The 70,342-nt window shown below is 47.1% G+C and overlaps 2 protein-coding genes across 4 annotated transcripts; one reads left to right on the top strand and one right to left on the bottom strand.

Moving 5' to 3' along the window:
• Positions 1–12,858: 12,858 nt before the first annotated feature.
• On the bottom strand, positions 12,859–41,311 carry LOC102458643 (inner centromere protein-like). 3 transcript variants are annotated; one of them, XM_006111736.5, is made up of 18 exons: positions 41,133–41,311; positions 40,807–40,954; positions 40,198–40,311; positions 35,783–36,543; positions 34,809–34,860; positions 33,541–33,574; positions 32,180–32,300; positions 30,353–30,446; positions 28,843–28,960; positions 28,622–28,756; positions 22,270–22,379; positions 21,824–21,944; positions 19,555–19,650; positions 18,698–18,828; positions 18,444–18,525; positions 18,025–18,135; positions 14,347–14,506; positions 12,859–13,634 (listed from the first exon to the last, which is right to left on the bottom strand). In XM_006111736.5, exons 2-18 carry the CDS (start codon positions 40,935–40,937, stop codon positions 13,420–13,422), a joined length of 2,586 nt encoding a protein of 861 aa, XP_006111798.3. In that variant the 5' UTR covers positions 40,938–40,954; positions 41,133–41,311; the 3' UTR covers positions 12,859–13,419. The 3 variants fall into 3 exon arrangements, with proteins under 3 accessions (XP_006111798.3, XP_089634849.1, XP_089634850.1); XM_089778723.1 differs by lacking the exon at positions 41,133–41,311 and having other exon boundaries at positions 40,807–41,117; XM_089778724.1 differs by lacking the exons at positions 18,025–18,135; positions 41,133–41,311 and having other exon boundaries at positions 40,807–41,119.
• A 224-nt stretch (positions 41,312–41,535) lies between these two features.
• Positions 41,536–63,158, top strand: INCENP (inner centromere protein). Its single transcript, XM_075928362.2, has 17 exons — positions 41,536–41,918; positions 43,597–43,707; positions 46,936–47,711; positions 50,101–50,152; positions 51,018–51,051; positions 53,350–53,425; positions 53,976–54,015; positions 54,973–55,090; positions 55,173–55,307; positions 58,027–58,136; positions 58,211–58,331; positions 59,739–59,861; positions 60,619–60,794; positions 61,373–61,484; positions 61,672–61,755; positions 61,871–62,030; positions 62,819–63,158. Exons 1-17 carry the CDS (start codon positions 41,782–41,784, stop codon positions 63,031–63,033), a joined length of 2,580 nt encoding a protein of 859 aa, XP_075784477.2. The 5' UTR covers positions 41,536–41,781; the 3' UTR covers positions 63,034–63,158.
• The last annotated feature ends 7,184 nt before the right edge of the window (positions 63,159–70,342 follow it).

The following is a 70,342-nucleotide window of genomic DNA, read 5'->3' as shown; positions in this document are numbered from 1 at the left end:
TAGCAGGTGAGCTACTGCTAGGATAAACAGGAGTATGTGAAAATGTTGTCTGTGTATTCACCTCTTGGAGTATGTGATGATTATTTGAGGAATGTGTCTGTATAAAGTATGAACTTTGATTGATACTATGAAATTATGATGAAAATTGCTGTGCCACAGAATTCTCCTAGCTGTGTGTCCACCATTGCTGACAAGCATTTAAGCAGGACCCTCCCAGGTAAGAGACAACAGCTGATAGATAAAAGAGTAGTTGCCTCTTGGGGAAATCACATCCATCCAGCTTCACTCAACAGGGGGCTAGTGTATGGAGAATGGAACATTCCCAAATGAGACACAGAGTCTCTGTCCCAAAGCAGAGGTTTAAAGAAAACGAAAGAGAAAGACCCAGAAACACACACTGGTAGTGTGGGGCAGGAGAGAGAAAAGGGCCAGAGCAGCTAATGGCAGAGAAAGCAGACTGGGTCCAAGAAAACTCCATATTTTGGAACACAAGCCACGTACTGCAGAAGAAACACTCTGTGTAATCCTACAATACTTAGACCCAGCCCAAACCATGCCCCTGAATGGTGAGGAAACTTTGGCAAGGAAATGCCTGTAGGGTTTATTATTTTTGTATAGAAATAGGAATTTCTCATGCTATAAAAGAAAGTGCAATGGCCTAAGAATTCTGTGCAAAGTGTCTGTGTATTTCATGTGGTACATCTACCAATGCCCCTTTGTAGAGGTAAAGTGTGGACCCAGTGCAACCACACAGCGGGAGTTCAGGGAGAAAGCATTCAAGCTGTGGATGAGTCTATGGGCTGGGGCTGAGTAGTGTGCTGCATGCTTGCAGCTCTCTGGAGGAGTGTTGGATGGAGAATCAGAACCCCAAGAGACTTCAAGGCTACGGCAGTCAGACTCCAGTGCCTTAAAGCACCCTGATTCAGCAGCTAGATCCCTTCTCCATAGTCTGGTGAACGGCACGAGGGAGTCATCAGCTAGACCTATGCAAACATGGGCATAAATATTGTATTTCCAGAGTGCTTCCACGACTTTCCACTGTACACCCAGCTGACTTACAAACTTACATCATGCCCCTCCCTCCAAAAATCAGGGCCAAGACTTTTCAAAAGTTACAGTTTTGGATGACTCGATTTCTGAGAGCCAAGTTTGAGCCATTTGAAAAGAGCCTGAAAACCAGAAGCCACTGAGAACCTGCCTTCTGAAAAGCAGGCTGCTTTAGTGTGCCCCAGGTTAGGCTCACAAAATCACAAATCATTTCAGAAAATCTTGGCTCTGAGCCTTTACTCCTGGAATTAGGTTTCTCCCAAGTACTGGGTTATCATGTCCACCTTAGGAATGTTAAATTTAGATTAACTGGTTAATCAAATATTCGATTAATCAATAAGAGCGCCTCCACCTTTACAGTATAGCAACAGCATCAGGGCTATTGCTACACTTCAAAGGTGGAAGTAGTGTGGGCATCAGGGGAACAGCAGAGGACTCAAACATTCCCCCGCTAGCTCTGTGCTCCCCTGGCGTTTCAAAGTGGCAGCGCCACATAGAGCCCAGGGTCAGCGGGGGAGTCCACAGCTGACCCTAGGCTCCATGTGGTGCTGCTGCTTTGAAATGCCACATGCAGCCTGGGGTCAGCTGGACTCTCCAGCTGGCCTCGGCCTGCACAGGCATTTCAAAGCAGCCCCTCCTCCTCCCCTGCCCCCTTGCTGCCTCTTTCTGATAGATTCAGCAATGGGGGGAGGGGGGAAGGAAGTGACTAGTCGACTATTGTGTTGAGTATCCAATAAGCATTTGATTATCTGATAGTTAACGAGTTGTTCACATCCCTAGTTCACTCACCCCCCTGAAGGAATAACTGTACTGGAGGGCAATGTCCAAGGACATATTCCCTCCAACAACCCAAGACGAGAGCCTGCGTAGAAGCCTCCAGGATAAGGATGTTTGCCTAGTGGAGGACAGTGGTGCATAGGTGCAGGCTGGAAGAGGGAAGAGTCAGGGGATATGGATCTGTTTCCACGCTGCTCCCCAGGATCTCATGCTGATGAGACGAGAACCTAAAGAAGGATCTGGAGTGGCTGCTGTGATACAAGAGAGCAGGATGACTATTGGGGAACAGGTAGTGGTCCCTAGTCCTGCTCAGTCCCACCTGGCACAATGTTCCTGGCCCAGGAGAAGGGCAGGAACATTTTGCAGCTACTAGGGTGGGGCAGATGACAGGACAGAGCACTGACAGCCGGGCTAGAGGGAGGAGGTGTTGGTCAGCCATCAAGGAGCAGAGGGGCACCAGGCACTATAGGAATGGCAGTAAGAACTACCAGACCTCCCCCCCCGCCCACTCCATTCAGAGAAGCTTCAAGAGACAAGGAGTTTCATGGAATGACACAGGGAATAAAGTGCATCTAGGTGTTCTATAGAATTGTGTCTATTTTCTCAGCTAGGCTGAGTGAGAGACCTAAGCCCCCATCAACCCCAATCTGGCTCCTCCGAAATCAACAGGACTACGTCTAGACTGGCATGATTTTCCGGAAATGCTTTTAACAGAAAAGTTTTCCGTTAAAAGCATTTTTGGAACAGAGCGTCTAGATTGGCACGGACGCTTTTCCACAAAAGCACTTTTTGCGGAAAAGCGTCCGTGGCCAATCTAGACGCGCTTTTGCGCAAAAAAGCCCCGATCGCCATTTTCACGATCGTTTTTTTTTTTTTTTTTTGTGGAAAACAAATCTCAGCTGTCTACCCTGGCCCTTTTGCACAAAAGGGACTTTTGCCCAAACGGGAACAGCATAGTATTTCCACAAAAAGCACTGATTTCTTACAGTAGGAAGTCAGTGCTTTTGCGGAAATTCAAGCGGCCAGTGTAGACAGCTAGCAAGTTTTTCCAGAAAAGTGGCTGATTTTCTGGAAAAACTGGCCAGTCTAGACACAGCTCAGAAGTTTTGCTTCTGACTTCTGTAGGCCAACGCTCTGGTGTAAGACAACAGCTGCTGCATACTGCTGAAATACAGTGCAGGGCAGTGCTACTAAAAGGCGCTGGTGTTGGACCTAGGCTGAAACAGGGCAGGAGAAGAGTTGTTTAAGTTCCTCTCATGGAGTTCTGCCAAAGTACCCCAACACTGACCTTCAGCAGCCCAACTCTTCTGCTCCAGGACATCTGCAGCAGTCTGCTCCTGCACTTCCCTCCCTGCCATCCCACCCTCAAGCCTTGGGCTTAAAGGGGGAGCCAGATTGTGGGGACATGAAAGGTCACAAACGTGGCAAAAAAAAAAAAAAACAAAAAAAACAAAAACCCAAGCCAAGTCGCTGAAGGGCCATTTTGAGCCCAATCTTACCAAATTGCTCCCAGATTTTTTCAGACCACTGGAAGTGCTTCTCAACCTTACAAAGCCTTATTTTTTACTTGAAAATCTCTGACATCCCACTTCTGCCAGTGCTCCTGTAACCCACATACCTGCTGGGTGTGGTGCGTGGAACGTAGACCACTTACATAGAGAGACACAGAGAGAGAGAGAATGAATTTGCTCTACATCCTTAGCTGAGAGCCAGCTGGCTTTTAGCTCAAGCGATAGCGGTTCATGCACCAATCTCCAAAGGTCCCAGGTTTGGTTCTGCCTGCCTGTGTTACAAGCGGGGACTCATCTGGGATTTCAACTGGGATGTCCCTGAAGCTTGGGATGCGCTTCCTCAGCTAGGGGAAGTATATAACCCACAGACTTTCTGGGGGTGGCTCACTGTCCAGGCTGCTATTCTACGCCTAGGTTCCTCTGGGAGGAAATGGGGATATTGTTTGCTTGTCATGTTGTATGTGATTCCTACTGTGCTGTGCTGCTCTGTTGTAACTCTCTGAGCATGTCTCAGTTTCCCTGGGCACTGCACTGGTGCTCAGCCAGGGATGGAAGTTTTGGGTGTGTCTCTCACTGAGGAGGAGGCTGCCCTGTCCAGCACGTACCCAATGGCTCAGGCTCTCTTGTAACCTGAGCCTAAGTGGGAGTGTGACCAGGTGACACCTTATGCCTGAGAAGCAGGACAAAGGAAGAGGTGGGACTGCTTGCAGGGCAGGGCAGGGCTGGGCTGCTGAGGCTGTGGGTTGGGCTCCGCTGGCTCTGGGCCCCCTTATCACCGAGATGGATTGTGCTGACTGCTGCTGGTTCCTGTGCTAACAAGTCTGTGCTACGCTGTGTCCTTCTGAACTAATCGACCTTCTGTTCTACTTGCTGGCTGAGTCACATCTGGCTGCGGATGGGGGTGCAGGGCCTGGTGCCTCTCCATGATCCGTGACAGCCTCCCAACACAGTTGCCACCACATAGGAATTGGCAGCAGGTCTGTGATCCGAAATGAAGACATGCACCCTCAGACTCACTCCACTGTGGCCTGAACAAGCTGTAAGTGCACATCTCCACAGACAGAAGACAAAGGGCCTCAGGCTTCTCTTCTATTATATTTACAGCTTATTAGCATACATATATATTAAAACACATCCACCCGCTTCAGTTTTCTTATCAGCAGGCACGGCCTATTCATCTCTGTTAGATTGGCATCAATTAACTTGGTGGGAACCAGAATGAAGTTCAGACATGCTGCTCATAATGCCTAATTTTCTAGCCCTCCCCAAGTGATACATGGGTAGAGGTAGAGTTAATATCTGTAAGTAGGTGGAACCAATTACCAAAAGGAGGACTAGAACTTGCTACAGCCAGCCAAGACTGCAGGCTGAGTCTGCACTGTTTAATCTGCAGCTGCTGTCAGAAGCAATCACATCCCACTCATTACCAAATCACTCTTGATTGGTGTCAAGCTGGCAGCAATTACACCAGCAGGGTGGTGTTTTGGCCCCAAGCATCTCCCAGGATTTCCTCTCTGCACACACACTCTGCTCCAATTTCCATGTCTAAGCCAAAAGGATCTATCCTGAATGTCAACTTGTGATTTGACAAAAGAAGGGAACGTTCCCCCCCCCCCATCACTCACACATCTCCAGGCATTGCTCTGATTCCTCCCCATACTATGTCAGCCAAAGACCTAAAGGCCACTGAGAGATGGCGCAAATGATCAATTTCAAGCAACAAATTACAGCTGATCACATCGATATAATGCGCACAAGGAACAATTGTCTCTCAAGAGCTTCTCCTCCAGCCTGAATTGAGACGTGTGTACAATCAACAGGGTAACAGCCTACCACTGTCACATACAGATTGAGGTAGGATAACTTCCCATCTTTCTTTTTGGCAGGAGACTGCTCTTAGATTAACACCCCCCCACACACACACACCAAAAATTAACCAGCATTCTGCTTCTCAGACTAGATTTTAGGCTTTCTACTCCTTTATTGCCAGTAATCGGAGAGCTGGAAAGCGAAAGAACAGCTGCTCAATTTACATTCCCTGTAGAACCTCATGAGAGATGCTGTCTGAAGAAAAATAATCGGTGTTTACTGAGCACGATTCCCAGGGGTATCAACACCCCCCTTGGAAACCAGACTTTAGCATCATCGGAGGAGGGAAAGTTTGTGTCTTGTAGGTTATTAACAGTAGAGCTGAAAGGACCGGAGCAGTGCCCATTGGGCGACGGATAAAGCATGTTGTTCCCTTTTGGGTGAAGTGATTAGGGAGGGAGGAAGGAAGGAAGGAAGGAGAGGGAAAAGAGGGCTCACCCATGACAGCGTCATCACCTCTGTTGAGCAACAGCTGTTACGCAAGTGATCCTTGTGCTCTGACCCAGTCAACTGAAAGACTCCCATTTAGCTCCAGTAGGCTTTAGCTCTGGCCTCAGGAGACTTATTCAAGGCCCACTGAAGTGAAAAGGTGTCTTTCTATCCACTATAGTGGATATTAGAGCAGATTCATGAACAGCAACTTTTCAGGACTCCTCTAGTCTTTCTGGGCTCCTATGGTATGTCTACACATCAAAGCGTCTTCACAAGCCACTCGTTATTTCTAAATATTTTTCGAAATAATGGGCGTGCTATTTCGGCATCCTGGTAACCCTCATTCCACGAGGCTTAAGGGATGTCTCAAAATAGCACTTTACTTCAGATTTTGGTGCTGTATAGATAAACTTGAAATAAGTACGCAAATTGCGTAGTGCAAATTGTGTATCTTATTTTGAGTTTAGAGTGCAGTGTAGACATAACCCTAGATATTAGCCAGCTTCACTTCAGCTCTGGGCAGGAACATCAACTTTTCTGTTTGGGCTGAGAAATGTGACACTTCCTCCTGGTCTTCCCTCCCGCCTCTGCTTAGGCTCCAGGATTCTATGGCAATTCAGAAGATAACCTGTCTCAGAAACAGTCACTAAGGCTGAGAACAGTTAATCAGTAACTTTCTAGTTCATCAGGCAAAAGCCCTGAGTTGCTTGCTTATCCAACACAGCCATGAAGTGGACACCACCACTTGGTGTTGTTACTGTGGTTTCTATCTCTGCCTTTTATTCTGTCACTATGCTGAAACAGATTCTGAAAGCACTGGTCCAGTTTCTACAGGGCTAGTAGTACTTGTCTGTGAGAGGGATGTCAACATGGAGACAACGACATGATTAATAGATAAGGTTGGGTTTATAAGTTAATCTGGTCGACTACACACACTCCCCCTTACAGCTTCTGTATCAGAGGTAGCAAGAGGTGGGGGAGACAGGAGCCGGTGCCTGTGAGGAGGCCTCCAGAGCCGGTGATAGAGGCAGCATTGTGGGGTAGTAGGGGGTTCCCTGGAAGTGGGAACGGGTGCACACTGACCGATGGCCCTGCCCCTGGGGACTACTGAATAGTCATAACTGTTAAATTCGATGTGGTTACAGGACTAGTCAGTTACATGCTATCTAACAACCCTGCTCTGTGTTGCCTTCCTCTTCTAGTCCTCAGCTGCTTTGCTAACACTTACACTCCCACCAGGCTTCAGCTGTGTCAGTGTTTTCCAAAGGCATTTGGAACAAAGAATAAGCAGAGAGAATGCAGAGGAAGGCACTGGCTGTGTCCCAGGGGAAGTAGGATGTATTCATGTCATTCTCTTGAGGCAGCTAAACATTCAGCACCTTTAACCCCTTCTACACCGCTTACATAAGGCATGGTCAAAAGGAGAGGAATCACTCGGATCTGTCTTTGGTCAGCGAGGGCAGCACAGTTAGTAACAAGGGCAAGCGAGAGCAGGGATCGTGCAGGATGAGTATGAGGCAGGCTGTGTGGGCAGGAGAAAACTTGAAAAGGAAAAAGTTGCCACAGGAAATTTGAGCCCCTGCCAACGGAGATATTCAAAGGGAGACTGGATGCCATCGCCAGCACTGGTGGAGGACAATCCTAGTACACCGGAGAAGACAGCCCATGACAGACCCAGTCATGAAGTGAAGTGAACAGAGGCATGGAACTAGAGGTGCAAGGGGTGCTGCAGCACTCCCAGGCTCCCCCATGCTGTCCCATATGTCGGGGGCTCTGCTGCCCATCCTTGCATGCTGGAGTCCTGGTTACCACTCCATGTGCCAGCCAGTGCCGTTGTCATCCCCGTATACTGGGGTCCCAGCTGCCTCCCTCACACGCTGGCTGCCTCTGCTGGGGTGGACAGGAGTAAGGCGGGCTGGATTTCAGAACCCAAATCTTTAAATGTTCCCGTGCCACTGGCAGTGAAGTCCTTATCCCCACAACAGCAATAGTCCAAGCAGTGGAACCTTCCCCGACACTGCACCTCACACCTGCCCTGAAGGGATCTAATGACAAGGGTAAACAGCTGTCCATCAAGACTTGGACTGAAGTACAGTTCCCTGTGGGCCACTGAACTGCCATGTGATACATTTTGATCGCTACTAACTGAGGGTGGGGAAAAAGATCCACAACCCATCTCCTGAGTTATCCATTCCCTTCAGAGAACATTACCACAGCACATTCAGCGTTCAAGGATCTAAAGAACAGTAGACACCTTTTAAAACCACCCTCACTTCAGATCTTAAATGCCTTTTGCCTTACAATCACCGCAGGGCAAAGTGACTATGAAGCTCAATTTGATTGTTGTGAATGGTCAAAAGGGTTCCCTCCCTCCCCACACGAGGTGCCAGTTGTGTAAGCACTGACATCAGCTTAAGTAACAGGAGGTGGTGGAATGACTCAGTCTCCTAGCGCCTGCTGTGTTGCTCCAGAGGACACAATGTGCAAAAGGAGAAAACTTCTGCATTTAAATCACATGAAAACAAACCAGAATTGCAGCACCCTTTCTGAACCCAGAAGAGCGGTCAGCAAAATCCACTCCCAGAAGCAACTGAGATTCTCAGCATGACTGCACAAAATAGCTAGCTGTCGGGATTTACTGGAAGCCACTACATATCTAGCTCAAGAAACTGCCTGCCAGGAAAATGGCCAAATATAGAACAGAGATTTGCCTACTGAAATCCTGGGGAGGGTCTTGGCCCTATCCTCCCGCCTATGAGGAAGAGCTACTGAACCCAGGGCTCAAGCAAGTTTTGGAGGGGCAACAAATGATGAAACAGGGACAGAATTGAGGGTAACATGTTCATAAGCAGAGAACCAGAGGACACAAAACAATGTCCACTGCTTCCCAAAAGGTGTGTAGGGAATAGGGCCAGCCTTTGGGATGGGCCATCAGAGCCCCAGCCAAGGGCAGCCTGCCAGGGGGGGCTCTGTGAGCAGTATTTGTATTCTCATCTGTATGGAGGTAGCAGGCCTCATGGGGGGCGGAGGGAAGAGACAGAAGCACAGCTGAACAACCCGCGACTCCTTCGGAGCAGAGGCGCTTTTCCTCCCCCTGTGCAGCCACTGCTGCTCCTGTCCCTCTCCATCCTCCCCAGAGCCACCTCTGCCCACTCTCGACTGGGACCGTCCTATCTGATGCAGTGGGGACGTGGGAGAGGCTGATATCCCCTCCTCAGTCCCTCCTAGCTGGGGAGAGGGGAGGTGGAGATCTGTGTGTGCTGTTGCCTTTGGCTGCTTGTGTCAAAAACAAACCCGCTGGACCCTGACCTTCTGTACTCTCTTAAAGAGGCAGTGTGCTCTCTCCCCCGAGGACACACCACCAGGGCTTCCAACAGTGCTCTCTTCCCTTTCCTTGTGCACCCCTGAGCTGCTTCAGGTGAAGGAGCAGCAGTCCAGTGTGGGAGTGAGCAGCCATGCTAGCTACTTCGGGCAGCACGTGGGTCAGTTTCCCCACACAGGTGCAGGAGGGGAGGTGCTGGGTTTGGGGTGCAGGTGGGGGGTGGGAGTGAAGGGGGCACATTGCAGGAGTTAGAGGCACAGGAGGGAGGTGTGGGGGTAGGAGTGAAGGAGTTGGGGCACAGGAGGGAAGTGCAGGTATTAGGGACAAGGTTACAGTGCAGGGATGGATAGGCTGGGGCTGGGGGGAGAGGACAGTGGGGGACCAGGAGCAATGGAGGGCACCATGACCACAGGGGCACCAAAAAGCAAGCTTGCTCAGGGTGCCATTTTTGTCTAAGGCTGGCCTTGAGAGAGAGCCAGCAGATACAGACCAGAGTTCTTCTGAAGTGTGATTGAAGGCAGGAGCAGAAATAGGTCCCATAGTCACAGAGCACGTTTCCTATCCAGCATCCTGCTCCTGGTGTGGGACCAGCACCAGGAGGTGGTCGACGACCAAGTCTCGTGACTTTGTGGGGCCAAGGATGGGATGTGCATAAACCAGGAGGTCCAGGGAAAAGTGCAGCCAGAACCTAAGGAGACTGGAAAAGGGGCTACAACCTGGTGTGCTTTGAGGTAGATGTGCACAAGGATCTCCCTCATGCTCCAGAAGGGGTTGGCAGCAGGGAGGGGAGTGAACTGTGCTTGTACCTGTGCTCACAGGTCCATGAAGGAGTTGCCCACTAATATCCCTGGTAGCCTGCAGGACAAGGGCAAAATACAAGACTGAGCTACCAGGACTTCTCAGGTGGTTATGGCAGAGGGCTAGCTGAGCAATAAAACTCTGATGAACCCTGCCCAAACACCTCTATTCATCACCACTCCAGCCCACCATCACCTGATATATGTGTGCCCCAACCCTCTTCATATCACACACCTATAACTCTACTCGTGTCAATCCAAAATGTGGGGAAAAATGCTTTGTCTCTGTAAATTATTTTGAAATAGGGAAACCCTACAGGAGTCAACTGCATAGCAACTAAGTCTGGCCAAATAACAGAATCAATGATACTCCCCTGAATGTTAGGATATTGTTGAGCGGTAGCATCGCAGGGTTTAGAGTTATTTGTATGAGATGCAGAGCTAAGGGCAGCCTCTGATTCCCAGCCCATTTTCATCTTATTCAAGCCTGAGGACAGATACTGTAATTCCCCTCTTAGAGAATAAGTTGAGATGATGCACTTCCTGCCTCCGTCAGAATCAAAGGGCTTCTAATAGACCAGGACAGATCATGGGGATGCTACATCCTACTCTTTTTATGACTTATGAAGCACTCCTGTTTGTTCTTCCTCTTTCAAGAGGACAGCTTGCTTCATTCTCAGGCACAGTCCTTCTCCCTGGTTCTCCCCCTTTAGTTGCTTCATCTCACAAACAAGGAGGCTATGTCTACACTGGCATGATTTTCCAGAAAAGCGTCCTGCCAATCTAGACGCGCTTTTCTGGAAAAAAGCCCCGATCGCCATTTTCGTGATCGGGGCTTTTTTTGCGGAAAACAGTACTGTGCTGTCTACACTGGCCCTTTTGCACAAAAGTCTTTCGGAAAAAGACTTTTGCCCGAACGGGAGCAGCATAGTATTTCCGGAAAAATCACTGACGATCTTACATGAGATCGTCAGTGCTTTTCCAGAAATTCAAGCAGCCAGTGTAGACAGCTGGCAAGTTTTTCCAGAAAAGCGGCTGCTTTTCCGGAAAAAGTGGCCAGTCTAGACACGGCCAGATTTTCCAACTCTTCATGTCAGAGATTTCCATTTGAAGTAAAAAGTCCTTAACTTGTATTAAAAAACTCAAAGCATGACTACATGTTGGCACTCCCCCACCTCCATAAATGCATCATAACCTTCTCTCCCCTGAAGAAAGCTTTACAGAAGTTTTCTACCAGCACTTTTATACTAACACTTGTTAAGCTTCACTGGTGTCATCAATACTAGGAACTCCAGAATAGACAAAACTCCTGCAGCTGCCAGCATTTTGCCCCATGGATGATTCTTACCAGGAGCAAGATTAGAAGGCATGAAATTAGGGAAAAAAAAAACACTAAGTGGAACTTAGGCTGTATCTATACTACAAAGAAAAGTCAGAAAAAGATATGCAAATCTGTGCATCTTTTTCTGCCTTTCTTCTGAAAGAGGCTTTTCCAACATTTGGCCTGTCTACACAGGGCCAACGTCAGGAAAAAAATCCCTTCTTTCATAACATCCCTTCTTCCTTGTAAAATAAGGTTCACAGGGATACTGAAAAAACATGTCTGCTTTTCTGAATTTTTCAGAAAAGGGGAGGTGTTCCCTGGATGCGGCAGAGCTTTTCCGAGATACCTCCAGTAGCCTGGAAAAGCTCTACAGTCTAGACATAGCCTTAGACTACCACTCTTCCACTGCCAGCAGCAGTGATGGGTAAAGTAGTATTTACCAGAGCACAGACAAGGCTTTTGGAAGCAAAGATTTGTGTTTCCAAAGATATCCTCTGCTTTGCTGAAGTTTAAAGGGCATCATCCCAACCACGCAGTCTTCCCACCACTTCACCAGCAGGATTTAATATGTTTCTTTCATTTAACTTGGCTGTCCAAGCCTCCTTGTAGTCTACAGTCATCATTCATCTCTCCCACAAGTCCATGACTCAAAACCCAATGATCTAGTTCACAACTGGGTTAGATAAGCAGGACCTGCCATAAGATCTCTGGTTTATTAATGAAACATTCAGCCAGAATTCAGAGAGACAGCCATTAAACCTTTGTGCCTCTGAGCCAGATGTCAAGATAACTTAGAGCAAAGAGGTTGAGCAATAAAGCCAGCCGAAGTAACATGACTAAAGTGCCTGTCCTTTCCCTCTGGCTCCGCCATTTGCCTAGTTCAAATTTGAGCTGACAACGTAAGATTTTTGAAACTGATTGAACATCTAGCTTGACAACTCCCAGCTCTTAATTATCTCCGTGCAGAGCAGGGAGTGGGAGAGTTGCTGTGCAGAGATGGAGCCTGGGGGTTTTAAAGCAGGTGTGGCTATGTTGTTCAGAATCTTCCTCCGCTGAAGCATGAAACAAACAGGTCTCCACCAACCCCCCAGGGACAGTATAGACAATGGCAGGGAAAGCATCTATAAGGCTTCCAATAGGCTTAATAATCTCTTCAATCCACAAGAGTCTGGCAACCTAGAACATACATTTTTTTTAGAAACAGCTACTGTAAAGCAACAAGCTGTTGGTTTATATGCTGCAGCATGTTTTTTTGCTCAAACATCCACCAAGTTGAACTGGAGCCCAGGGATACAAAGCTTTTGAAAATACAAGTACATTCACAACAGCATAGTTCTACCCTTTCACAGAGTGTTGCTACAGTGTCTTCACTTCGAGCTTGTTGAGTACTTCACTCATCTGCTGTGATCTTTAGCAATTAAGATCCAGCCAGCGTACAAATGATAAGATGGAGAGCTAAGGGATGCTACTCTACTGCGAGTATTGTATTGTTGAGTGTTGAGCAAGGGCTCATGCTGAATAGAAAAACAAACAAAAAACCCAAGATCCACAGAGGGCACATGAAGTGTATCATTCAGCCACCCCTCTTCTTCCAGTGTGTTACCCAGAACTAACTGATAAGACTAACTGCAACAACTGCCACACACTTGGGACATATCAGTTTGGTACCTGACTTGAGCAGCAGTAAGAGGAGTAATGGCACTTGCTACTGCAGCTATTAAGGATTGGAAGGAAGTCAAGAGGAAAGGCTCTCAAGTTGATATATAGAATTAGAACTGCTTTTGAGTTGAGGACAAAAGCAGCATCTGAGATTTGATTTATTTTTATTAAAAAAAACAAACTATAAGATCCATACAGGCATATAAAACAGACAAATAAAAGTCACTTTTGGCTAAAGACCAACCATCAGTGTTAGAGGGTGCTATAAAAGCCATACTATGGAGTTAAAGAGCATGAAGACAGCCAGTTATTTAATGCGGTCAGATGTCCAGTAAGAACATTTGCACTGCCATCTACAGACACTTTGAAAACTACTGTCTGATGGTAAATGAATTCGAGAAGTGCTACACAACAGCATACATACACACACAAGAGAGATGAGGGATAGAATGAAATGTAGTGCAGCAGAAGACAATGCTGTAGTTTGCCTCTTCTTCCCCAGAGGGAAACAGTTTCAACAAAAGCCCACCCCAGACAGTAAGAAAGTGGCCCCAATTATTTTAATGGGATTTTATTTCAGACTTTATTTTATGCAAATACTTTAAAAAAAAAAAAAACCCCACACAGATCTTCTTTACGAAGTTGAAATGGGAGTAGACAGAAGAGGAACAGTCTCCTTCCTCAGTACTTTTTCAGGTTGTAGGGCAGGCCCAGCGTAGACTTGGTACCAGGAAGGGGTGGCGAGTGCCAGACAGCAGAGCTGGTGCGTTTGAAATATCGTGGCTTGCACTTGTAGAAAATGTCCTCCAGTTTAGGGCTCACAATGAGCCCGAAGAGTGAAATAATATTTGGAGGGTTGTAGTATTGGCACGTAACAGCTTGATTAAGCTGAGCCCCTGGAAAAATAAACACTGTTATATGAGCAGTCCAAGTAGCATCTCAGTGTTCTTAAACCTCACTCCCCTAGTGCCATGATTACTGTGAGTCAATGTATGGGGCCCAAAAATCTAGAAGCAATCCTCCAAGCGCTCTTGTCCTGCAGAAAGGCCCCATCACGCCAGTCTTGGAAAAGATTTGGTATGGGTATGGCAAGATACTGAACTGGATCATAATAAAGTTTTGCCTGGCTTCATATAGAAGCCTACATTCCCCCTCAGGCATATAATATAACTGGTTTCTAAGACATCTTTCACATTCTTGGTATCTTAAATATGCTGGGGAAACTTATTATTGAAAGTGAGGATTGCCTAGATATGTTTTCAGATGGTGCAAAAGCACTTCAGCTCTAAGGAGGGGCACAAGGGACTGTGAATTAACATCCGAACAACAGAACCTGCAGGAATGCAGATTCCCACCCAAAACTAGTACCATATAGCACAGCAGTAAGCTGAAGTCTCAGAATCATAGAACACTAGAACTGGAAGAAACCTTGAGAGGTCATCAAGTCTAGTCCCCTGCCCTCACGGCAGGACCAAGCACCATTCTAGATCTCATGCACTTCTGGCCAAGATTGTGGTCTGATTTGCTTCTAAGCTTCGCTGAGAAGTCTGGAATCTTCTAAATTCTCCAAGTTTCAGTGGGTATTTAAAAACAAAAATCTGCACATACCAGTAGCCCAGGGAGGGATGGGCTTGCGGGGCTGGCTTTCATCATCTGTGGAGTCATCACTGTTCAGATCCAGCCCGTAGTTATTTGGATTTACCTTGGGGAATCTGGGTTCTCTGGGGCCCGAAGAGGGCCCTTGATATGAGTCCAAGACGGGAGATTTCTGAAACCATATAAAAAAAAAATTAGATAAAGCCTTAAAATAGATCAGTGACCTTAAGGTTACTTCCCTCTAGGGGTGATGAGATATGTGAGTTGCTGGAAAGAACCCATTACTGAGTTTGATTATTCTGTTCCAGAATCTGGGGCTGTCTACACTACAGAGTTTTTGGAAAGACGGCTATTTTCCCAAAAAAACTTCACTTCACAAACTTCACTGCAATAGCGTTCTTTCGGGGGAGGAAGAAAAAAAAACCCGCGAAAGAACAGAGGGGTTTTTCTGACATTGGTAAACCTCTTTGTACGAGGAAGAAGCCTTTTTCTGAAAGGCCAGGGAAGAGGGAGTTCTTTTGAAAGAAGAGGAAAAAGGAAAAAGCCCAGGTGCTCTGATGGCCACTCCTTCCATAGTAACCACAGCTTAAATGTGAAATAGCGTCCATTCAGTGTGAACACTCTCTTTTGAAAAAGCAGATCGCTTTTTTGATGCATTTTGGTAGTATGGACGCTCTCTTTTGGAAGAAGTTTTTTTGGAAAATCTCTTCCGGAAAAGCTTCTTCTGAAAAAAGCCTGCAGTCTAGACCTAGCCTGGGATTCTTCTGGGAGCAGTAGATTTACAATGTGTACTCTAAGCATCTCTAGTGCCAACAGCAGGTTGTATGAGAACTAATGTCAGCACCAACAAGTTTATTAAGCTAGACAGTATTGCTGACATTCATACACTAGGTTTTAGTCACACATTATTGTTCTACTATGAGTCTCTGTGGGCAGGAGAGTGAAATAGATGCTCAAGTATGGAGAAAACAAAAGGTGAGCCATGGAAGACAGGAAGTGGAAATGGTGTAACTGGCAGTCAATGTCACATTCATACCCAAACTTTACTCCCACTCCAAAACACCAGATCCAGAGATCACACCTGCCTGTTTATGGGAAGGCAACAAACAGCCAAATGATAATTCAGAAGGAAGGAACATACAGGTCAAAATATGGGCTGGGATTTTCAATTGCCTAACTCCCTCAGATTCTTATCAAAGCTTTTTTTAATTTTTTTAAAACTTAAACACACTCTAGAATGGCACTCATTCCAAAAGTGACCTGCAAGGCACTGCCCTATAGTAACCATAAATGGCAGAATGTTTTGGGTATGTAAAATGCCATTGCTATAAGGCAGTCATTTAAGGATACTGCAACTTCCAGAGGGCAACCTCGGTGCCCACTCAGAAAAATCATATGCAGTGTCAGGCTAGAGCTAAGCGTGTGTTACAGCACAGGAAGAAGGAAAAAAAAAAATCAATCACTCACTTCATATGCCAGTGGGGATCCTTGTGTAGTCAAAACCAGCACTCTTCCCACCACACCCTATAGGGGTTGATCAGGTTGCTTTGGCTGTGCTTCCAAACAATAGTTTCCAACCTCTAATTTTTTTCCATCCATGTGCAGAATAAATTTTTGTTGTGTACACCAAAGCATGTGCAGATGTGTATCACCAATAGAAAACACATGCTACTAGCTGCAGGAGGCTGGGGAAACTCTGCTAATTAGCTGGGGGGCATCGGATTCTACTGTGGGTGGTCACCCAACTGTGCAGCTTACAGAAAACACTGCTTCCAACTCATGCCAATGGAGAAGGGTAGCAGAGGTAGGAATTAGGACTTGAATATGGATCTTTTATTTAGTAAGCTACCAGGCTGTGCTGAAGTGTAGTATTTTAAGCTTCAGGATTGCTGCATGCTTACAATACAACACTGTTTCCTCAATTTCTCTGAGCCACATTTGCTACAGTTAACTTGCCTTTTTTCCAAGTTAAGTGTAGAGAGTCATCTCAAATCACTTGTTGCTGACAGACATAAAATGAACTGTATACAAACTAAAAAAAGCAAGTTGCCCTGTTTTTTCTCCCCCCACACTATAGGTGTTCAGCAATGCCATCTTTCATTCAATAGCAATACTATAGCTGAAAAGTACAGCTCAGAGTAGCAACAACAATTACTCTGACTGTAAATTAACTTGTGCTTGTCCATGCAGCATACTGTGCAGGACTGAGCACCATTAATGGTATGGTAGGAGGTGAGAAGATGGATAGTCACAAGACTGGTTCCTTCCATCTCACTCCCTCCTCACAGCAGCAACTGCAGGGAACCTACCCATCACATGTGCTTGATGTTCCTGTTCTACAGCAAACAAGACTCCTGAAAGGTGCACACATCGAAGTGGCTTCTTACCACCAAAAACTACTTCAGGAGTCTTCATATCTACTTCATATCTTTTCCAAACCAAGGGAAGGAGTCACTGACTCAAAGCATTACACATCTTTCCCGCTCCAAGAGAACATAAGTATGTTACATTAGTGCTCAGATACTATGCATAGGGTACAAAAGTCAGCATTTGATAAGCCACCAACTAATCTACCTTTGAATCCATTTTTCAAGCCTCTTTGCTAGGATGCCTACAAATTGTTTCCATCTGGCACAGGAGAGACAAGCGCTAAGAAGAGGCTTGCATTTTTCCAGTAGTCTCTGTTCATTGTGTAACTTCATTTTCCACCCCCTCTCCATCTGTCCACTCGTCACATAGCATTGGACCCCAAGATGGTAGTTTCTCTGGAGGAGGGAATGGGTTACTTGTCTGCCCAGTGGTTAGTACTGTGGGACCAGGGCAGGAATGTTTAGCAACAACCATAATACAAACCATAACACAAAATGATGTTTTTAACATTCAGTTCCTGTCTACAGGAAAGTGCAATGCCGAGTCATTTTTAGAAATAAACATATGAATCCATGAAACTTTCACTTAGCCATATTTCTGCTCTCTGAAAATTCTCTGTGCATTGAAATTGTCCTTTGTCCCAGCATGGCTGAACAGGGACAGTGTGTCAAAATGAGACCCACCACCTTCTGCAAGGACATTTCCTAGGAGAACCCAATTAAAAAACAAGTCCCTTGTTTTTCCAGTGATCTACAAAATACAGTCACAAACTACAAGACACGTTAAGGTTCGGATGGTATCAGGAATTAGACAACCAGAAGTTACGTTAAGGTTCAGATGGTATCAGGAATTAGACAACCAGAAGTTACACAAGAGGCAGTAGTTGGCTGCTTGAAAATAAAATTATGCCCCAAATCTAGCATTTTAACTGGATTCACTGAACACATGTAGGCTATTAACACATGGAGGAGTTTCAACCCCAATGGTGAGTTCAAGGCAACTGGAGACATGTGAAGTTTCTCAGCTACCCAGTGTCACTAGCCAGAAGCTACAATACAGCACAGACTTCCACAATTCCTCAAGATCTAGCGCCATCATGTGGCCATTTCCTATCACTTGTTTTGAATTTCCAACAAAAGAATTCTCTCTGGTATTTCTATGATGAGCCAAGTTACTTATGGCTGCTCAAGACAAGACACATCCCTGCCCTCTGTGAAGGAGAATGCCTCACACAAAGGAAAGGCTTCCACCTACCCAGGAAATTGGAGCCCAGAAGACACTGGAACCCCACATCTCTGCTCAGCCTCTTGGCTCACTCACCTCCACTGTTATATTCAGCCATTTGCTGGGAATAGCAGCAACAGATTGTGGTGGCTTGGTTTTATTTTCCTGTGATTGCTGCCGTTCGTGTTCTTCTGGGCTCTGTTCCTCCTGTTAAGTTATAAACAGATAACCCCTATGGCTCCCATAGAACCCAACTCGACCTATATGAGAGGCCCACACATCCCCTCCCTCCATCTGGTTGTCCCATCCTGCGGACTCGATCCCCAGAGAGGAGGAGCAGGAGCCTAACAAAGAATGGTTGTGCTCCAATATAGCCTCTTGCTGACTGGAGAAGATTAGGTAGGCCCCACTGCTATCCTGCACTAAGTGAATACAGCTGGTAAAGCTAAAGGCATCCTCAAGGCCAGAGACATCAATAGAATAAAATCTACTGCATAACAGTCTCAGCTCCCCACCTTCTTCTGATTTTCTTCTGCCTCTGTAACCACTGCCAGCTCCATCTGCAGGTGAGGACACTTCTTCTCTTGTTTGTCATTTCTGGCAAATCAAAGCATAACCAAGTGAGACAAATAGGGCTCAGATCATCTTCATCCAGAAGCCACTACTACAGCCCATCACTCATACCCTTCTCCTAGGATTGACAAGATTGGCTTTGCCATGCTTGTCCCTTCTCTCTCTTTTCAGGGTTTGGAAACAGGCCAGCTCTCACCTCTCCTTCGCCTGTTCCACCTGTCTCTGCTCTGCCAGTTTCTTCTGCTCTGCCATCTTTCTTCCTTTGTCTGGATGTTCATCCTCTTTCCTCTTCTGAAGTAGCTCCTGCTGCTTGTGTTCATCGTCCTCCTGGGAAGGCAAAGCAAGTCCACTTCTTTTATGCCCGGGGGGGGGGGGGGGGGGGGGGGGGGCGGCAAGTAGTTGAGTTTTGGGTCAAAAGCCCTTTCCTAGCCTTAATGCCACCTAGTCTGATCCATCCTCATTGGTCTTGGACCTTAGTTGTGCAGCTCCTTCTCCTGCTGCCCCACCCCATTTGCTCCCATATGAAGAGGGACAAACCCCCTCAATGTTACAGCATCTATTGCAGTTGGGCATAGGTGACAGCACAGTTACCCACTGCCACAATTAATTTAGTCATGGAATAGCTAGGACATGTAGGATGGAATTATGCTCCTGAGCCTTCTTAGCCACTTACAGGAAATGGCTAGGTCTGAAAATTTCAGTCCTATGGGAAAATGTATATGAAGGAGAGGTCAATACCATGCACGTTTATGGCACTATGGAACTCATAATGGTGAGAAGCACTAGCAGAGACCTGGAGAGTGACTTTATTCCCACACTCACCTGGAAGGAAAGAAATAATAAGGCACCTTAGTCACCAAAGGTGTAGGCTCTGAGGGACAGTGGGGTGAGGAGAGACAGAGTGAGTGTACATACCTAATCTGACACACTCGTTGTCTGTTCTCCCATAGCTATCTACTGTTCCCTGTTCTGCCCGCTTCCCCATATGCAAAACACTGTAGGCTTCCCCATCAAACTCTTCCCCTATGGGATGGGGTCTGATCTTGCTCTTACCATGTTCAGCACTTTCTGTTTTCGGGTCTCCATATCCCCAGGTTTCTTAATTATCTTTTTCTTCATCTTTTCTTCTACAACCTTCTCTTCTCGCACCTGAGAAAAATCACACACACATCAGGTCTGGACCCTACCCAGCCTCCTATGGGACCATCTTGCCATGCTTATCTACCATAGAAAGAAAACACAGGAGCTTTTCAGGTGTGTGGAGTTCATCCTAGCCCATGGAGGAAATACCTTTTTCTGGAGCAGACTGAAAGTCCAAAGCCCCAGTGAAGCGTGTACCACTCACCCACCCACACACACATGCTTTCTGTAGGCTGGTATCTAAGAAAGTAGCTCTTCCACTACACGTGCTGCATCCAGTTGCAGGAGCATTGGCCCTTGCACTAAAGGTGAACTGTAGGAATGGCTCACATGTTTTAGTACAGCGTGAACAGAGTTAATTTCTGTTCTAAGTACAGGTCTGTTTGGACCTAATTTTAGGCCTGACTGGGAACAGAACCAAGTGCACCTGTCCCAAACCCAAGAGAGTCAAGTTGTTCTTTGATTTGAGCACAACCCTGCTAGGAAACCTGATTCAGCAACATCAGAGGTCATCCAAAGAGTCAGCACCGCAGTGAACCTCTCTCTTGCTGCTTTCAGCTACACTGACTGTGCTGTGTAACAAGCATGCCAAGAAATCAGTGCTTGTCACTCTGCTGTTCACACAAAGCACAGTGAAATGGTGCCAGCTGGCAGCGATGGGGTACACAGCTGGCACTGGGCTGACCCCATAGGCTGGAGGAGAACTGAGCCAAGCCAAACCTGAGCACCTGGTTGTTTTCCCACTCAACATGGGCCCAACTCTTGTAGTCTAGCTGCTACAGGGCTAACTATATGCTTTAAGGAAATAATGTTATGAATATGCATAACTTGAAAATACTTTACGCAAAATACTTTGTTAAGTATCATTTGAAAGGGGATAACCTGCTGAATGTGTATATTCTATTATTCCTGAATTTGAAGTTAGAAATATGAAGTATTAACCTGTGTTACTGATGCAGACATGCTAAGTGAAGGCCATTAAGGTTATTTCAGAAACTTGATTACTCATTGACCAGGTCAATGATCTGTAAACGGGTTTGATTTTCCTATGAGCCAGTCCATAGGAGGGGAGGAGTCCCCATGGGACATGTGCTTAGGTCACCCGATGCTGGGACTCATTTTGGATGTTGTACTTTTCCCACCAAAAGTGAGAAAAAGTTTAAACTGAACACAAAGGATTCCTGCCTTTGGAAAACTCTGTATGAAGGTGGGAAGCCAAACAATAAGGGCTGCTGCCAGATGTCAAGATTCCCCTGCTTATCATCCAAGATGACAGCTAGAAATATCTATGACTGAACAGGGGAAAGATTAAGCTCAGACTGGGAGGATTCCAGACTGTGAAAGAAGATGTTTAGAACTACTGTTAGAGTAAGTTAATCCATGTATAAGTTTTAATGTTTAGCTGGCGCATTGTCTTTTATTTTGCTTAGTAACTAACTTTGTTCTGTGTCATTACTTACAACACTGAAATCACTTTTTATAGAAAATGAAACTTACTTCTGTTTGTCAATAAACCAGTGACAGTAAATTGTTACAGGGGGCGGGGGGGGGGGGGGAAGCCTTGTAGCGCTCTTTTTACACAAGAAAGAAGGTGGACAAAGTGAGCTTCCTCTGTATAAAATTGTATATATAGAGTAAAATAGATTTATCTGGGGTTCAGGTCCCACTGTGCCTGGGTGCTGAGCTTCTCAGTGTCTATATTATATTGCTGTAGGCTATAACCCCATCCCTGTACTAGTGTTGGAGGGCCTGAGTCAGCTGGACAGAGGACTGAGGGGCACCCATGATTGTCAGGAAAGTTCAGTGATATTTCAGCACATCAAGTGGCAGACAGACACAAAGGGATCTCTGTGCCCAAGCCAGTCACAACCACTCAAAGAGCTTAGAGTACCAGAGACACTGAAATCCACAATCAGAATAACTAATACTGTTGCATGGATGTGACGGAGAAGAGACTTTTCCCTGTTGAACAAAGGCCCTTAAGTAACTTTTTGCTCTAATTGTGCATGGCTCGTTACCCACTCATGGTCCTGTGGTCACTGTCACTAGCATTGAGGATTTTAGTAAGAGCCAATATGTTACTCACACAGTGAAGCAACCCATCACTGTTGCCTACTGCATTCGCTGCCTTGTGAAAACCCAGCTGCCCCCAAGAGCTCAGTTTCCTGATTGGGTCTCTTACCTTCTCACTCTTCTCCTCAGTTTGAGAGAGTTTCTGTTCCATCCGCTTCTTCTTTTCCTCCTCCATCTGCTCCACCCTTTCCCGAGCTTGCAATGCCTTCTTCAGACGCTCCTCACGTTTCCTGGGGAGCAAGCGGGAGCGGGGACAGTTAGCTTTGCCTGCAGTGGAAATTTGCCTTATAGATATCAATGCCCCAACATTGGAGTAGTTAGTGCACTGATATAAACCCCCAATGCAGAGTGTAAGAGCCTTGCAGTGGCACAGCCTGTCCTTATAGGCACCACTGGTACCAACAGTGGCTGTACATCATCTACGCTAGCTCTTTGCCCAAGGCACCTGTAGCTAACTACCAATGGCAGTATTCAGAGCAAGACACCAGTGCAGACATGACCTCAGTGATTCAGAATGGAGCCAGAAAAGGAGCAGCTGAAGGGGCAGCCACTCACAATTTCATCTCCTCAAGGCGCCGTCTCTTTTCCTCCTCAACTTTCTGTTTTCTTTGTTGCTCGGCCTCCTGCTTCTTTCTCAGGCTCTCCAGCCGTTGCCGCTCCTTCTCCTGGGGCAGGCAGGAAGCTCAGATTATGCCCAGCTGAAGGGGCTGGTTTCTGTACCAGGCTACTTAGGCGTAGGAAGCCAGAGACAAGACAACTGGAAACTGCAGCTTCAGTCAGAGACAGAGTCACACTCCCTCCAGAATAGGCATGTGTCAGAAGAGAGATAGGGCTGTCTTGGCAGCAGTGCCAATTCAGCCGCTCTATCTCCTGGAGTGGAAAAGGAGCTTGGAAGGGGAGTGGGGCAGTTCCAGTGTGTAAGACACCTCAGGCCCAACATCCAAGCAGAAACAGTTACTGCAGAGGAAACATTTAGGCAAAGACACCATCAGTGACTGTGCTGCTGTGTTCACCACAAACCAACTAATACTACTAGCTAGCTTTTAATGTTAAAAATGTGAAGATTTCTCCATTCTTTTCAGAGCACTGAAGAGACCCCTTAACATGTCATTTTTAGCCACAGGGCCGTGCACAGCTGGCCAAGAGAACTAGGTGAGATCTTCTGACTCAAGCTCAGAGCACTCAGAAGTTAAGTTCTTAATCAACTTAGAAGGCAAGAGAGCTCAACAAGGAATCAGTACTAAGCTTCCTGCACTGGTCCTGAGGAGCAGCAGAAGAGGAACAGAGCAGTGTTTTTTTTATATTTGGAAAGAGACTGAAGTTAACAGCCCCAGTCACAAAGGATACAGATGTTAAACAAGGTCTGTGATACCAAAGCACCAGCCAGGTATAAATATACAGAAGCAACCAGCCCCATGATGTCTATATAAACACACTACCTCATCCTTGCTTCTAACTGAAGGGATGTTTTCTAGACACGGAGCATCATGCATTGGCACAAAGTGGATAAGCTGAGCAGCATATGGTCAACCTCCTTTCATTTTTGAAGGTTGTTCTCTGCCGGAAAGAGAACTGCAATAAGTATTGTCCTGTAGCTGCTAAATCCACCACAACGAATAGTGTTGGAAGGAGCAACAAGAGGCATTGTCCTGATGTGGTGAATCCACATCCCATGGAATAGCTTTCCTTTCATCAACATGGCCATAATTGCACTCAATAAAATAGGTGCTCACAACAGGGCTCTAGCTGCTGGTTAACTCTCTTGCTGCTGCATTTGGGAGACTCAAACTTGAGTAGAGCAGAAGTCATTTAACTGGTGCAGATTCAATACCATTGCCACTACTGCATTGAGGAAAAGGTCTCCTAGGAACTGGCTGGCTTTGGAGCGCTCAGCTCAGAATTACACAAGGCACCTCATCCTCTGGGAGCCTCTAGCATTGGATACTGATCAGCATAGCCAGTCACAAGGCCAGGTGGAAGAGTGGGTAATGATTTTTTTCCAAGACACTAGACAGTGTATGTTGAGGTTTTTAGTGTAGAAGACAGAATGTAAGACCTTTTAAGATTAGTTCATTCCCAGTGGCTAAAGCATGATTGTTCCCTACAGTATACTCTCCTGGGTTTTGGCCAGCTTAGTCTGAGTGACAGTAAGTAGTAGCTCTTCCACTATTTCCCATGGAAAGCATTTTACAGCCTTTGAGCTATCCATTAGCAGTCCCCTTCAGAGATTCGCAGTTTGTATTTGCCACGGCGGAATTTCATTCAGACACTCAGATCCCCTTTGGGCCACTGAACAATTTCACTCACTTCCTGGTGTGCACACCTCCACATGCTTCCCAGTGCATAACTTCATTCTCAGAGAAGACTCTGAAAATAATACTAGGTCTGTGCGCAGATTAGTGGTGAGGTTAAAAGTCTGCCAGTGCCCATTAGAGAGGTGATAAATGTGTTCACCATGAGCCCAAGGCACCAGTGATTAGGGAGTCATTACTTACAACAAAATCCCCCTGTTTAGAAAGGAGAAACAAGGATTACTGCTTTTGCAACTAGTTGAGTAAACCTAGAACCATAACCTTTGGACTTTACTCTCATCTTACCTAGCAGTGAGTGATGATGATGATGAAGCAGCCAAATTGCTTCTCAACTCCAGACTTTGTGCTGCTTGTCTTACAAATGTCCAGCAGGCTACTGGACAGCAAACACCTGATTTCAGATTCAAAGTAGTGTCTGCTGATGATCCTGGAGTTTGGCAATCCCAGATTATGATGAGTTTTGGCTGAATGTAGCAGAATAACAAGGCTGCTAACAGAATTGCCAGGCCCCATGGCAAGGAGGGGGGCCAGATCTCAGGCCCCCAGAAGAGGTGGGGCCTCAGGCAGAAGAGGTGGGACTGGAGGCTAGCCTCCCCCAGCCAGCCTTTCAACATTGCCCAGGGCTCCACCAGTGATTAAAAGGGCCTGCTGCTTCCCTATAGTTATGCTGACCATATTTTTCTGAACCAAAATTAGGGACACATTAGCCATACTCCCTGATCCCCATTAGCCACGCCTCTGGAGGTAACACTCTCAGAGTCAAGACCAGATGGACACATGATCAGAAGTAAAAGGTGTCATGTGACCCCCACCAAACCCCCCCTCATGCAACTATCCTGCAATTACATTAACCCAATGTGTGTGACATTAACTCAGGAGTGGGAGGGACAGAGAGGCGGGGAGAAATGTTCCCTCTAAGAGTTTCCTCCCACGAGCAGAATGGATTTTGTGTTGCGCACCACTACTGAGTTCATGTGGCTTTTTTGGATGTGCCACTGTGGCACACAGAGCACTCCGAACCGCTACCATTTCCCTCTGCTGTCATGTCTCCTCCCCTTGCTCCTGCTGTCCCCCAACACCTCACCCTCTTCTGCTGTCCTGACTCCTGCCCTTTTCACTCCCCTCAGCCCTCCTGGGACCATGCAGAGAGCACACCGGCAGAGCCCAAACCTACCCCACTCTGTAGCGCTCCAGCCGGGCTCTGTGCAGTCTCTGCCAGGACTCCGGCAGCAGCTCCCAGGAGCGACTTGCCGGGTTTATCCCCCTCCCCCTCCAGCAGCAGCTGCCTGGGGATGGAGGAGGCAGCATGGCCAGGCTGGCAGTCACACAGCAGGAGGGAAGGGCCACAGGGGAGGAGGAGGAGAAGGAGAAAAAAAAACGTGCCAGATGGCAACACGTGCCGCAGGGGGAGCTTGGTGCTCCGGATACTGTGCACCAACGGCAGCGGCCCTGGGTGCCCACGCAAAGCACCAAGGGAGTCGCTTATGTGCTGGGTGGAGGCGGGGTGTTGCTGTTGGGCCACACTAGTGCTGGGTGTCTGCGAAGGTGTCCCAGGTGGACGGGGGTGGGGAATGGCGGTGCCATTTGTAGCCGGATCCCAACGGGTTTTCCGGGACATTTGCTGCCTTTATCGGGAAACCAGGACAGAGCCCTTAAATCCAGGACTGTCCTGGAAAAAAAAGGGGCTTATGGTCACCGTACCTATAGTATTAGCAGCGAGTTCTGGATGCTTATAAATTTCCAGACCCCAGGGCAGATGTCCCTCCTGCCTCCCTCAGTCGCCCTGCAGAATATTCAAGATTTCTCTACATGCATAAAAATACCTTATGGAGTTTATGTTCAAGATCACAATGTGTGTTGAGACTCTGATATTAGCTAACTCACAGGGCAATGCAAGACCAGATTCATTATGATTTTAAGGTGGCCCTATACCATAAAGGAGTTATAAAAATGCACATTTTCAAATATACAGAAATACATCTAAAGCTTTGCTTTCCTTGCATGATCTTCCCCTCACCCAATGCAGCACTAATACCACCATTACCTCAGGAGCAAATTATACTCCTGAGGGAATTCTGCAGAATTCCACTGTAGCAAAAAAATGTATATTTTAGTTAGTATTGGTTATAAGACTATAAGCATGATATATAATTTCATGTATAATGACTTGTTTATAAATTCTGTAGCTTTCTCTCTCTCTCCCCCATGGTTAGATAATGTTTAGTGTAAGGCCTTGCTCCCTGTTAGCATTACAAATCAAGTTGCTCCTCATGTCTGCATCACGAACTAAGTTGTGTCTTTTAGTAATTATTGATCTTGTCTGAAACTGCACCATTATGTGGTGTGAGTGGAGGGTGTGTGCGTGTGTAAGTGTAAAAGCCATCACAGATGTCCAGGTGATCAGGAAGTAGAAACTTAAGATGCAAGGAAACATGTGTTGTCTCTTGAGGCTGAATTGAATTAGCAGCCTTGATGAACCCTGGGGACAGGCAAAGATCCCACCAAGGCTACACCTACACTGGCATGATCTTGCGCAAAAACTCTTTAATGCAAGAGTTCTAGCGTTAAAGTAGTTGTGCAAGAGAGCATCTACACTGGCATGTGCTTTTGCGCAAGAGCATCCATGCCAGTGCAGATGCTCTCTTGCGCAAGAAAGCTCTGATGGCCATTTTAACCATAGGGCTTTCTTGCACAAGAAATTCATGTTGCCTGTCTACACTGGCCTCTTGCGCAAGAGCAGTTGTGCAAGAGGGCTTATTCCTGAGGCTATGTCTAGACTGCAGGCTTCTTTCGAAAAAGGCTCTTTCGAAAGCATCTTTCGAAAGATCGCGTCTAGACTGCAGGTGGATCTTTCGAAAGAGCAATCCGCTTTTTCGAAAGAGAGCACCCAGCGAGTCTGGATGCTCTCTTTCGAGGAAGCCCTATTTACATTGAATAATGCCTTCTTTCGAAAGAGGAACTTTCGAAAGAAGGCGTTCTTCCTCGTGAAACTAGGTTTACCGCCATCGAAAGAAAAGCCGCGTTCTTTCGAAATTATTTCGAAAGAACGCGGCTTGAGTCTGGACGCAGGGGAAGTTTTTTCGGGAAAAGGCTACTTTTCCCGAAAAAACCCCTGAGTCTGGACACAGCCTGAGTGGGAGCATCATACTTCTTGTGCAAGCAGCACTGATTTCATTCATTAGAATGTCAGTATACTTGCGCAAGAACTCGCGGCCAGTGTAGACAAGCAGCAAGTTTTTGCACAAAAGCGGCCACTTTGGCACAAGATCGCGCCAGTGTAGACAGCCCAAGAGTGAGAAACGATGGGAATCCTGAACACTATCAAAGGATAACTCTTGCAGAATACAGATTAACACCTCCTAAAGGCGGATGATAGCAGCATGACACTGGATAACCCACAGACCCCAACGAGAATTTACCTTAGTAAGCCTTGCCTGGCCAGTAAGACTGACTTTAGCCACCATGGACATATGGGTGTGCGTCTCATATGCTAACTACTTCTCTACTGTACTCTCAATAAAACACAGTGTATTGCCTTTTCCCCTGAAAAAGATCCTGTGTAGTTCTTATAAGCATAACACTACATTGGGCGTGCACAATTTCCTCGCCCTGAAATCAGCTGCAGAGATTTGGCCACCACTGGGGGCCAATGGAGCAGCTTGCAATAGAACACAAGGCCCAGGGGCAGGGAGAGAAAGAGGACTGGAAGGTTTCAGCAGGTGCAGTCCCTTAGCACATCTTAAAAGAAAAAAGTGGAAATGCACAGGAAACTTCATGCAAGCCTGGGACCCAGCATCAGGCTGTTTTTCCCTCTGGATCCCTGGGTTCTAGAAGGATAGTTTCTGTGAGTGTGTGGGTTGGGGCGGGGAGACGAGGTGTTGTTTGACCCCCAACTATGCTCTAGCAGAGAAGGAGGAACTAGGGGTCTCTAATAGAGGAATTTGTGCGTGCATCTGTATTGTTAGACATATTGGCTAACAGGTAATTTTGAAATGCCATTGCCAAACTAATTAAAAGTGGCATATTTTGTTATTTTGACAAGTACATTTGCAAAATTCTAGAAATACTGTGCATGCAGTTCCCCAAAAGTAAACCTACTAAGCAGCTATACAGACAGCTGCTACGGGAAACCACCCGTAACCCAGCACTTGGCATGGAGGAAATGGTCACTGGGTTAAGCTAGAACAGGACAGGCAGTCAATTTCATACAGATAATAGCCTGGCAGTGCACACCTGTACACACCTTGCCGGGGACAGGGAGCATTGTTCTCTTGTAACACCAGTGAGTATTGCCCTGGAACAAACATCCCCAGACACCAAAGGGGAAACTAATCTTCGTGGCCCATTCAGTTTTTAGCTTTTCTGCCAAGACCACTGAGAGAAGAGTTTGGATTTTGGATCTAACATTCCGTCAGCATCTTGGAATGGGACAAGTTGTGATTTAAGTTTGCTCTTTGGTACCATTTAAAGATTCCAAATGAGGAACAGCTTGTAATGCAGATTTGCAGTGAGAACTTAAAAGCAGACAACTCTGCCCACCACTCCCACACATTTGCTCTTCCCTTCTCACCCTTAAGGAAAGTGATCACCTTTACCTTGGAATCTGGTCGGGTAGGAGTGTTGCGTTTGATAAGGCTTTTCATGACACTACTGTGCCCTGTGGGCCCTGGTGTCAGGAGTAGCTGGTTCTTCTGCACCGTCTGTAGAAATTGTTTGAATGGACGCACAACCTACAAGGAGAGCACAGGGCATCAGACCTGCCACAAAAGAGAATCCAGAAGAGGGAGAGCGGCCTGGGGCCATGGCACCTACTCACCTTGCTGACAGGGCTGGGTGAGGCTAGAGTCTTGGTCTTATATGAAGGGGAGAGGTCACAGTCTTCTAGCTGCTGCCCATTACACAGCTCACCCACTGCTTGTTTATAACTCGGTCTCCTTAAAGAGTAAAGGTTGCTTTATTGATGCAGCTCAAGAAGTAGTCCGGGCCTCCCCTCAGCCTTTAATTTATTTTATACAGTCTCAGCTGCTTCTACAGCACTACCAAGTGATCTGTGGCATCTACATGAATACACCAATTATTTAGAACACACAGCAATGAAGATGCTAGAAAAAGGGCATGGAGGAGGTATAAAGAATGACGAATTACTGGTCTACAAAACAATAACGAAGATAGGCTCTCTCACTAAGCAACCGCAGTTTTATTCTCCAGCCCCAGCCAGCTTCAGTAGATGCTAGTCTCACAGCTAGAATCAGCAACTTAGGCATTTAGGGTAAAAGTTTGTTCAAGCTATTCTAGGAAGTTGTTGTGCAGCATCCTTAGGTCCCCAACTACTCCTCTCCAAGCAGCACTTAAAGAGTTACAAACACAGTTTCTTATTGTATCCTTGGGAGGCAAGGGGCACAACTCCCCATCCATAAAACAGAAAGCAGACAAGCTGATTAAGTGACCTGCACACAGTGAAACTTAGGTTCTAGAAAAGGGGTGGGCAAGACTGGTTTGGGGGGGGGAGGGGGGGAGAAGAGAAGAGAGGCACTTCAAGAATTTGGTAAGTGGTCAAAAGTCTCAATTTTCTATGGAGGAGGTTTGGAGTCTGGGATGGAGAATGGGTGCAGAAAGGAGCTTGGGGTAGGGGAATGGGATGCAGGAGAGGTTGTGGGGTCTGGGAGGGGCTTTAGCTGCAGGAGAGCATTGTGACCTGGTGGAGGTGGTTCAGGGTCTGGGAGGGAGTTGCGACCAGGGGCAGATGTGCAGAGGATTTGGGTTGTGACCTGGGATAGGGAGTTGGGGAAGAACTTCAGGCAGGTTCACTGCCTACCACGCTCCACTCAAAGCAGTCAGTTGCCGGGCCCAGCCTGAACGTCTCCGTGCAGTGCACGAAGAGGGGTGGGGGGCCTCTGTATGCTGCAAGCATAGCCCAGGCAGCTCTTATTGGCCAGTTTCGGGTGTGTGCCACACAGAGAAGCACAGGCTAGCGCTGGCAGCCAGTCACTTCGAAAGACGCATGGAACATGGCAGGCTGGGAGCCTGCCAAACACCACTTCATAGGATCACGGCAAGCCAGATGCAGTGCTTGGGCCATATTTTGCCCGTTCTAGTCCTATCTATGCTTAATTCACCAAGCCTTTCAAGAGACCCTATTTCATATTAAACTGATGAAAATCTAGAAGCCCAAAATTCTGGGAGATTTAAGAGGATTTGAAACCTTCTCTGGCCAATCAAACCAAAGCCTTCAACCAAGTTACTCGATAGAGAATAACTCAGTCATTCCAGATCACTAGTCTATTCCTTTTTCTCTCTCCCAGCCAGAGTCCAAAAAGGGAACATACCGGATACCTGAGGGCTGTTCTAGAGGCTGAGTGTTCTGGGGTTGCTCCTTGCTCCCAGAGCTCTGAGGAGTGCCACTCCTTTTCAAATGGTTCTCTGTAGGGGAAAAAAGCAGTTAGCTTCACATGAAAGATTTCCTGCAGCAGAGCTCAGATGCCAGAGGTTGTCATAGCTCCTAAAACAAACTTCACAAGTGTACTGGAGAACACAATTGCTAAGAGCTGTGCTAGTTAGAAACATACTGACATAACACAGGGGTACGCTAGCTATATACACACTAGTTTTGTATCTCTGCATTAACCATCACAAAGAATAATTTTAGAATATGCACCTTGTATGATCAAGCACCTTCTGGGTGGGAGATTTTCGATGATAGACAGCCCATAAAATGATTCTGGATGTTCCACCCACACCCCTACGATACGGGGTAAAACAGTGGTCTCCAACCTCTTTAAGCAAAAAAACACTTAAGTGCAATCCAGGACCTACCTCAAACCCAAACATCCTTGCCCCGCCTCCTTCCCACTCCTTCTCTGAGGCCCCACCCCTGCTCACTCGCTTTTATCAGGCAGGGATTTGGGGTGCAGCAAGGATTGAGGCCAGGGTTTGGAATGTGAGCTCCAGCTGGTAGCCACTTACCACAGGCAGCTTCTGGGTGGTGACGCAGTGGGGCTACGGCAGGCTCACCGCTCCCCTGGCCCTGCACCGCTCCCAAAGCAGCCAGCAAACTCTCTCCATCCCTGCCCCACTCTGCTCTGTAGCGATGGGGTACAGGGTGGAGGAAGGGGCATTCTGACATCATCAACATCTAACTCTCCTCTTCTTCCTGTGCCTTGCACAGCAAGCAGGAGGCTCCCGGGGTGAGAGGCACCTCCAAGGCAGAGGGCAGGAGCAGCACGGTAGTGCTGAGAGGGACAGAAGTAGTGCCAGCACTTGATAGCCTCCCAGCCAAACCTCTCAGGATCACCTGTCAAAGGTTCCAAGATCTACAAGTAGATCCCAATCTACTGGCTGGTGACCACTGGTTTAATAGGACCCTCGTATGGGATTACATATTACCTACAGTGAAATCCGATCTCATCCCATCTCACTGCCTGTAAGTGAGGAGCTACGAGAAGGGCTGCAATCTCCTCTTGTTCCTCCTCAGTCTGTTTCATGCATCTCAAGAGTGATACTAGTCCAAACATTAATATCTTCTTTAAGAGCAAAAAGTAAAGCTCAAAGCTTCATTTTGGTTCATTTCTCCTCTACAGTTTTAGTTGCTCAGAGTGAAGTGGTTTGTTCAGACTGTCCAGTCAGACAACACAGTTTATTTCAAAATTGTGCGAATATAAAGGAAAGATCCAGCAAAGGACAAATCTTACTGTTCTCTGGAGGCTGGAAAGAGCCTTTACAGGATAAGCTTAGTCACTAGTGCCATGTCTACACAGGGCTACTCTCGAAATAAGCAACACTACTTGAGCTATGTCAAGTGTGTATCTTAAGTTGAAATAGCTTATTTCGACTTTTGGTGCTGCCTACACAGCAGGAAGTCTGAGTTAGAGCACTCTTCCCTCGACTTCCCTTACTCCTCGTACAATGAGGGTTACAGGAGTCACAGTAAGCAGTCCTCCGGCTTGACATTATGCTGAAATAGCTGCTTGAAGTGTAGACGTGGGTTATGTTATTACAGAATAACGTTAGTTATTCTGAAATCATGCTGCTGTGTAGACAATTAGTCTTGCGTCTTTGCCATCTAGGCTATCTAATCTTTCATAAACCCCTAAGGGATCTCCACAGTCCCAAGCTTCCTTGCTGCTTTGCCAACAGTGAGCCTCCACCATATTTACCTGCATTGTTCTCTGAATGCTGCTGCTCTGCCTGATTTGGCTCTTCAGTCTGAGTTGACTGTTCCGCAACAGGGCTGCCTTCATTTGGAAGAATGAAGGTTTTCTGAAAGTGTTTGAGAGCCTGTTGGAGAAGGAAGCAGGCTTTAGCAAAACTCCCCCACAGAAATAAGCCTTCAACAAGGATTCTGTATCCCGAGAAGTGGGAAAAGGAGGGGTGCAAAGCCACAGACTATGGATGTACAGGGTTACAGCCAGTGTAGACAAGCCAGGAACTGCTCCTTTCTCTTTGCAATGGCAGGAAGGCAAACCCACCAAATGCTGTCCTGGCTACTGCAGACACAGGATGCCCAATCATGGAGCAGAGGCACAGCAGAAAGTGAGTGTTGCAGACATTACCCATCCAAAAAGCAAATGGGTCAGATTTGTCCTTCCTCCACTGGGGGGTGGGAATCTAGGATCAAGACTTTAGATTGACTAGCAAATGTGGGTGTCTAACCTGTGGTACCTTAGGCCGGATTTTCAGTGAATGGGTACTTGGTAATTTCGGGGGGGGGGGGGGGGGGAATATCGCTACACTAGTTTCTAAGTGGAGACCCACAAATTGAGACAGCCAAGATTACCAGTCACTTTTGAAAAATATCTTGGCAAACTGCCTTTACAAGTCTGTTTTAAACAACCCTAGATTGAGGCTGGAGTGATTCCCAGCTACTGAGCGGGGCAACAAGCTCAATGCACCACAAAGGTCAGGAAAGGCACACGCTCCACAAGCACTAGGATCAAGTTCTAAAATGTTGTTGTCTTGAGAACTGAAACTATAAAGTGTTCGGATACAAGTTCTTAATTTGTCTTATGGTGGTGCCTAAAGACTCTAGGCCCAGTTGCGTTAAAATGTGTTTTGTATAGCACCTAAGGAGCGGACATTGTAAATAGACACAAAAGGGTGAGTAAAAAGGATACAATATAGAAACAGAAGAAAGAGAAAGAGGGTAAGGGCCAGATTTTTAAATACAAATATTGTTAAACATCTTTCTCTAAATGACTCATCCAAGGTAATAAAAAAAAAAATCTACAGCACAACAGGCATTTGAAGCCAGTTCTTGGGAGTAATAGTCTAGTGCCATAATCTACCAAAACTCAAGATGGGGATGGGACGGGATGGGATGGGGGGGGTCCTTTACTTCCTCAGAAGTGTTGCCTCTTTAGATAGTGGGGACAGAACAATACCACAGACACATTCTCCAGTTTCAGTAATAGTAATTATATCTGCTCTGTAGAGCGATCTAGACTCAGGAACTGGCAGGTAAGAAGCAATACCATTAACTTATTACATTTGTCTTGGAAAAGTCCAACCTGGGTCTTACCTCATCACATTCAGCATTTGGCTCCAGTTCAGGCCTGGAAATAAAGAGAGGGGTTTGACATGTTATCAGCTTCCACAGAGGAAGCAAAGAAATTATGGATTTTACTCTTGTGGTGCCTCTGTCAGAAGCTTCTAGGCATTTTCAAAGTGCGTGGTAAAAGTGACTAAGATCACAATCTGAAAGTCTGCTTTAGTACATTAATTTTATCTAAGTGCAGTGGGAACAAAGTATTCATTCTGATCAATGGAAGAACTGTTTGCACGTGCTGGAGCCAAGACTCTTGCATTGAAATCTAACTTCACAATCTTCAGGCAGAAAGTGAAAGTACTTCAAGTATGGGCATGTCTACACAGCAGGGCTAAAGCCGAATTAAGATATGCAACTTCAGCTACATCAATTGCGTAGCTTAAATCAAAATAGCTTTTTTCGGCTTTTGGCACGGTCTACACAGCAGGAAGTTGAAGGAAAAGCACTCTTCCTTCAACTTCTGCTTACTCTGACCCCTGTAATCCTCATTTTACAAGGAGTAAGGATCTTCAAGCTCAATATTATTTTGATGTTTTGTTGAAATAACTGCTTGTAGTGTAGACACGGTTTACGTTATTTTGAAATAATGTCATTATTCTAAAATAATGCTGCTGTGTAGACATGCCCTATGAGACAGAACCCTACTAAAACAGGCCAGATGGTGGCAGCACAATAAATTGCTGAATTATATGCTAGTGAGTTTATACCCTTTGTGGAAGGTCTTAGCATTACTCAAGACAATAAGAAGGATATGCCATAGACCTGGGACATGGACAGATGGGCCTGCAAGTCTTGAAGACCACAAACTGCACCGCTCTCCAATCTGGTAATGTGGATGGAAAGGAAAATTAGTTCACAGGGATCAGGAAGTTAGTAATAGACATGGGACCTAGCAAACCAAAAATATTCATAGAAAGAGCATAAAGAAACACTTTCTTAGTTAAGCTGGCAATATTTTGCAGCGCACTTGTACATTCAGCAAACAGATCAGCCTTTTTCGGTAGCTCAGTACAGATATCTGAAAGGAAGAACAGAGATTGTACCAGCCTTGCTGTTGGAGAGGCATGCAAGATGGACAGTCTGAGGAAGGGCCACAACTATGCAGCATGAAGAATGTAACTACCATCCTCAATCATAGGTGACAATTGACAGTGACAGCACAAGCATTAATTTAGTGACTGGGCATGTGAACAACTTGTACATTTTCCATGGTTTCTGGCTATTTGACAGAGCAACCTCACCTGTCATTGTTGGTTGCTTCTTCATCCACAAATACCTCCAGGGAGCTATGGCCTGGAGGGAAAAGGATAAAGCAAGACACTAGCTAGCTTGGTGGTCTTAATCGGATGGATCCTATAAGCAACTATTCCTGTGCAACACAGCCCTTCTCTGGGGACACATTGCATTCCCACACCCAGATTTCCATATGAGCAACAAGCCTGACTTTTTACAGCTACAAGTTGCTACATCAGGCAATGAACTTGAGAAGCACCACGATGGCCCAGAAACTGCTTTAGTACCTCTAAAGGTTCTGCAATATTGTGGAAAGATCACAAGTAATTTCATAGTTAGAAAATTTAATAGTGCATAATTTCAGTTAGAAAAAAGAGTTTAAATCTTTGTTAGGGATGAAAGTGTTTTTGGTAACAACAGGACAGATTCAATATTCTGCAGTATTAACAAGTAGGTTAGCACTCTGTGACCCTACCTGAAGTTTCAAGACTGGTGTTTCTCATGTCCATCAACTTATTCATGGCTTTGATTTCAATTAGGTCCCCACAGTGTCTTATGCATAAGTTAGGGTTTGTTTGTTTTTTTAAAGTTACAAGTTTTTAGTATTAGGACGACAATGTGCCATGGCATTTACTTTTGTTTGCCTAAAGCCCACATCCTTCAGCACTTAACTGAATCAGCTGGAAGCCACTTTATTTCTACAAGCAAGAGAGTTTAAGGAACTTAATATCAGCAGATACTTTCAGAACCCAGAGACTGTGCAGGAAAGGCATGGCCTGGCGTTTCAGCTAGAGACACAAGAGGACTCTTGGACCTTTAAAACAACATAGGGTGAAATTTAAAAATTTCAGTTGTAGGGCTCCTGCACAAGCAGCACTGACTGAGAGGGACTGGGAGCCACACACAAACACCACACTGATGGACAGAGCAGAGAGGCTTTGAACAAAGACTGACTGAATCAACTTTCAGACTTAAATCTTACAGCTCACGTGACTGGAGGCTGAAGAGGACTCCCGAGCTGCTCTCCTCTTAGAGGCAGCCCTGCTGATAGATTTCCGGATCATGCTCTCTCTTTTGCTGACAAGTGAATATTTCTCTGCTAGTGAGGCCCTGCGCGGCTTATGGGACCTTCGCCTCTGGCTTCGGTGCGCAGAGGGCCGGCTTGATTTGGAGCTGGTCGAGGTCCCAGTGCTGTCTTTTATGTCCTGGAAAAGCTCCTTTTCTGTCCCCTGAGCAGAGACAACATTTTCAGCTCCGGGCTCCCCACTTACAGCAGCTTTGGGTGTAGATGTATTTGCTCTTCTAAAGTTGGGAGCACCTTGGGCTTCTCCTATCCCCTTTGCCTCAGGGGTGTCAGGTATCAACAATACTGAGGCTGCAGACACAGGCTGCAGTTCAGTAACCTCAGACTTTTTGGGAGCTTGGTCATCTGTGCTCAGGGAGAAGATCTCCAAAGCCTGGTCTATAATTTCAGGCCTATTTCCCTTCAAATAAAAGTCAGCACCACAGCGATCATTGACACTGATTTCTGCCAAGGGAACCCGCCCTTCTTGTTTCTCAGCCACTGCCTCCAATGGAGCAGGAAGCTCTGCTTCAACCTTGGAGGGGAATCTTGTTACACAACAGGGAATAGATGCTTCTTTTTCCACATCACTGCATTTTTCTAGTCCCTCTTTGCTTCGGAGTCTTTGGGAAACTTGCTTAGAGGCTGCTGGCTTGAGGCTGCTTCTCCTTCTTGACAGCCTTAAAACAAAGACATTTTTAAGGCAAATAAGATTTTTTCCTTATAGCCATTTCAGAAGCTAAGACTGACACCACTGACTGTAGACATGATCCTCAGTATTTTTTACATGCAATTATGCTTATTTTCCAGATATAAATATTTTAAATGTGATTAAGGGAATAAACACACTGGACTGTGACTCAGGAGAGCTGGGTTTTATTCTCTGCTCTGCCTACTGGGCAACATTGGAAAAGGCCTTCCTCTGACGCCATCTGTAAAATGGGTATAACGATACTTCTCAATTTAAGTAGCTCTTAAGGTACATCTACCCAGCAACATTATTTTGAAATAACTAGCATTATTCCAAAATAACTTAGTCCATGTCTATGCAGCAGGCAGTTATTTCGAAATAATGCTGAAATACTGTCAAGCTGGAGGACTTCATACACCGACTCCTGTAACCCCCACTGTACGAGGAGTGTGGGAAGTCGGAGGAAGAGTACTCTTTTTCAAAATAAATGCGGAATAGACGTTCCCAATTTAGAAATAAGCTATTTTGAAATAAGCTATGCAATCGACGTAGCTCAATTTGCATAGTTTATTTCATGTTAAGCCCTGCTGTATGGACGCACTCAAAGTGCTTTACAAAAGGTAGGAGCCAGATTGTCAATCTATAGTAATACTATCCTCACTAATAAAAAAACCAAAACCCTCTCATTCAATTTAAAACCTCATTGTTTTTTCCTGGATCATTCCCTCATTCTGCACCAGTGATGCTAACATGCAGACAGCATCTGGAGCCCCAGCTGGATATACTATGCAACACAGGGTGGCTTGCTAGAATGGAGCCTATTGACTTTTCTCCTAAGAATTAAACGTAGAGAGCTTGGACAAGGAAGGGGAATATAATAGGATGCAGTAGTATTTGAAGGGGCGATGCTATGTATGGGGGAGAAGTAAGTACAAATAGGAGGAAATTGCTAAAGAATTTTCTGCAGCGTGAGGCCTGTTGGATTAAGAAGTTTTGCCAACATCATGGCTGAAATTAATCACAACTAATTCAAGTACAAAGCAAGCAGTGTTAACAAGAGAACTTCTGAAATGAGATTTTGACTGCACACAGAAGTGTCCTTGTGTAACTTGAAACCAACCCCTCTAACATCTTAAGATTAAGTTTTTTTTCTAAACGGAAAGACTCAGAGTTCTGGGGTAACTTCCCCACATAACCTGAGATTTCCTTACATAGGAGGGAGTGTTTTTGGAATGCCCAAATTATAAACTTTTAGAGAGGCTGAATTTTGAGAAGGTGGGTTCAAAGCACTTTCTAAGAAAGACCTATTTAAGGGGTGTCAAGTCGGGCACCAAGAAAATCAATTCAGTTTATAAAACCTTAGCCTAGATTATTTTAAGCACCAAGGTGTGAATTTCTTTATGACAGTGGTTCCCAACCTTTTTGATACCGGGGACTGGCAAGCCCCGTCACAAACTTCCGGAGGACAGGCAGAATTTTATTTGCATATTAATTATGCAAATGGTGAATAAAAAATTACTGATCTGTCAAAAGCCCAGCCACCAGTGCCAGCCCTAACTCCTAGAACCTTCCACCTGTCCCACTGCCAGCCACTAATCCAAGTCCTAACCCCCCCAATGCCAGCCCCCTGCCCCACTAAACCCCCCCGTACCAGCTTCTAGTTTCCAGAGCCCCAATACCCCCCAGACCTTCCCCCCTGTTCCAGCCCTGCCCCCCTAGCTCTCCCCCACTACTAACTCAGCCTCCAGAGCCCTCCAACATTAGCCCCACCCCCCTCACTTAATCCTGTACTGCTTCCTATATTGCAGCAGCACCTCCCCTCCTGCCACGGCTGTTGGGAGAGGAGTATCCTGCCCTGCCTCTCAGCCAACCAGCACTGGGCAGAGGTGGGGTCTCCTTTGGCCGTGGAAGAGCAATTCCCTGTATGGCAGGAGGACTGCGTGGAGTCTCCTCCAGCCATGGAAGGGTGTTTCTGTGTGTGGCGGGAGGGCCACGCGGAGCAGCTCTACGTGGCCCTCCTGCCACACAGGGAAGCACTCTTCCGCAGCCAGGAGGAGACCGCTGCCCTGAGCGTCTCAGCTAAACAGCTGTGGCGAGAATGGTGTACCCCAGCCGCAGCATGGTCTGGCAGCGGACTGTGGCCCAGCGGTTGGGAATTGCTGCTTTAAGACACCACTCTTTTTGGAGGGGGAAAGAAGCTAACAATTTAACTAAGCAACTAGCTTTTATCTGGCATTTACAGTCCCTGTAGTCTCTAGACACGTTCTCCCTTTCTGCCCATTCTTTACCAACCAGTTTAACCTCAGTTTTTTAGTTCATATCTCTCTTCCTGCCTTCTGCTATGGGGTTAACCGTGGTTAATGAGACAATATTGAACACAAGGTATCCTATGCATGCAGCAGTTTAACTGCATACAGCTCTTGCCAGGAGTAAGTAGTTTTTCCCTATTGTACATGGGACATTTGAGGGATACACGTTTTTAAATGGCAGGTATCAAACAGCATATCTATTGTAAATTGATTAAATTGGTGAGCTTTCTAGAAGTGGACTAGAAGGTCAGCTCTGAATAAAGTGATGGGTACTTTGCACTCGAGGTACAGGAGAGGTTCAAAGGCTATTAACTACTTTCTGAATCACTCCTTACAGAATTCAGTAAGCACAGCAAGGCAGGAGCATGAAATCAGCACACATCTTCCTCAAAACCCTCAAATTTAGTTTTTGCACCAGACAGCAAGCTGAAAATGGTTGGTGAGCCATGAAGAGAGAGGGTTTGACAAGTATTTCAGGTACTAAAGGTTCCCTGATGCTGGTTTTGTTTTCATATTTTCAAGTGTTTCTCTGTAGTGTGGGGTTCCTCTCCCCCAGCAATCAACAGCAGAAACTAACAAGTTATACAAGGGTAATAGTGAAACCAACTATACAAAAAAAGCTGTCAAATGCCCAAAGTAAACAAAATGAAAAAGTCCCTAGGATAAAGACAATGGATAGATATGTCAAGTTGATAATTTAACGATAGTTTAAACAACAGTTAGGAGAAAAAGAGGTTAGTTTTCTACGCCATTTTTGTCTTAGGAACTATTTTTTAGTTGCATAAAACCTCTCTTCCTTTTTTAAATTCACACACTAGTTAGAAATGTGATTAAAAAAACCAAACACGTATGCAGCTATATTAGGTGCTTATCTTATAAAAGTGGATCCTAGAAATCCACTTTAAATTTAAATTCATGCCCCTTGAATATGTCCTGCATTTCTCTCTCCTCAGGCAATTAAAATAGATTGGTCAGTTTCCATTTTTAACTTATAGCTTCTAAAACTTTCCACTTTCGGGTTATCATGCATTAGCAACAGACTGCACTAGCATAAATGATTGAAATAATTTATCTACAAAAAAAGTATTAATTGGGATAAAAATTCCTGAAAACATTTCTATTTGTTTTACATTACTGTAAGATAGAAACTGAGATTTTTGAACGAACATGGACCTGGCAGTATCACATTAAATATTATTAGCATACTTACGTTTAAGTACATGTACTTAGTTATGGATGTAAGTCATTTTTTTATTTAAAGAATGTTAGCTTTTTGTCTGTGGCTTCGTTTGGCTTGGTGAAGTCTTTGGCACAGGAGATCCATGACCACCTACCTTTTTCTGGTCAGTTCATTGTTCTTATCCAAAAGAGATAAAGAGCGTTTCTTCCTTCGGTGTCTTTTCTGCGATGGTGTTTTGGGCATCAGCTCAGGTTCAGCACTTAAGTTGCTGTTCAACAAACAGAACACAAGAGACACAATTTGTTTCCTTGCCTGAATGTGACAGTGTTCACCCCATACCAGCAACATGTTGTTCATTAAGCAAGGACAATGAGATGCTGTCAGTCTTTCCGATCAGCAGGTTAGAGACATTTTAGCAAGACCGCAGCCACTAAACAGTATACGCTAAAACAAACAGCTCAACATACAGATAAGGGAAACGACTAGTAAGCGGAGGCAAAAAGAAACGTTATAGAAGCAACTGGGAAAGCCAGACTCCTCGACAGCCGTTAGTTTGAAATCGCACTGGCATCATTATCACTAGCCCCGGAGACATCTTAGTTGCGTGCGTAACATCTCCATCCTACAAAAGCGATGAAAAAGCGTCAGGCACGGGCTGCTTGTCTCAGGGACACGCCAAAGGGACCCGTGGCACTGACGGCTCAGAGAGAAGGGGCAGCCTGCCAAGGGGCCCATCTGAGACAGCAGCCCTGGCAGCGCCTACCCATCAAACATCTTCATGGCCTCCTCCTCGATCTCCCGCAGCCAGGCCAAGTGCTTGTGCTCGGCACGAGACAGGAACTGGGAGAGCTTCAGGCGACAAACCTCCAGCAGGTGCGTGGGGCCCTCTGCCATGGCTGGGCCTGACACACCTGGGAGGGGGAGGGAAGGAGAGTTCATTAGCACCTGCCCACAGCACCAGGCCCCTCACAGCCACCCGCGCTCGCATGAAAACACCCCGCCCCCCACCTCAGCGGGTGGGTGGGTGAAGGGAGGGGGGGGACACGCAGCGCGCGCACAGAACAGCTCCCCCCCCGCGCAGGTACCAACCGTCCCTCAGCCCCAGCCCCAGCCCCAGCCCCAGCCCGGGTTCTCCTCTGCAGCAGGCACCAGCGAGCGCCTCCGCCCAGACAACCTCCAGACCACAGAGAGGACGGCTAGAGCGGCCTCTCTCAGGCAGCGCCCCAAGCCTGCAGCCCCGCGAAGCGGTCCTGGCGCCCCACTTCCGCTATGTCATCCGGGTCCGCACCAATCACAAAGCGCCTTGCCCGAGCGCCGTATTAATTGGTTCCCGCTTCCGTCCATCACGGCAGGGAAGGGAGGGGGTTCGCTAGAAGCTCCGCCCATACCAGCGAGCTCCTCTTCCAGAGGTTGATTCCTCCGCATCATAGGCTCTACGCGTGCGTGTGTGTGTGTGTGGGTGGGGGGGGGGGGGGGGGGGGGTAGTGGCTAGACGGGCCTGTTCGGGTATCTATGGTGCGGGCTGCGTACGCCCCTTTCACCCATCGCGGTGACGCTCATGGGCCTCTGGGCCAATGGCGGCCTCCGCCCTCGCGCGGCGCTGTGTGATTGGCCAGAGGCGGTGACGACAGGCGCGTCGGCGGACAGTTAGATTTGAAAATTGAGGCGGGTTGGCGGCGCTGCGCGCCCCAGGACAAGGACGGTCCCTGCCACAGGCCGGGCGCGGACGGACGGAGCCATGGAGCCGGCGTCGGGCCCCGCGCACCTGCCCGCGCTCTGCAACCGCAAGCTGGCCGAGTTCCTGCGGCAGGTGGACGCCGTCGACATGGTCTGGCTGCGGGAGATCGGCGTGGAGGCCGCCAAGATGTTCAGCAGGTGGGGGCGGGTTCTGGCCCCGCGCCGGTGGGGATGAAGCGTGATGGGGGGGGGGGTCTGCTCCGGTCCAGCGCCGCGGGGGCGGGCTCACGGAGCGGGCTGGGGGGTCGTTTCCGGTCCAGCACCGGCTGGGGATGGAGCGGGGGTGGGGATCAGTGCGGGGGCGCGTGCTGGTCCAGCGCCAGCCCGGAAGTGGGGATGGAGCGGCCTGGGGAGGCTGGGGGGAGGGGGGATGGAATGGTGGGGGTTCGGTTCTGGTCCAGCGCTGGGGGGAGGGGGGGGAGGGGGGAGCGCCGCCCGGGGGGGGGGCATGGAACGGTGGGGGTTCGGTTCTGGTCCAGCGCCGCCCGGGGGGGGGGGCATGGGGGGAAGGGGGGCATGGAACGGTGGGGGTTCGGTTCTGGTCCAGCGCCGCCCGGGGGGGGGGGCATGGAACGGTGGGGGTTCGGTTCTGGTCCAGCGCCGCCCGGGGGGGGGGCATGGAACGGTGGGGGTTCGGTTCTGGTCCAGCGCCGCCCGGGGGGGGGCCCGGTGGGGGGGGGGGGCGGGGGGGGGGATGGAACGGTGGGGGTTCGGTTCTGGTCCAGCGCCGCCCGGGGGGGGGGGCAGCGCGCCCGGGGGGGGGGGCATGGAACGGTGGGGGTTCGGTTCTGGTCCAGCGCCGCCCGGGGGGGGGCATGGAACGGTGGGGGTTCGGTTCTGGTCCAGCGCCGCCCGGGGGGGGGCATGGACCAGTGCTGTGGGGAGGGGGACATGGAACGGTGGGGGTTCGGTTCTGGACCAGCGCCGCCCGGAGGGGGGATGGAATGGTGGGGGTTCGGTTCTGGACCAGCGCCGCCTGGAGGGGGAATGGGAACGGTGGGGGTTCGGTTCTGGTCCAGCGCTGCAAGGAGCAGAATGGAGCTCTGGGGGGAGGATTTTGATCCAGCATGTGGATGAGGGGGATGGATTCTGGTCCAGCACTGGGTGAGCTGTATGGGGGAAGCATTGATCAGGCAGGGTGGGAGTTCTGGTTCAGCACTAGGGTGGTGGATCCAGCTGGGGGAGGGCACTGGATCCATCACCAATTTCAGCAAGGAGGGATGGAATGGCCTAGTGGGTGGATTGGTCTAGCACTGGCTGTGTAGGCTGAAGAATGCCACGGGAGGAAGGATTTGGTCCAGGACCCGAATGGAGCTTGAGATAGTGAGGTCTGGCAGTGCTGTCAGCTTCTCCCGGCATCTCACGCACCACAGTGGGGATGGATGTAGCTCCTAACTTCCTCAAATAGACACACCAGAACATGTGCAGAGAACCCGCATATTGAGGCATCAGCCCTCTGTAGAGACAAATCCACAGATATGAACAGATACATAAATGCAGAGACTCTCCACTGCCCCTATGGATGAGACAGATAGACATCTTCCCTACCCCAATACAGATGGACAGAATGGACTCAATCACATAGCTGGAGCTTTGTGACTAGATGGAGCCAAGCTTGTTGATTGAGCTGTAGTATACTGTGGGGCATGGGTCCTGCTTCTCACCTGGCAGATGCAAAGACTTTGTGAACTCTCCCAGCATCCCCTTTGTGTGTTGGCCAGATGGAGATGTGCTATGATGAATGTGCCCAGATGCAAGTACCTTCTTGCCCTAATGATGCTGATTTCTCTTCCTTGACAACTTTTTGTTAAAACAGCAGTTTCAGTGATGAGCCAGAGCTGATGCCAAAAACACCATCCCAGAAAAATCGTGTGAAGAGGCGACTTTCTAATGCTCCGGATGAGAACAAAGACCCAATCAGGAAAAGGTGAGAAGGGCTGTATCTGCAGCTGTTAATGCAGACTTTCCTGATTTGGGATCTTAGACAAGATTTTGCATATTATTCCTGCTGCCTCCCTCATCTACCCATCCATCCCCTCTGCCTCCCCCGGAATATATCATCCCCACTGCTTCTCCATACCTCTCATTGTCCTGAACTCCTGGGCTCACCATGCTCTTTGGCTCACCATAAAACCTGGTGAGGCTGGCCATTCTGAAGCCCAGAGCGGGAGCCACATGGATAGAGTGAGGAGGGATGGGCTGAATCCCGGAGCCCACTACCAGAAAAGGGGATGGTGTTTGTGAGAAAAAAGCCTGTCCCTGTGGGAAAGAGAGTGAAGCTTGCTCTAGAGATGTGACTTGTTGACTACCCAATAAGAAAATGCTTATTGGGTAGTCAAGTAGGAACTCGACTAGTTGCTTCCCTGCTCCTCCCCCCAGCTGCCTCTATCAGAAAAAGGCAGCAAGGAGGGAAGAGGGCAGTGGTGAAACGTCCCCGCTTGCACTGGTCCCAACTGCTGCTCCTCTCCCTTTGAAATGTACAGGAGCCCAGAGCTACTCTTATACATTTCAAAGGGGGAGGCATTATTGATTACTTGAGTAGTCAATAAAAAGTCCATCAACTGTTCGATTAGCTGATTAATCAAAATTTAACATCCCTAGCTTGCTCCCTGACTCTTGGGCCAGTGGGGTTGCAGCCCACCCCCAGAGGCTGAATCAGCGGATGGTGGATGTAAAGCCTAGTCTTAGAGTCGCATGACTGACTGTGGGTACAGCAGAGAAGGGCTGCTCTCTCCCCCCCCCCCGCCTTTCCCCATCTCCTCAAGAGACTCTTGTGGATTAAGGAAGTCCCCCTGGTGGCTGCATTTGAGAAACACTGCTCTGAACTTCAACACTAAACTGCACAGAAACTGTGCTGCCCATGTTCATATTTTCTAACTATACCAGTCCTAAACAAACTATACGTGCACTGCTCCTGTTCTGCATCATAGCAGTGCTTGTCAGACTTAATGGAGTTGCACAAAGGGCATCTAAGATGCTGTGACAATTACAAAAAATAAATAACTAAATCTCAGAATTGGTGCCAAGCAACCGATCTTAACTACAGTAACTCCTCACTTAACATCCCGGTTAACATTGTTATATTGCTTATCTACTAGAGCACATGCTTGTTTAAGGTTGTGTTTGCTCTCTTATAAGTCACTTGGCTGCCTACTTTGTCCGCTGCCTTCTGGGATTTGGAACCAGAATAGGCTGGCAGCCCCATCTCCATAAAGCAGGATATCACAGCTATAGAGTCTTGTGCCTAGACTTCCTGGTCTACTTACTAGGGCAGTATACTTGTGGTAGGGCCAACATACTTAAAGGGGCATTGCAGCTCTCTCTCTCTGGAGGAGAGCGTGGTGCACTCCAGAGGGATAGTGTAGAGTATGAGGATACATTAATAATGTGTAATAATTATTGAGGACTCAGCCAAGTGGTATTTCATCATTTAGTAGCAAGATGTTCCGTGGGAAATTCTCAATCTTCTGACTCCACCCCCTCACAAGGCTTCATAATCATTACTGTTGTGTATAGAATTAAATGGTCTAAAACGTATATTGTCTATACATATTCTGCCTTTTGTCTGTTGAAAAAATATTCCATTGAATCTCATATTAATTCTTATGAGGAAATTGGATTCACTTACCATTGTTTCTCTTAAAGTAATTTTTTCAGGAACATAACTGTTTGGGACTGTAGACTCTGAATGTACAAGATTCTGGGGGAGAGAAAATAACCAGTGTATTTTAGAAACCCCTAAAAATACCTGAGATGATAATTAATTGAACTTGGCAGCTGAGTGACGTTGGGATGTAAGTGACTAGTCGACTATCCGATAAGCAAAAAGCTTATCGGATAGTCGACTAGCAGCTTCCTCCCCTTGCTGCCTGTGTCACAAAGAGGCAGCAAGGGGAAGGAAGAAGAGGTGCTGGGGGGAGCTGATTTTTAAGTCAGTTTCCTCCAGCTCTGTGGGAGGGGACAGGGCTGCAGCAGAGGTATTCCAACTTTGAGATATACAAGAGTCCCCACTGGGGCTCTTGTACATTTCGAAGTGGAAGCGCCCACGTGGAGCCCAGGGTCAGTGGGACTCCCGCTGGCCTCAGGTTCCACGCAGAGTTTCAATCGTTTAAAGGTGGAATGCCACGCTAGTCCTTATCAACTAATCAAAATTTAACATCCTTAGTTTAACATCAGCTTTCTCACTCTTCACAAGGCATTCCTAGCTCATGCTTTAGGAGACCCATCTGATCATACTGAGAGGGTCATTGTAGATCTGGTTTATATCCGTAGGACCCTTTAACTTCAGTACTCATTTACACGAGAACAAAATGAGTGCACAGTGGGAATTAAATGCTCCCGGTCAGGATGGCAGCTTGTACTTGCCCCATATAAAACATCATTATTATGATAAGGGCTATTTCTCAGTCATTCATTCTCAGCTGTTCAAATTCAGAAGAAAAAAATCTTAATATACAGCAACATAAGCAAAACATGACTTCATAAAGTTGTTCTACCCATATTGTCATCTTTACTCATGTTTATTTCAGTGACCTGAGAGCAAGGTATACTCTAGGTTAGTAGAGTGACAAAATCCAGCCCATACAAATTAAGACACTTGTTGATTAACAGCAAGTGTTTGATTTTTTTTTTTTCCTGTTGAATTTGAACAAAACAATTTTGGTTAATCCTTTGCAGGACTGTGACCTTAACAAATAGGCTAATTGATGGTGCCTGCAAATCAGAAACACTTGTAAATGCCATCCTGACAGCCCATGGTTCAGATTCCCAAAATGGAGTTCCTAGCTGATTGAAGAGGCGACAAAATTGAACAAATTCCTCTTAAATAGAATGCATGTTACAAAGTCAAGTAGTCAGAAGTGAGAAAGTGCCAGGCCTCAGGTTGCACATACAACTTGGTTCAGTCCTCCTGTGCTTATGCATTAGGATACAATCTTTAATTATGTGATCACGTACTATTTTTATCACAGGACCTCTGCATCATTCAGTGCAAATGATGTATGGAGTATAATGACTAGATAGTTATTTCATTCTTTTTACCTCCAGCTCTAGCATGTAAATGAAATGTTAGCTAGCTATCTGTCTAGTCCATTTTCACATGGCCCGTAATGCTTCTGAATCAAGCTTCAGTGTGCTGCACCCTTTCTGTTATTAGGTTATCGAGGAGTGCCAAGCGAGCATCTGCTAAGCGATATTCCAGAAGACTCCGAAGCAAAGAGAACCTGGAAATAACCAGGGCTATGCAAGAGGTCATCCCACTTCGACGGGTAACAAGATCCCGGGCAGTGGTATCTGATGCACGCTCTGTGGCACCTCCTCAGAAGTCAGCTGTCGAGCCAGTGGATGGGAGGGTCCCCTTTGTAAATATCAGTGTCAATGATCGCAATAGTGCTGAGTTATGTTTAAAGAGAAATTCACCTGAGACAGAGGCCAGGATCTCCAAGGTCATTGTCTTGAGTTCAGATGATGACTCTCCCAAGAAAGCTGGGACAGTAAAACTGCAGCCTGCCCCTGCACCCTCTGTGCTGTTGATTCCCGAAACCACTGAGCCAAAAGGGTCAAAAGAGGGCCGAAGTGCATCTAAATTAAAAATAGCAAATACAGCCATTACCAAAGCCATTGTAAATAGGGAGCCTGCCACTGAGGAAATGGATATCTCTGCACAGAAGCCAGAGGACAACCAAGAGTCAGTAAAGGAGCCTTCCCAGGATTTAAAGGATAGCACCCACACCCCAACAGGCTCCAAATCAAACCGTCACTCTGTTCGTCGAAGTTTGATGTGCAGAACCTCCATGAGCCACCAGACCTCATTGGCGGAGAAGTTCTCACTGGCCAGCAAAAGGGAAAGCATGATCCGGAAGTCAGTCAGCAGGGCTAGGTCCAAAAGGATTGCAGCTCGTCAGTCATCTCTAGCCTCCAGCCATGCAAACTGTAAGTTTTTTTTCAGGCTTACAAAGCAATTCTGTTTTGCTCCATTCCCAGGTTCTCTGCCTGTTGTTCAGCATTGGAAGGCTGCAGTATTGAGCTGGATACAGCAAGTATCCTTGGGTTAGACAAATTTCAATTAAATGTCAATTTATTTAAACTGGCTTGCTAAAAAGAAATACCAGCTCTAGAGAAACTCACTGAACTGTGACTCCTGTAGTGCAGTGTTGACTTCACAAAAGCCAGCATCTCTAGCTGGTAACTGGCCACCTAAATATTCATGATCAATGTAGGTGGTGAAAATGTGATTTATGAAACCAGAGTTCCGACATACATTCCTCTTGAGTCTTGTGGATTCTTTGCAAAGTCCAGTGGTTTTTTTTTTTTTTTGTTTGTTTTACAATGATTCTCCTTTTTAAACTTGCTGCCAGTTAAGGCCTGCACCTTCCCCCTGGAACCACAGTAGCTACTTTTGTAACACAGACTCATAAACAGAAACTGGCAAGTGGTTTGAGGACTGCCATTTTCTAAGAGGGCAAAGAGGGGCCAGGGCTTTCAAAACCTAGTATGAGTAGAAAAGTACTCCCATCGTGTGTGTGTGTGTGTAGAAAAGTACTCCCATCGTGTGTGTGTGTGTGTGTGTGTGTGTGTAACTTTAAACGGGGGTTTGTTTTGTGGGGGAATAATTAGATTTTAAAGATCTTTTTTTGCCACGTTGGGGAAGCAAACATTGTTTTAGTGCAGAAGTTTCACTTTCTGGTTCAGACAGCTTTCCCTCTGTTATGGGGACTAAATGAAATGCAAAAAGTAAACAGACAGCAGGTGAATGAGTATGAAACTTCCAATTGTAAACTCCACAGTCTTTCCCTAACATCTAAAGATGGTTAGGGATAGTCTTATCCCAGGGCTTAATTGTGGAAAATAGGAAGAATAGCCTTGGAGACTGGTCAGTTGACTGCCTGTTGTTTGACGATGGTAAAATATTGTCAAATATTACAGCAAGAATGTTCTGTCTTCCCTTCTTGATTGCAACATGGTGCCATTCTTCTACTTTTTAGAACTTCATTTCATTTTGTATTCCGTTTTTGAGTTAAAACTACTTAGTTAACTACTGGAGAGTAGAGTCTTCACTCTTTAGTATTTACTGGTTTAATAAATTGGTGCTTTCAAATATGAACATACTGACAAATAATGTCAAAATTTGATTGATTGACTAATTATGGACTGGTCAAGTACCCAACCCTAAGAAAGCTCGTACACTTCTTTCACTTCTATTTATCTACCTTAGGGGGTCCCAAACTTTTTGCAATCACAACCCCATTTTAATGAAGTATTTCCTGTGGGAGACCGTTTTGTAGAGCAAAATGGAAACACAGCTGCTAAATAGCTGCAGTTAAACTATTTCTCTAGAATCATGCTAGAGATTGGCTTCATCTACACTGTGGTTCCCACAGCTCCTGACAATGACTCAGCAAGATCTAGAGAGTTTTGTATAAGTTTCTGCAGAATAGACTCTGCCTAAAGCACTCTGTAGACCAGGAAATGGAACCAAGACTGACAGTGTTCTCACCAGTGCATCCCCTTGAGCCAGCACTGAAAACAGTTTCGTCCAGTTTCTGCTAGCATTTCTCACGTAGTGGCCATCACTGCTCATTAGGGATGTTAGCATGTAGTAGTTTACACTGTTAACCGATAAGACAGGGCTTGTTGGTTAATCCTAATTACTACATTAGGGTGGATTAAGGTTCTTAATGCATCTGTAAAATTGCTTAAAAATCCATGGAGGTTGGACAAGGCCTTACACAATGAGTGGAAGAGTCCAAATCTAAACACTTCAATGTAAATACTGAATGTGGTTGTGGGTGGGTGGAAGTTGGTGGCAGGTAGCTTCTGATTGCTAAACCAATCTATGCTCATGTACATCTCTTGTACCATTCTAGAGTGAGAACTGCACTATGGGAACCTGATGCAGATAAATAACTGTCAGCAGGTATTGAATGTCCATCCCATTGCTTCACGGTGACAACAAAAATAAATAGATCAGTTATTGGGGTAGTCAGAAAGCTTTTTTGTTCACCCAGACCTGTGTATAAATCAGGCTCGTATCTTGATTCAGGAAAGTCTATTGAAATCTGAGTGACATGGGGGGCTTATCTGTCCCTGGAGCAATAAGGCTAGGCAGTTTTACTGCACTTCCAGAACTAGTTCAGCCCATTTAAAAGCAATTTGTGGACCTCGATGGCTGCTTACATTTAGTAAAATGTGATAACTTGTAGCAGGAACCTTTTCAGAATACTCTTGCCTGATGGATGTGTAAGTTGCACAGTTTGATTGACAGGAATAGTCTTTGCTGGGACTTTACTTTTTGTTTTTCACTTTGTCTTTCTCCCTCCAGGTCATGGCTCTGTGGAGAGCCTTAAGGATGAAGAAAAAACTGTCCCTGTCAGGTGAGGCTACTCCTGCAAGTTTTCTCAACTCCTCAGACATTCTTGAGGCCTATCTGCTAGGGATGTTGCTTGCACTGGTCTGGGACACTGCACCTCTGCATTTTAAATGCAGTAAGAAATCGGTGACTCTTACTACGTTTAAAATGCAAAGGTGCAGCACAGGTGGCTCCTGGAGTTCCAGGGACAGCTCAGTCCCTGCTTGAGCCGGCTCCAGGAGCTACCCCTGCTACAGCTCTGCAGAGCGGCCCTTATCGACTAAGCATGTAATTGATATACATTTGACATCCCTTCTATCCGCTCCCCAGGCCGCATCTCAAGGAGACACTTCCTGTTCCTTACTAGCCAGAATGACTACAGACCCAGGCTTTTCCCTCAAGTTTGAGCTTTTGGAGTCTAGTGTAAATAGTTAAGGTCCCAGCTAAAGTTAAATCTAAATTTTACCATAGTGGGTTTCTTATCATTTAAACACATTTTTTCATATTTTGTTGCCTTTGTGTCTTGACTAAGGTTGCAAACCCATGTAAGAAATTAGAGTTGACAATGTTCATCTTGCCCCACCGTGTTCCTTTGTTTTGGATGGGCTTGAAAGGTGCCTTTTAGGCATTTGACTAAAGGCTGTGATGTCTGCAAAGCTTTTTGTCAAAATGGGCCCCAAAGAACTATAACAGTGCTCTTAAGCTGGCTCTGGGAGGCCCTTTTCTGAAAGGCATCCTGTGGTGATGGGTGAAAAGTGCAAAATAAATGTATTTAATGTCACAGTTGGGGGATTTCTTCAATGGCTACCTGACATATAATGTGTCATTGCTCTCAGACAGCTCTGAGCTGGTACTGTTTTTGCCACTAAATGTCCAACTCTTTCTTGCAGATCTGAGCAGGGACTTACTACCCCCTCTAAGGAGGTAAGATCTGGGTAGCGCTCACATTATGTAAACACTGGAGGAGAACGTTGAAAAACTCCTTAGTTCAACTTGCCCTGGGCAAGTTGATGGCATCACTGTTATCCAGAGCACAGCAAGGATTTTTTTTATATTAGTGGGGGAAATTGGTGGCTTCTCTTTACTTGGTCATTTTTAGATGCTGATGGTGATCAGAAACTTGGGGGTGGGAGGAGAATCTTCAGCCCTTCGCAGGCTAATAAATGAGGCTTTTCATGGTGTCCAGCACACTCAGGACCTGACCGGTCCCAAATGAGGGAATTTGCTAGACCAGAGTTGGTCCCCTGCTCCCCAGACCACCATCCCTCTCCATTGCCAGCCCCAGCTGTGCTCCCTACCCCACCAGGGCTGCCATGTCTTTGGCCCCAGCCCCGCTACTGTGGCAGTTGTGACTGCCACGTCCCTGGTCCTGCTAAGTGGGCTGCCATGGCCCCTGCTGTGCTACCGAGGTTTGGGCTCTGAACCGCCAGTCCTCTTGCCACTGGGGCTCACAGCCAGGACTCTTTGGTCCAGGAACACCTGTGGTCTTGCTGGTAGTTGCAGTTTTGGGAGGTCCAACCTGTAGTGGGGAGTGTTTTGGTTAAACTGTTGTTCAGTCTGCACACCATTATTAAATTGGGAATTTAAACTGAATGCAACTTTAAAAACTTTCCTGGGGACCTTTAAATAATGTTTAGGTGTAACTAGAGGGCTGTACCCCCTGCTTGCTATGCTAGCCACTCTCCTCCCCTCTGTCCGCTGCAGCTGAGTCATTGGGAAAAAAAATTATATATATTGACAGGTAAGGGCTTGTCCATCTCTGTATGTTAGAGAATTACTTAATATTGTAATTAACACATAGGCTGAAACCACTTCTTCCCTGATCTGTGCTTCCTTCAGTTGAGCTCATGAGGAAAAGCCCCAAAATTAAGCCAACAAGTTTGTTTCAAGTCCTCATGTCCCTGGCCCATCACCAGCACTTCTCTCCCAAGTATAATCCTGTGAATCTCCCATTTTTAGAGTGGTTCATTGGGTTACAGCATCTCTGTCTACCAACAGCATTTGGCACCTGGTAGAGATTTCCCTTTGGGGGCCTGTGGTCAGTATGAAAATGTAGTGACTCCGAACGACTCTCCAAAGCAAAATATTTTTCTCTAGTAGCCACTAGGGCTATAGGAATCAGAAGCATTACAACAACAAAATCCTACGGGCATGTTGTCCTACCTAAAGCCCAAGGGAAACGTTAAGTGTTAGGGAAATCTGACTTATCTCTCATACCCCTGCTCTTCTGAGGACCAAGTTAGTCTGTTTCTTGGCAGAGCCTGCCTACCTGGGTCACTTCCCAGAGCCATTTGGGGTTGGGAGGCACCTCACCACTGCCTATACCAGAAAGTCTTATCTGTGCCTGCTGTGGATCAGCTTCCTGCACGTAGCAGCTTTCAGCAGCATAAGCATTATATTCCAGGCTCACTTTCTCTGTGCAAGGTTGTTGCTGACATACACAGTTCAGGGCCTGCTTGGGGATTAGTGTAACCCCTTTTCCATTGGATGCTCCCAGAATTACTAGGCCAACTCAATTCCCTGCTTTTAGCTGGCTGTTTCCAGCTCTGCCTGGCTGAAGTCTTGTTCCTTGGTGTCTCAAATTCTCCTGCAGCTCTCTATTCCATGCAAGAACCTGCTAACTCTCTGCAGCTTCCTTGCTGGCTCTTTACAGATACCAGCTGCCCTCCCTCAGGCTCCATTCTGAGGCTGTTAATGAAGCATACTGGTCCAGTTTCCTCTTAAAAGGCCCAGTCCACTCTTTGACTCTCAGTCATGCTGAAGACTGCAAGATGTGAATCAAATAGAGAACACATAGTAATAAAATAGAGATCTCCTATATTCTTCCAACCTCTTAGCATGCAATTAGGTATTTGAAGTAACTAGCATTCCCCTTGGTGACTCTGTGCCTATCTGCTACTGCCTGGGAAAAGAAAGGCTGCAACCAGCCCAGTTGTCACATGGCCTGGGTTCAGCCAGCTTCCTATGAGCAATTTCCCTCCCCAACCCTGCCACTTGTGTGTTCAATGCGACCAGCTGCTAGTTACTTTAGTGCTGGCACATGCTGTGGCTTGTTACTCCTGTGGGACTTTCTCTCTTATAGTTACAGGGTGGGACTTCACTCAAAAGGTTTGTGCCTATTGTATTCCCAGTGTTTTGCAGGACACAGAGTACTTTCAAATGCTGACTGAGTTTTTATTTGTCTCTGGGCATTGTACTGAAATCCTGTTGCCTTTTCTGCAGGACCCCCGAGGCCCCAGGAATGCCAAGAGAGCAGGTGGCAAGCTTGTGGCAGAGCAGCCGGAGGGGAGCAATAAAGGTAACTCTCTGCCAGAGGCACACTTCTGACTGAGACTCAGGGAAGGACAAGACTCGGCTTTGGGGGTTGTTTAATTTGGCTCCCATTCTATTGACCGGGTTCCTTTTGCAAGGAACTGACCTGATCTCTCAAATCAAGTGATCTTTGGGTTGTGCTAGATGCTCTTGTTATAGTTTTTCCTTCAGGAAATGTGCTCTCCCATGAAGAGATGGGAGGATTGTTATGGCGTACGTGGGTAGGGAGGATCTGTTGTCTCTGTGGGTCTATATGCAGAAGGCCAAAGCATAGAGCATACCACCGACAACTGCACTGTTGCCTAGAGTGTTTTGTAAAGAGAACACTTGATATTGGATTGCATGGTGGTCAGGGTACTAGGGCCTGGAGGTGGCTAAGTCGCTTTCTGCTGTTAGCAGGAAGGGCCAGCTCTGCTCAGTTCATGGCAGCAGCAGAAGAGGTTCCCAGCAACATATTCACAGGCTTAGCTGCCAGGCCTGGTGATTCTGGCTTTGGGCTCTCCCAAAGGGAACTAATTATAACTCTCTCTCTGCAGAGAACCATTCCGACGCCCAGGAACAGCCCCCGAGCGCCAGGTACCTTCGCATGAGAGGGAAGGGGAAATAGTCTGGGTGGCTGGATAATTTCATTCCACATTATATGCCTTCACTGGAAGCTTCTCTCTCTCTCTCTTTGAAGAAAGGTTTTAATCCACATTATAACACGTCATTAGCCAAGTAATTGTAACCAGATCACCAGACAATTGCTGTTAAAAGCCTAGATCCATACAGTGTTGTAGCTATGTATTTTTGAAAGAGTTATTTGCTATTTTGCTTTGCCTATGGGATAGTCGTTTATTGATACGCTAGTTTGTAGGTAGCTTTTTGATCCTGCCTCACTGAGAATTACCCAGGGGGTCTGGAATCAAAGAACTAATGCAGACACCCACCACTAGTTATGTGGCTATTTGGCCTTTTGAAGCTTTTTGCTTCCTGGAGGAAGGGAGCTTGACTAATTCTTCCTCCTTCCCCTCCCCCTCCTGTCCTGGTTCAGGAGGCCTGGGAGACAGAGGCCCCAAAACTGTATTAGGAGTCAGCCTGGTCTGACTTGGACAGACTCATCCTGGAACAAGGAAGTCACAAACTTTTCTATAAAGACTCACTGAGATCCCACATGGGTGCTGGGTTACCAGGTAAACAATTAAAATTACGAGGAGTCCTGAGACACCTTATAGACTAACAGATTTATTGGAGCATAAGCTTTCATGGGCAAAGACCCACTTGATCAGGTGCAGAAGTGGGTCTTTGCCCACAAAAGGTTATGCTCCAATAAATCTGTTAGTCTATAAGGTGTCTCAGGACTCCTCTTTGCTTTTGCAGATTCAGACTAACATGGCTACCCCTCTGATAAAAATTTATGTTGTTCAACGGGTTAAGTTTTTTAATGGCTCTTTACATCCCTAGTGACAGCGTGAATCATGAGTGTTGCTCAGATCAGGAGAAGAGTTTCCTGTGCTGGGTCACTGTGTGATAGCCATGTATTAACTCTTTCAGGAGAAAGCCAAGTTACAAGAAAGCTGTGGATGAGTTGTATGACGGGCAGCAAGCAGCGGAAGGCGGGCTCTCCCCTCCAAGTAAAAAGACTCCATCACCACTCTGCCCAGCCAGCAAAGTGAGGCAAAGCCCCAGCCCACTTCCTCTAAGACTCTTCCCTTCTCCTTCAGCTGCCAGAGCTCTCTGTGCTCTCTTCGCAGGTTGTGCGTCCATTTAAGACCTTTTTACACACTGTGCAGAAGAACCAGCTGCTCATGGCCCCAAGTTCTGTGGGGCGAAACAGTATAAAGAAATCCTTCATCAAACACAACACTCCGCTCCGAACCGATCCCAAGGTAAAGCCGTTTCCTTTGAGTCGGGCGGGATGGGATGGGAGAGAGCCCGAGTCATTGCAAAGGCCTGGGTGGGTCTCAGAGGTAAAAAGTGGCAACTATGAAGTTGTAGAGTGTAAGCCTTCCTAACCGGACAAATGGAGAAACTCTGGCTGTTTCATTGTCTTAGAAATGTAAAAATGATTCAGTCAGTCACCTCCCTCCCCCGTCCTGCATTTGGGATTCTGTGGGGTGTTGGAGCAGTGTTCCACCCTAACTGGTATTCGCCAGGGTGTCAGTCATCACATGGGAAGGTGAAGACAAGGAGGATTTCTCAATGTACCACTTCAGATACATGCAATGGAGTGGGTAGACATTGCCTCCTTGTTAAGCTTTCCTGTGAGTAACTAGATCATGGCCTCTGTCCACACTAATGGATGCCCTCCCCCTTGGCAGGAGTCTGCCCCTCTGCCTGCAATCTGGGGGTCAGAATCAATGCAGGGTGGTAACTGTAATCAGCTACTAGTGCCCTGATTCTGCAAGCTGCTCCATGCAAATGGATAGTTGCATCCATGTGGTACCACTCCCTGCCTACTGCCAACAAAGTCCATGGCACTTCGGGGGCAGCCACCTAAATGAGCCAAGAAGGTCAAGCTGTAGGTTTATGTGGTGATTTCTACAGGAAGTAACTATTGATTTTCCCCATGTTCTATTTACACAGGGTGACTTTGTCGTAAGTAATGACTCTCTTTAATCATAGCCTGAGCTTGTAGCAAGTGCACTTTGTGTGTTGCTAATGGGTGCTCTTTAATTTGTTTACTACTTGCACACAGCCCTAATGTGTTTGCTTTATAGCAGCGAGAAGAGAGGTCAGCATTCAAAGGGCAGCAGGAACCAGCCAAAGTGACCCTTTTTAGAACAGCAGTAAAGTAAAAAGGGATCAGGTTCACTGGAATGCCCTCTAGGGGCTAGGGTGAAACGGATGCATGTCTCCTGTTTATGCTAATACATGATACCTTTCAAATAAACACCAGATCTGCTTGGGATCACTTGTGCCAGTGTCTAAGCATTCATTGAAAATACTAAAATATAAATTGTGTGATGAAATCAGGCTGCTTCTAGATCACTGAATCCCGTCAGCCTGTTTCTAGTAATGGACACTAGAGCTGCTAGTGCACTGCTGGGAATCTTTGGGCATACCTCACTTAGTGTGTTCTGCTGTACTCTGAAGGTGGCTTTCTTTTCTCTGTAGAAGTAACAAAGGATTTAATCTCCCTGGTGTGCGGGTGATGACCCACAAGCTTACCGTACAGGTGGTGGTTCCACCTGGCATTTTGATTAAAAAACTAGAATAATACAAAATGAACATGGCACACACCAAGTGGATTAAAAGCTGGCTAATTGGTAGATCTCTAAATGTAATTATAAATGTGGAATCATCACTAAGCAGTTGCGTATCTGTTCTCAGCCCTATGGTAGTTAACATTTTCTTTCAGGTCACCGATTACAAAAAAACCACAAGTCATCACTAATAAAATTTGCAACTCACACACAAATTGAAGGAATGCTAAATAATGAAAGCAGGTTGATGATATAGACCAGTGGTCTTTGACCTTTTTACGTCCAAGAGCACTTTTTAAATGTCAGGGCAACTGAGGATCTACCCCTTCCCCCTCTCACCATCACTTGCTCTCCCCCACCCTCACTCACTTTCACTGGGCTGTGGGTCTCAGGGATTTGGGAGCAGAAAGTGGTGAGAGATGCAAACTCTGGGAGAGAATTTGAGTGCAGGAGGGGCCTCCAGGCTGGGACAATGTTGAGGTATGGGGGGGGTGCAGGTTGCTGTCTTTGGGAAGGGAGCTCCAGGCTGGATAGTGTGTTGGGGTGCAGGAAGGGATTGAGAAGGGGATTCTGGCTTGGTACAGGGGCTCACTGTTGTATTTGAGCATGGAGGCCAGAACAGGAAGCATGGAGGCCAGAATTCAAACCTTTGAGGGGACCTTTAGGTGTGATGCGAGCAGAGGATTACACAGGACATCGCCTTGGTGCCCTTGTTGTATGCTTAAGTCTAGTACTGACACCAGCTAACGATAGTTGGTCTTCTGTGGTGAATACAGCTTAAAACCCACTCACTCCTGCGTGCCTGAATTCACCCTTTGCCAGTGGTTCCCAACCTGTGGTCCGGGGGAGTACTGTAGGGGGTTCGCGCGGCGCATATCGCAGCCAGCACTTCCTTCAACCTGAGTTGCTGCCCTAGTGGATGGGAAGCAGCATGGGCTGAGGGACGTGCAGGCTGCAGGCACAGCTATGTTGTCTGGGGGCAGGCCTGTAAAATTGTAATAGATTGCAAAGGGGTCCATATCCTCGAAAAGGTTGGGAGCCGCTGCCCTATGCAGTAACATACTGATCTTGAGTTGATGTTTCTGATGCACAAGAACTGCCCCACAGCTGATGCTTCTGATGTTCCTCTCCAGCTCCTAGACAATGGGGTGGCTGAATTAGCACTACTGCTTTGTCTCTTCCCATTGTAGCTTCTTCTAAAGAGGTTTAGGGCTGGGCAGGCCACCTCACTGAGCCACTGTGGTACTGGGACCCCTTGGGCCCCCTTCCAGGGAGGTCTGAATTGGCTGTGGCTGTAATTTCCCTGGTGGTTGTTTCTGGCGGCCTTTGCCCAACCTGTCTGGGCCAGAAATGAGCCCCTGCAGCCAAGTATAATCTGAGTCGTGTTCCCCTCCCCCCGCAGGAGAAGGAGCGGCAGCGGCTGGAGAGCCTGAGGAAGAAGCAGGAGGCTGAGCAACAGAGAAAACAGAAGCTGGAAGAGGAGAAGAGACAGCGCCTGGAGGAGATGAAACTGTGAGAGGCTGCCCCTCCAGCTGCTCCAGCTCTGGCTCTGAACGGCTTCTAACAAGCTCTCTTGCATCCTACAGTAAACGGGAAGCGCGTCTGCGCAAGGTGCTGCAGGCTCGGGAGCGGGTGGAGCAGATGGAGGAGGAGAAGAAAAGGCGGATCGAGCAGAAACTTGCTCAGTTTGATGAGAAGAGTGAGAAGGTAAAAGGGCCCAATCTGACCATAGAGCCTCTGGGGACAATGTGGTTTTCCTATGGGACTGAGTAGAAACTGCAGTAGCATGGAGAGGGGTCCTGTCCTTTCTTGCATGGGGGGCAAACGGGGTTGACGTTGCTCAGCGCTAATGGGGAAATCTTTCATTAAAGGTCTGACTTAAACGAAGGATGTTAAATTGCAGTTAAATTGCGGTTAATTGACTAGTCGATAGGTACTTCCGCATTCCTCCTTTGAAATGTACACGAGTCCCCGCTGGGGTACTTGTACAGTTCAAAGGAGGAATGCGGAACACCGCGTGCAGCCCGGGGCCAGTGGGAAGTCCCACTGACTCCGGGCTGCTCGCGGGTGAAATGTTCAAGCGTCCCCAGCAGGGGCTCTTGTGCATTTCAAAGCTGCAGCATCCTCATGGAGCCCAGGGTTAGCTCTCAAGTCCCCCGCTGACCCCGGTCTCCAGGAGGATGCTGCATGCTGCGAAGAGCCCAGGGTCAATTAGGGACGCCCTCCACTGACCCTGGGCTCCACGGCACTGCCCCTTTAAAACACTACCTTGAAATACCCCTTCTCCCCCCCCCCCTTTTGCTGTCTCTATCTGATAGAGGCTGCAAGGGTGGGGGAGGGGAGGGATCGACTAGTCAACTTGTCCTTAACATCCTTAACTTAAACCTTGGGGCAAAAGGGATGATGTGGCGGAGGTGCATTTAGGTCACCAGACACGCCATTGTGTCTGGTTAATAACCAAAGAATGTGCACAAATAAATCATCTTCCCCCACCAGCCTCCTCTGTCTGAGGTCTTGGGCTATTCCATAGAGGACAGGGTGGTGCCAACAGTCCTGAAGAGTCAGAGCAGCCTAGTCTGTGGAGCTTGCTCCTCTTCCATGTCCTGTTCTCCACCATGGGCCACGTTCCCTCTTGGGAAGCCCTTCACATGAACCAGAGAGAATCTGCTTACACTTTGCCTTTGTTTGCTCTGCGGCCACTAGAGTCGTCATCGTTTCTGCTAAGTGAGGCTTGTTCTGATAGTTCAGATGTGCTGTGAGTGGTCGAAGAGCTTCTCCTTATCTGAACGGTCCCAGGCACTGCTGGACTCGCTGCTCTGGGTGTTGTCTGCCATTAAAATAAGGTAGCATCCAGAAACACCAGTTGGAATCAGAATCCTATTGCACAAACCCCAGGGCAAGATGCTGTTCCAAAGAGCATATGCTCCAAGAACTATGCACAGACCCACTGGGCCTCTAGACTCTTGGGTAAGGGAAAGGCATCCTTTACTCTTTGCGGAGAGCTGTCTCGGACTCCAATGAGCTTGGTGTACCAGAGAGACTGTAATACACACGGAGGAGTTGTCCCATCTGCACCAGCCAGGTCCAGACCCACTGTATGTGTGACTGTCTCAGGTGCGGGAGGAGAGGCTGGCAGAGGAAAAGGTGAAGAAGAAGGTAGCTGCTAAGAAGATGGAAGAGGTTGAGGCCCGGCGCAGGCAAGAGGAGGAGGCCCGGAAGCAGAAGGCACAGCAGCTGGTGAGCTGTGCTGGGGTTGTGTGCGCAGGCAGGAAGAGATTGGGCTGAGGGAGTGGGTGTGCAGACAGTGCTGCACTCCGTTCTGCACGTAGCAGGGGAGAAACCAGAGTAACACAGATCTGGCCCAGTCCCTGGACAAGGGGAGGGGGAGCCTGTTTGCACAGAGAACAGCTGAGGGAGAATTAGGCCATAGGAGGGAAAAGTACCGTCTTCTGTCCCTCAGGTCCCTGAGGGACTCCTTGTTGCCAACCCACCCTTCCCTGCACACCCATTTCTGTGCTTTTCATGAGTTTTGAACCACAGCTTCTACCTGGCCCATGGGCCATTTCATTCCCTTCCACATCCTCAATGAAATATAAGTCCTAGTGTTTTGAGTGATCTCTTCCAGCTCCTGGGGCTGGGCAGGAGGTGGGTGGGGAGATCTTAGACATCATGTAATCTATAGAGAACCTCAGCTGCAATCCAGACCTCTGCAGCTATTGTAATCTGGAGCTGAGGACCAGCTGCAATCATGGGGTCAAGGGCTGAGACGTGGCAGTGCCAGTGTGATCGGGGGAGCCGAGCAGTGATTGTGCATCCCTGAAAGGGAAGCAGAAACTACACTGTAAGCTTTGGTCCATCACGTTTCTGAGCCCTTAGTGACAATGCTGTAGTGATGAGCCATGGAAAGACACCAGGCAGGCTGACCCAGGTGCTTCTCTGGCACATCCCCTCTTTCCTTATGAGGTGGAGGCAACTGCTTCCTTTTGCTTGTCAGGAGGAGGAGGAGCGCCGCCAAAAGGAGCGAATGCAGAAGAAGAGGGAGGAGGAAGAGCAAGAGCGAGCAAGGAAGATCGCTGAGCAGAGGCAGGCGGAACAAGAGAGGGAGAAGCAGCTGGCTGCCGAGAGAGAGCTTGAGAGGAAGAAGGAACAGGAGAGGATCCAGGCAGAGAGGTGAAAAATGACCTTCCATGTGCTTGCAGAAAAGAGCAAGGGCTGAACAGACCTGTGAAAGGGCCTATTAAAGCCCTGACTTCTGTCAGCCCAGCCCTGGAGTGGGGGATGAGAAGGAGCAGCCAGGAAGAGATGTGATGGACTAGCTGACTGTCTTGTAAGCAAATGCTTATTGGATAGTCAACAAACTTGTCAATTAGTCCCTCCATTCCCTTTTGCTGCCTCTATCAGAAAGAGGCAGCAAGGGGCGGGGAAAGTAGGAGGTACTTCAAAGTTGCAGCACTGTGTGGAGCCTGGGGTCAGCTGGGGACTCACCAGCTGATCCTGGGCTCCTGCAGTGGCATTTCAAAGCTCTCAGGCTTCATGTGGCGCTTTCACTTTCACTTCAAAGGTGGAGACACCCTATTGACTAGCTTATTCAATTAGTCAGTTACCCACAAGTCAACATCCTTGGTTCTAGGCCCCATAGTGGGAGGTACGCAATGGGCAGCTGGTGAAGGAGGAAGTGCAATTGTCATCATAGGGAAGATTGTCTGCACCCTTCTGAGTATGACCTGATGTGTTTCTTTGGCTCCCAGAGAACGTGAGCGGCAAGAGAAGGAGATGGCCGCGCGTGTGCAGAGGGAGCTGATGGCAGCTAGAGAGAAGGAGCAACTCCAAAAGGAGATGGAGGAAAAAGAGAAGAAACGGGTAAGGAGTCTCCATATGTATCTGCCTGCAGCTGCCATTATACCAAGAGCTGTCTCCAGCAGCAGCAGAGGGACTGTGGTGCTCCTGGAGTACCCTGTCCATGGCAGGCAGTGGAGCGTGTTCTCCTTGCCATGGAGAGGGTCAGTTACTCCTAAAATCTTATGCCCTGGTGATTTCTGCTTGTTAGCAGGAGGAGCAGCGGCTAGCAGAGCAGGATAAGAAAGCCGCCAATGCTGCTAGTAACCATCTGAATGTAACAGTGGATGTGGAGGTAAGATGGGGGGTGGAATCCTGATCTGCCATCCAAAATGCAATATTAGGGTTTCCTGGGGCTCAGTGTGTCTCTGCTATTATAGCGCAGCGCCACTAATCTACTTTGTTTCTAGAATTCCCCTGTCTGTAACTCCTATCAAATGACCCCGCAGGGCCCGAAAGGGCCCAAGCCCCCCACCATCAATCCAAATAATTACGGGATGGACCTGAACAGCGATGACTCCACGGATGATGAGAGCCAGCCACGCAAGCCCATCCCTGCCTGGGCCAACGGTATGTGTCAGCTCACTGAAATCTAACCCTGACCGTTCAGAAACCCTCCTGATGGGTCCCTCAGACTGTGGCACCTTCTCTGCCCATGGCCACAGGAGATATTGCACTGTTAGAGGCCAGCCTGGGGCTGTGCACATAGCACAGCATACCAAGCTGTACTGTGCCCCTCTGGAGGCACATGGGACAAGATTAGGTTTAAACAAATCCTGTCCTGTGAACTAGCAGCTTTAGAACACATAGTGACAGGATGAATTTTGGTGTAAGATTTTGAAAATTACATGTTGGGCCTAAACCTGCTGGACAGAGACTGGTTTTAATGTGCTCAGCTGTAGGGGTAATGCCAGTGTCCAGGGCACCATCCCTCTGAGTGCTACAGCTGAGCTCCATGCTGGCTGCTGTTCTTGCACTGCTGTTACCGTATTAACCCTCCTTTAGGATACTGGGAATTGGACTAAATATTCAGAAACCTTCATTTTCTCTGAGAGAAGGCATAAGGTTCTGCTGAGACATAGGCAACGTCTCCTCTCCAGCTTGCCCCATGTACCTCAGATCCTTCTGCTAACAAAGTCCAGTGCTTAGTATGTTCACACTGTGCTACCTACGGGCATGCCAGGGTTCTGATTTCCTAGAGGGCAAAGCAAAGCTGTTCCTCCCTAGAGCTCTGCAGTCTGAGGCAACAGAGGGATGGGGAATGTACAGCTTCTAGAGCAGTCTGTACACACCTAAGTTTCAATGAAGGAATTAAAGGCAAGTTCAGTCTAATAAACTGGTCACTCTTACTTCTCCAGGGACTCAGCTTAGTCAAGCTGTCATCCACCAGTACTACAAACCTCCAGATGTCACTACGCTCTTTGGGGCTATCATAAGCCCCAAGCTGGAGGATATTTTCTACAAGAACAAGCCGCGATACTTCAAGCGCACTAGCTCTGCTGTCTGGAATTCCCCCCCTTTCCCAGGTGCTAAATCTGTGCTAAGCCTGCCCTATGGCCTGAAAAAATACTGAGGCTGGAGGAATGTGGAGTAGTGAGGTGTTAGTCTTTGTTGTCTGTCTAGGGAAGAAAAATGATTTTATAATATTCAATCTGTGTAAATCTGTTTGTAGATTAATAAAGGTGAGATGTGACTGGGGCTTTTCATTCTGTCATGTTGGTTGAATTTTTCTTGGGGGAGAGGGGTACCATATGGGAGATCCCCAAACCTACAGGGGATATTGCCTCTGATGCATGCTAGCCTCTTTGGCTGTTCAGTCACTGGAGAGATCAAAGTGTAGCCTATAACTAAAGTGCAGGAAACACGCAGAGGTCAGTTTAGCTCTGTCCTTACAGAGTTCTGCAAAGATACAGTTATTTGTAAGCTAATTTTCTTCTGCACTTTCCAGTAGGGATGTGACTAATCCACTATGTGATAAGCAAAAGCTTATAGGATAGTCCACACACCAGTTGACTAGTCGCTTCTCCCGCCTTGCTGCCTCTATCTCAAAGACAACAGGGGGCAGAGGAGGAGGTGCTGCGGGGAGCCAGCTTAAAAACTGGTTTCCTCCAGCTCTGTGGGAGGGGCAGGAGCATAGCAGTGGTGTTCCAACTTTGAAACGCACAAGAGCCCTTACTGGAGCTGTTGTACATTTCAGAGGCGGAACACTGTGCTAGTCCTTATTGACTAATTTAATAGTTGAGGAAAATCTCATCGACTATTTGATTAGTTAAATTTTGATTAACATCCCTATTTTCCTGCAGACCAGCTGTTATATAATTACTTCAGTTTAAAGGACTATTTTAATAAAATATTCTATTTTTAAACCAAATGCAAGATTTTCCAATAGAGCATGAAAGTTCTCAGCTGACCGAAATGACGACAGCACACAAGACAACAGGACCTGAAAATGAAACACAGCTTTGTGTAGTAGATGAATATTTGTCAAACTAATTCCACACCCTGACTGACATAGGTTAAAAACGTCCATTTGTAGCCTATGATCCCCACATCCTAGGAACTTCCTCAGTGTTTCAAGGGGAAAAATACTGTAGTGGGCAAACCTAATTTACATTCAGCAGTTTAATATAAAGAGCTAGACACTCTTAATGAGCATAGTTCCTTATATAAAACTTTGTCCCCATGAAAAGCAAGTTTGACTACTCTTCAGACAAGGTGGTGTCTTTTTTTTTTTTTTTTTTTGTGCACTGTAACACTTTAGTCTTTACCAAAGAGAGACTGATTGAGTAGTATAATTAACACATCTTTACAGATTAGAAACAAACACTATAGCCATACATTATTCATAGTCTTCATTTTATGTTGAAGTGATTAATTAATTTTTAATGACTTATTTTGCATTATATTTACATGGCACTTAGCATTTTTTAAATGTTCATAAAACAAAACTGCCCTAACAACACTGGACAAGTTTAATACTTTTAGTTCTCTGTACCTGAAGAAGCTATTGCTGGCAAAAGGGCTGTGTCTACACTGCACCCCTTTTCCGGAAAAGGGATGCAGATTAGACACTTCGGAATTGCAAATCCGCGGGGGATTTAAATATCCCTCGTGGCATTTGCATTTACATGGCTGCCGCTTTTTTCCGGCTTGGGGATAAGCCGGAGAAAAGCGCCAGTCTAGATGTGATTCTCCGGAAAATGAGCCCTTTTCCGGAGGATTTCTTATTCCTTTCAAGTAGGACTCAGCAGTTTTGTCGATGCTGGTAAACCTCATTTCACGAGGCATAATGCCTTCTGTCGACAGAAAGCGTTATTGCATGTAAACTGTCCTTGCGTCTACACTGCCATGTCGACAAAGCAGCTTGCTTTGTCGACAGAACTGAATGTAGTGTAGACGCTCTTTGTCGACAGTATTTGTCGACAAAACTTCTGTTGACAAAACCCTGTAGTCTAGACGTACCCATACAGAAACACAATCCCAAATAAATCCCTTTTCCACAAGGAGTAACAGTTAATTTAAACTAAGGGGCTTAGCTCAAAATCCCGCTTCTCTGCCACATGTAGACGTGGGCAGTTACTTCGGGCTAGTCAGTTTTAAAAAATGGCAACCAGGTGAGAATATGCTAATCAAGCACGGGATATTTAAATCCCGTGCTTCATTAGCAATTTCGGTCACCTTCATTAGCCTCCCTAGTTCGAACTAGGGGACTAGTGTAGACGTACCCTTACATGCAAAAACAGTCATTCATCTTTTCCAAAAGTTAGGCAGCCTCGCAGCATAGGCCTGATCCTCCCCCCTGTTCAGACTTAGATGTTTCCAGCTCCATCTTGGGTGGCAAGTGGGAGGTTTCATGGTGACTGCCGTGATTGGTTTTCTCCCTTTTGCCCAAGGCGGGAATTCTCTGTACTCAGTTCAAACTTCTCTCTCCTTGAGCAGAAAAGTACAAGATCCAAAATGGGTTTCAGTATCAGGTGGCCTGGCCACATATAAGAATGATACATGCCCTGAAACAGAACACACCTATTCAGCAGACTCACTTTAAAAATGTCACATAATGCATGTTGCCTACAGTCTGAGCCATATTTATAAGACATTTTTCATAAAGTTGGGGGCAGGACTTGTGACACGAATCTTGGTAGATTTCTGAATGGTAGATCAACAGGGCACACTTTGTTCCCCTCATGATCATGAAAGTCCATTGAGCCAAATTTCAACTGAAAATCTTGATTGTCCAAATAGCCATATGCTCCCCTGCTCACTTGGTGAGTTGGGATTTTTGGTCTCAAGGGGGGCAGAGAAGAAGCAGCAGCTGCAAGAGACGGGAGCCTCAATATTGCTTGAGATAGAGAATGGGGAGTCCCCGAGGAACTGGGGCAACTCTCCAGAGCCTGGCTGCTTCTCTGCGGGGTGGTCTCTGCTGTAAGGATGGCCCTGCTGCTCAGCTCTGACCCCTGTGCCCCACACCTGACCCAGATGCAGAACCCTTGCATGTGGAGCTGCCTCAGAACATACTACCCTGCAGTGGGCTCATAGGATGCTCTGTAGCTGAAGAGGGAAAAGTGCCTACTGGACAGCAGCTGGTTTCCTCCTTGCTAGGGGCTCTACTGTAAGGACACTGGGCAGTTCAGTCACCTGATTCCAGCTCCTTCCCATGCTCCCTGCCTTTTGCTCCCCAGCTGCAGTGTATCCCCAGTGCTAGCTGGAGAAAGAGAAGGGGGTTGCTCAGAGGATGGTCAGCAGGGAGCTGCCAAGGGCAAAGCCCTCAAGCATAGCTGGAGTCCAGACAGGATGCTCAGCTGAACAAGGCCCTCATGGGGGCTAGTTGAAGAACACTACCAGAGCTGTTCAAGCAGCACCTCTAACAGTTTGAGGTAGGTAATCAGATTAGGCCTTAACATTTCAAACATTTCTCCTAGACAAGGACTTTTTAAAAAGACATCGACTTTATTCGCCCAGCCTGTTGGTCACGATACATGCTCAGAAATAGAACATACGCATTCTGGTGTCTGTCATGACGCCAGAGCTGCTGCATTTGTGAAACTGAATAGCGATCCCACAATCCTCCAACAAAGCCAATTTTTACATCAGTGACGCTTGCTGGAATTCTGCAACACACTATGGCTATAAAGGCAACCCTTGCAGAATTCCAGTAGAACTAACCCTTATCCTTAGTGTGCTTCTGTGACATTTCAGCTCCTTATAAAAATGAGTAATTAAAGGAAGGGACAGACTGTTAGACTCTAGATCCAGCTCTTTCAGGCAGTGCTTTGTCTGAAGAACAAGCGATAAGTCTTTCAAAGAAACTTCTGAGAGACAGCAGCAGCCCAACCTAGAGAAGACAAGAACGTTATTGCCTAGTGGTGCTTCCCTGTTGTGGAGGTTAATATGCCATAAAAATAGTTAGCATGAGCACAAACCTTCTCTAGTTTTTAGGGGAGCAGAACATGCTGCCTATGTCACATGCTCCCATTGCAGCCCTGGGGCCTAACCTGGGGAAGAGGAACGGGTTTTCTAGAATGGCAGCACGTGTGTTACGTTATACGGGAAGGCTCGTGACAAAGCAGCGTCTGCTGTCACGAAGCACAGATCTTTGTGAACGCGTCCTGCCCTGAAAGATGAGCATCTCTGACAGCTGTGGGGCTTTGCGAAGATCTTGTGTTTTGTGAAAGTAACCACAGCTGGGCTGGAGACCCTTTCGGCACCTAGAAACGAGGGGATGTGACTCCACAACCACTGCACTGGGTAGGTCGGTTCAGGTTGCACTAGACACAAAGTACCTAGCAGAAAAGCTAGGGAATGAAAAGCTAATGCATTTGACAGGACATAGCTTGCAGACAGCCCCAGAAAACACACACACAGCTTTAGCACTGCCCTAGTGAGGATGGCAGCCTTCTTGACACCCCATGTTCCCAAGCATTAAAAAGTGCAACTTTCCAAGAGTTTCACAGAAAAAAATAGGGGTATGTGAGATCTCTGTCTCATGGCAGGGAAGCAAAGATGGGATTTTGGAAGGCTGGCAGTTAAGGTTGTGCAGTAATGGACGGAAACCAAATATCTTGAAAAATAACCATTATGAAAGATTAGCAACTATTTCTTGCAGCTTGCACATTTCTGTCCTTTACAAATCCATTTGCCTCTGAATACCGCAATTCATTTCTATCCACATCCAGCTCTCTGAGAGTCTGGTTGGTTCAAGGAACAGAGGAGAAATTCCCAAACTCTTGGCTGTGAGCTTGCAGTAAGACAACCTGCAACAGTCTGAGATTTAGAATAGCCTTTGGGTTTGAAAATCAGCCTTTTCATTACCCAAATCGTACTACAGCCCTCTGGTAATGGAAAATGAGACCTGTCCAATGAGAGAACCTATGATCACTTATGAATGGCAGAGATGCAGGAAATGCACCGTGTATAGGGATATGGAGTTTAAACAAAGTGAACCAAGTACAGTAAACTTCCGATAATCGGGCACCTTTAGGACCCAGGGGATGCCGGATTATCAAATATGCCGGACTATCGGAAGGGGGGGGGGCTATGAGGGGTCTGGGGTGGGGAGGGGATGCCACTCCAGACCCTTCATAGCCCCCCCTTCCAATAGTCCGGCTTTGCACGAGGAGTCCCTGAGTCAGCTGCTGCTCATCAGTTTCAGCAGCAGCTGAATCGGGGATGCCTGGGGCAGAGCAGATGGGGTGCTGCCGGTTTGGTCCTGTAGTGCTGCCCCTTGGGGCTGTGGGACCAACCCAGAAGCACCCCAGCTACTCTTGGGGACGCCTGGGACAGAGCAGCTGGGGTGCTGCCGGGTTGGTCCCGCAGCGCCGAGGGGCAGCACTACAGGACCAAACCGGCAGCACCCCAGCTGCTCTGCCCCCGGCTTCCCCGATTCAGCTGCTGGTCAGTTTCAGCAGTGGCTGAATCGGGGAAGCCAGCACAGAGTAGCTCCAATTGTCCAGCAGCCAGAGCACTTCCGGGTTCCTGTTGGTGCTGGACCATCAGGAGTGCTGAAGCATTGGAATCCGGACTAATGGAGTTTTACTGTACCTATCACGGAGAAGACCAAACGCAGCAGAGGTCAAACTTTCACCAAAATCACACAAATAAATGTCCATATGGCGATGCCGCCCCATTCGGTTCTGGACACTAACCAGGAAGTGATGACATAGTTGCCCCTTTTCAATGCAATCAGCTAGTCACAGTTCAGGGCCCCGGAATTGGTCCTGCTAGAAGTAAAAACCGATGGATTCTGCTGTTTCCTTTGCCGCTATCTTGTTTATTTACAAGGAATGTACAAAGTCCCGCTACTCTGACAATTACAACCCCAAACCTCTTTACCCAACAGACCCAAAAGCTTTCACCTACCAGATTCACACTGTACTCATTGGCTTTTGCCCTGCTCTCCCTATGTTATTCTCTGTCCGCAGTTGTGTGTGTGTTCTCTCCCACCCCCACCATGGCACAGTATGCAGCGGAATTCCTTGCCCACATGATGCTACTTTCTGGAGGGACTGTCAAGCTTTGTTAAAGGGACAGGACCTGTTAGTGTTTCTTTGAACTATCGTCAGTAAAGGGGGTATTCACACATCCGCACTCGATTGTCCACACTAATGCTATTTTGAAACAACTATTTCTAAATAAAGGATATTCCCGGAGGAAAGCAGTACAGATTTCAAAATAACCAGCCCATTATTTTGAAATAACGGGCTGGGTGGTATGGACATGCCGCTTGCTATTTTGAAATAAGGGGGATTATTCTGAAATAACTCTCTAGCGTAGACCAGGAATTACAGAATAAAACTTGGTTCCTGGTGCTTTGTCGGAGTGCCTATGGTCTGGAAGTTGATGCATGCTGTGTTGTGTACCAGTGGGTATCAAAGCTACACAAAATTATTTAACAAAACAGATCCAGTGTTTGGCTCTTGGAGATTAATATCTCAGTGCTGATGATTTATTTGCATTACAGCAGCATAATACTAACTAGCTGTGTTAGGCCTCAAATACTATGGCGTTCACCATGGCCTAAAATCTAGTTAGCTAGGTGATATTTTGTGCTCCTGCATTGCATCTCCTTAGATTTAAGCAGGGAGGTGGCTTTGCGGGGCCACACGATTTTACCTAGCAGGATCTGTTTGATGGGGCTCCTAATGTATCATCCCTGCAATAATACTGTTCTGGGCTTCCTCACCTCTCCTATCCACATATGGATTTGGGCAGCTCTGACCTTTATTTGGCAGCTGTCTCTGAAGTCCTGGTTGTAAGAAACTATCACTCAGCACCTCCTGAGGACACATGGCACCTGGATGAGCAGAAGGTACAATCACGCCACCATAAACCAGTAGGTACCTAAGGGTATGTCTACACTACCCCACTAGTTCTAACTAGCGGGGGTAATGTAGTGGAATGAGGAGTACAGCTAGTTCAGATTAGGAATCCTAATCCGAACTAGCTACTCCGTGCCGCGTGTAGCCGCGCGGCACGGGGTTCGAACTAGCTGGCATTTAAAAATGGCGCCGGCTGGCTTCATGCAAATGAAGCCCGGGAAATTCAAATTCCGGGCTTCATTTGCAATTGTGGATGACTACATTACCCCTGCTAGTTCGAACTAGTGGGGTAGTGTAGACATACCCTAAGAAGGGACCAACTCAGGGTTATACTTGTAGGGAAAACCAGAGGCTTAAAATGGTGAGAACTTTCACCCCATCTATATAGAACGGAGCTGACGTTTAGAGATCTACCACCAGCCAAACCCCACCCTGACTTCATGGGGTTCTGGACAAATCTTAAAGCCCTCAGTCCAAAGTTTAGGTCTAATGTAGTCACGTACTCTTGAAATGTTGGATGGTACCCGAGTGCAGGGTGGGTGCTGCAACTGGTACAAATAAGGGATT

Source organism: Pelodiscus sinensis, chromosome 5, assembly GCF_052426305.1.
Source record: "Pelodiscus sinensis isolate ZL-2025 chromosome 5, ASM5242630v1, whole genome shotgun sequence".
Taxonomy (NCBI): domain Eukaryota; kingdom Metazoa; phylum Chordata; order Testudines; family Trionychidae; genus Pelodiscus; species Pelodiscus sinensis.
This window is presented reverse-complemented; position numbering and strand designations above follow the sequence as displayed.

What these genes read in the sequence shown, in the direction of transcription:
- LOC102458643 (XM_089778723.1), bottom strand. Translation starts at nt 40,982, where the DNA reads ATGAACTCTCCTTCCCTCCCCCTCCCAGGTGTGTCAGGCCCAGCCATG. An exon ending in AGCCTCCAGTCACGTGAGCT is followed by an intron (nt 34,861 to 35,782) that starts GTAAGATTTAAG and finishes TTTTCCCTCCAG; the next exon opens with GCCATAGCTCCCTGGAGGTA. An exon ending in GAAGCAACCAACAATGACAG is followed by an intron (nt 33,575 to 34,808) that starts GTGAGGTTGCTC and finishes CTTTATTTCCAG; the next exon opens with GCCTGAACTGGAGCCAAATG.
- INCENP (XM_075928362.2), top strand. Translation starts at nt 41,782, where the DNA reads ATGGAGCCGGCGTCGGGCCCCGCGCACCTGCCCGCGCTCTGCAACCGC. An exon ending in GAGAGGATCCAGGCAGAGAG is followed by an intron (nt 60,795 to 61,372) that starts GTGAAAAATGAC and finishes TTTGGCTCCCAG; the next exon opens with AGAACGTGAGCGGCAAGAGA. An exon ending in AGGAAAAAGAGAAGAAACGG is followed by an intron (nt 61,485 to 61,671) that starts GTAAGGAGTCTC and finishes TCTGCTTGTTAG; the next exon opens with CAGGAGGAGCAGCGGCTAGC.